Source organism: Adiantum capillus-veneris, chromosome 27, assembly GCF_014529385.1.
Source record: "Adiantum capillus-veneris isolate H3 chromosome 27, ASM1452938v2, whole genome shotgun sequence".
NCBI classification, from domain to species: domain Eukaryota; kingdom Viridiplantae; phylum Streptophyta; class Polypodiopsida; order Polypodiales; family Pteridaceae; genus Adiantum; species Adiantum capillus-veneris.
The window spans coordinates 24788532-24860620 of record NC_140957.1 but is presented as its reverse complement, the minus strand read 5'-3'; the positions used below and the strand labels follow the sequence as shown (position 1 = coordinate 24860620).

Here is a 72089-nt window from a genome sequence, read left to right as displayed (position 1 = left end):
AAACGTGAGAATGTTGATGATGGACCATCAAAAAGAGCTTCTAGAAGTGGGGGAAGAAGTGACTCAATGCCTTCTCAAACACCCCCGACACAAGGAGCATCTCCACCTGAAATACTCATGGAGGAGTCTACAACACGAAAGAAGAAAGAGCCAACAAAAGGTAAGACAAAGGGCAACTTATAAACTACAATCTGATATTGAGGTTGCTACAGATTTAAAGAAAGTCTTGGAGGAAAGGATCTTGAATAGCAAGATTGAGTTTACTCTGGGAGAAGTTCTTGGCATTGCAAAGCGTGAATTCCATGAGGAGATCATTGACATCATCAAGAGGAAGAGGCAAACTCTTGCTGAAGTTTCTCGTCCATAGGTTGAAGAGGAAACCTTGAAGACACAAGGGATGCAGTTGCAAAATAAGGATGATGATGGAGATGTGGTAGGATGCTACCAATCTAGTGGAAGAGTGAAGCAAGTGCATTTCTCAAATGATGATGAAGAAGTTGAAGCTATTCCTAGGAGCTACTATTCGCGAAGTCACTGGGCAAGGGTTACTACAAAAACTTTGGTCAAGGTAGGTGATCTTGAAGAGCCATTTGTTGCCTTGATTGACCATGGTTCAAAAATAAACATAATGTCAAAGAGTCTCTACAACAAGTGCAAATGGCCAATGGACACAGATCATGGCTAGATGGTAAAAGTGGAAAATAATTCATCCGGTGAATTGTGTGCAGCATGTCCAGGTGTGAAGGTGACAATAGGTGATGTAAAGATTGACCAAAACTTATTTGTACAGGATATATCTTCATATCATGTCATCCTTGGATAGACCTACATTGTGGGAGTTTGAATGGAAACAAAGGTAATGAACGATGCAGGTAAACATGGTGTCCAATTCTCATAGTTTGTGTAAACCATGAAAGAAATCGTGACAACCTCAGAGATCATCCTCTACCAAAGCTGAGCAAAGAGTTTCATGATCATAGGAAAATGATGGGTTTTGGCCAAGTACCATTGTAAAGCGGGATTGCAGTGGTACAGAAAGAAAAAGGGTCTCGCTTGATCTAAAAATAGGCGAAACTTTCTCAACGGGCTCCTTGGTAACAAGGAATGGATCAATATGTTTTACAAAACTTGAAGATTTGAAGGGATGTGAGAGGCAATATGTACATAATGTACAAATAGGCATGAAAGAGAGTGGGTTGCTAGAGCCTACTGAAAATGTTTTGGGTTTGTGTGAGCAAGTTTCTTTTTGTAGATACTATGGGTGATCTTGATGCTATAATGGAGTCTAGTTTGCATCTTGAAAATAGTGTTGTGGAAGTATGCTCTATGGAAATGTATCGTCATAGAAGCCTTCAAAGAAGATCAAAAACTTGGCCCAAAAGTCCATGTCGAAACTAAATACAAGAGTGTAGCAAAAAAGATAAAACCAATAGCTTCACCCTTACCACCCAACAATAGGGAAAAGATTGAGCAGGCTTCTTTGCAACCAAGTTTGAGGAATCCTAAAAAGATTGGGCATACTTCACAAAGGAGTCTTTTCAAGAGTTGGAAATTGGTTGCGAGGAGTTTCTAACACAGGAGAAGACAAAGTGCTTCAAAGAAATGCTTTCAAAGCATGGTAAGGCTTTTGCATTTGAGCCACATGAGATAGGATGTGTTGATCCTTCTATTTTAGCTCCTATGGTAATTTTCACAATACCTGATGTGCCTTGGAATATGCGGCCTATTCCGGTTCCAAAGGCACATTTGCCAAAGTTAGTAGAGCTATTGAATGAGAAAATCAAAATGGGAATCTTGGAGCCTTCTTGTGCTCTATACTCAAACAGGTGGTTCACAGTTCCAAAGAAGAATGGTTCTCTACGCTTCATTCAAGATATGCAACCAATGAACAAGGTGACAATTAGAAATGTAGGTATAGATCCAATTGTGGATAAGTTTGCAAAGGCGTTTGCAGGGAGGGCAATCTACTCAATGGGGGATTTCTACTGAGGGTATGATCAATTTCAGCTTGCAATCGAAAGCACAGACTTGACAACCATGAGAACACCTTTGGGTTTGGTAAGAATGTGTAGCTTGCCATAGGGAGCAACCAACTCGGTTGCACATATGATGAATGGGATGAATAAGGTTTTACGTGACTTTATTCCTCAAATCACAATACCTTTCACTGATGATTCGCCTATCAAAAGATGTGAAGAAAGTGACAAAGATGAAGCTTTGGATCTCAGGGGATGTCGCAGGTTTGTGGTAAATCACATAAATGATTGTGATAAAATTTTGTCTAGGTTGGAAGAAGTGAATCTTACTTTGTCAGGGAAAAATTCTATGTTTGGCGTCAATGAAGTGGTCATTGTGGGGCACATGTGCGGGCCATATGGTAAGAAACCTTGTCCAACAAAAGTAGATGCCATCCAAAGAATGAAAGAAACATGCACTAGCATCACTGAGGTTAGAAGGTTTCTGGGAGCGTGGGTCTTTTATGTTATTTGGATTCCACATTATGCACATGTAGCTGATCCTCTTTATCAGTTGCTTAGAAAGAATCAAAAGTTTAAATGGACAGAAGCGCATGTAAAAGCCATGAAAAAGCTAAAGGATTTGCTCCAGTTAGTACCAACTTTGAGAAAGGTAGACTATGAGTGTCAAAGGCCAGTAATTGTGACCGTAGACACCAGTCCTACAGGGATTGGATGGGCAATAGGGTAGGATGATGAAGAAGGACACAAGTATGTGGTGAGGTTTGGGGCAAAGGTACCAAGTGCTCTCCAAAGAAACTATCCACAGATAAAGAGAGAGTTATGGGGTATGGTTACAACCTTGAAAAATGGAAAAAAATACCTAATTGGAGCATGTGTGGTTGTAGAAACAGATTGTCTACCACTTCTTGGGATGATTACAAGCTGCTCAACACCAGACATTGCTATGTTGTGGTGGATTGCCTACATTAAGTCCTTAAATCTTGAGTTTAACCATATTGCAAGTAAAGACAATACAGTGGCAGATATGCTATCAAGGGCAAGGTATGAAGATGAGTCACAGATGATTGACGAGGGAGATGATGTAGGCACAAAGTTCTATTCTATCTCTCATGTCAAAGGTAACAATGTTTGCATGACTAATCTACTTGAATTTTTCTTGAAAGAGTTTTATGAAGGTGATTGGCTTCTTATTGGAAGCTATTTGAGTACTCTAGCAAAACAGGATGATTGGTCTGAACAAGAATTCAGGAGGATACGCAGGAAAGCTTATGGATACTTTTTGAGGGATGGTTACTTGTGGAAGCATCCAAAACAAAAGGGTGCTACACCACAACGGGTTATATGTAAAAAACAGACTCAAGTAAAGCTCATGCAATAGTTTCATGAGAGTCTATGGACGGGACATAGGGGTGTGTGGGCAACCTTCTCCAAGTTGAAAGAAAAATACTGGTGGAAGGGTATGTATAAAGATGTATTTCAATTTGTAGAGTCATGTGTAGCTTGTCAAATGTAATCAAATGTTCGACATTGTGATGGATTACACCCTACATATCCACTAGCCATGCACTATAAATGGGTTGTGGAACTAGTCACAATGCCTTTAGGACTCTGCCAGATGAGGTACTTGGTTCTTGCACGAGAGGACCTAACTAACCAGATTGAAGGAAGAGCATTAAGAGCTAAAACCACAAAAGGTGTGTAAAAATTCCTTCTTGATGAGGTGATTTGTCGTTATGGTTGTGTGGAAAAGATCACTGCAGACAGAGGTGAGTTGAATGCCGAGGAAGCAAGGGAGTTCTTTTCCAGAATAGGAATCAAGCTTTCTCTTACTACAGCTTACAACCCTTAAGGCAATGGAAAGAGTGAAAGAGGGCATCCTCTTATCATCAAGGCTTTGGCCAAGGCTTGCGAAGGAAGAGTTGGTGAATGGCCAAAACTGTTACCATATGCTTTATGGGTTGATTGTACAACACATAGCTCAGTAATTGGCTGCATGCCTGCGGAGCTAATGTGTGGTCAAAAGCCAGTGATGTCGATTGAAGATACAATTACCACATGGAATGTACTACCTTGGCAAGAGGGGCTTAGCAGGGAAGGTCTCCTTGCATTGCACATAAGGCAACTAGAGAGAAGACCTGGAGACGTTGAGGCTGCAAAAGAACGACTCAAAAATGCAAGGTTGAAAAAACAAGGACTACTTTGATAAGCGATGTCGGCTGAGGAGAAAAGCAATTGACAAAGGTGACTGGGTTTTAGTGTATGATAGTAGCCTTGATAACCAGCACAAAGTCATGCGTAAGTTCTCAAAAAGATGGTTTGGACCGTATGTTGTAAAGCATCTGCATGAAAATGCTACTTATAGCTTGTCTGAACTAGATGGTACAGAAATAAAGATTCCCATTACAGGAAAAAGGATCAAAATGTTTAAGAGAAGAAGAGACAATGATCCAGAAGACGTTGATGAGGAGGAAGAGCAAAACACAGATGACGATCAAAGTGAAGATGAAGCTTTGGAATCATTCAGTGAAGAAGAAAGCAAGGAAGATGTACAAGAGGACTGATCTTACAAAGAGAGAATGTGGCACATACCGGAGGATGTGCAGGTTTAGAGGGGGTGGATGTCGTGCCGTGACATGTACATAGTGGGAAAGCATGCTACAAGATATATCTTAGAACTTTTTAGATACATATTTATATTTCTTATAATGTACATATGTATGTCTAAGTATAATAATCTTTCTATCTCATCCTATTATTTATCTCAAGGGTAACATATTCTTACTTTATCGTCAAAAAGTACTATCGAAAAAGCATCAATAGCTCCGTCTCTTTAACTTGGGGCAAAAATTATTGATTCTTTCTTTCTACTATGTCATTATTATCTCACACCCTAGCTAAATACTATATCTAGGGTTACTTTCAATAGATATAGATATTCTATGTATTTTTCATATTTTTCTTATATTTCTTTTTAATAGCTACTAGAAAGGAATCAAATCCTAGTGGGACACTAGGTGGCATGATTTTCAAAGATACACCTATTTTAATGCATTATTGCAAGCATGATTACAAAACTTTGTCAAGGAGAATGTCATGCTTTCATATGGCATGAGGTGTCCACTGGAATCAAATAAAAGTTTAAGCTAAGGGGACCACAAGAAGACTTTTGCTGCCAAAATTGTACCTTATTATGATGATTTTTTTACACAAGGTTCCAATCCTAATTGAAAAAATTATATAAAATGGGAGTCGTATTTAATGAGCTGAATTTTCTACCCATATTTTACTTTTTTATTTGGAGCCACGGTTGAGGAGATATGATCAAAATACTGGACCCCAGTCTGCCCACATCATGTAGGGACAACTCATTTCAAACTTTGCCAGTTTCTGTTCACACTGGCTCTTCTCTTCTTGTGTAAACCCTTGGGGATTCCCTTCACCTATAAAAAGGTACCTCTTCTTCCTTGAAAACCATTCAAGCCATTGATGATAGTAACTCATGAGGGAGTGAGAGTAGTAATGCCTAATTGTACTTAGCCATAACTCCTAGAGGAAGACTAGCCATTCTTGTAAGTTATCCTTGGAAGATCAACTATAATCAAAGAAGGTCTTGATCTTGGTGCATCAATCAAAGTTGAAGTCTCCCCTCTTCTTCTCTCTCCATCATAATGGTGAACAACTCTCGAAGAGTTTGTCAAGTAAGATGTGTTTTACTTTGATATTTTGTTGATTTCTTGTTGTTTTCTTTTTCACCTCTAATCCAACATATATCTCTATCTCATCGCCCTCTCTAACCAAACCTATCTCTCTTACTCTTAGAAATTCATTCTCTCTATAAATTCTAGGTTCTCCTTGCTACAGGTACATCTCTCCCCGCAGAGGGAAACTCTCTTCTCTTCTCTTATCTTCTCTCATATCTATATTTTGCACATATTAGAGTTATCCTAGATGAATAATCCACATGATGAGAATTTTTATCGCTTCCACTATGTGCGATCTATTAGAATTAACGTATGGATTAACCGTAAAATACACTTTCAACAACGTATAGTGTTTCTCTTTGGCCCAGAAAGGCTCACTGAAATAATCTTTCACAAGATCCCATCATACTACCTCTTATAGACTATAACTTTTCTTTTGACGTAAGTGTAGTTATCTTGCTACCAAGAAGATTTGTACACACAATTAATCCCAATCACTAGACAAAACATATATATTATATGTAAGCACAAAACTATAATTCCAAAGAACAATTCGTAGCATGTTTGGTTGGCAAAGATTGAACGCTATTAACTCATCTATTAACCCTTTCATATTACCCATGATACGATATGACCATAGCCTTAATGTTTTCATCGTTGTGTTGTGTTGTTTTGATATTCTCTTTTGTGTTCTTTCTTCGAGTGTGTGAGTGCAAGGGAGAAAGAGTGGGCTTCTTTGATTCCACTTCCTTCCAAACCCTACACTTCATGGCATCTATGGTTTAACTCCTTCATATAGTTTTTTGGAGTTCTCTCACAAACTCTCACAGCCAAAGCCCGATGCTTTCCTGGCAAGACCGTAAATTTCTCGACAACGTTCAAAGTTGTCACACACATGTGGGAGTCTGTTCTCTGTCCAAAGCCTGCAGCTACAGTTTTCCATAGAAGGGAATTCCTGATGGGAGAGTGTTTGACATGTGGAGTGAATAGGTTGGAATTATGATGCTTGGAGACAGCAAAGCCAGGTAATAGTATTAATGTAAAAGTATTTGCATATGTACCATCTCAAGACAAGCAGGCAAATAGTAACAAAAGAAAATATCTTTTGCACAAAGAAATTCAGTGCTGGGAGATTCTTCAACTCTTGAAGACCAAGTTGGAGCTCTTTATCACAAATAACTATGTGGCTTGATGGCAAGGACAACAATTCAAGGATTGCCTTCTTCGGTTTCTGGACGATGTCGTCGTCTCAGTTGTTGATTTTGCAGAGAGTTATGCCTTCAAGGAACAAAATGAGATTCAGTCAATGCATTGGCACTCTAGTCAAGTAACCATTTTTGTACACATAACGCACTACCGCAGGGCAAGGGAGGTAGTCAAAACCATCCACTTCTTCATATCAGATAACAAGGTGCATGACACGTTGTTCGTGCAACATTGCTTCATGTTACATCGTGACTGGTTACAACAAGAGGGTGTCACTCCTAAGCAACATTGGGTGTGGTGTTATGGTGCGGCCTCACAATTCAAGGGAGCCAGACCTTTTTACTTCGTTGCAGGATATGGTGGACCCATAGAGATGGGGATGAGCTGGTTCTTCTTTGGATCAAGGCACGGCAAGGGAGAGTATGATGGTGCAAGAGCAGTTGTGAAAAGAACCTTGACCCATGAATAGCTAAAACCTAATGGAGCTATTTTGCGGTGTGCAGCTAATGTGGTTGCTTATTGCCAAGCTAACATGTCGCATGGAGCACCTTCACACTATCCTTCAAAAGAAAGGGAAGCCCCATGTGTTCTGGGGAGGTTAAAGAGGGGGAAGTGAACAAGGAGGTGAAGTGGAATTGTGCCACTGTGGTAAAAACTCACTCTCTGCACGCTTTTCATGGTCACAACCCTGGGGATCCAACTGCCCTTGCAACAAGAGCCTTGGCATGCTTCTGTGATGCATGCATGCACGGAAGATGGAATCGTTGTGTCAATAAAGCTCACGTGCAGCCTTGGGATTATCATACTCTACTGGCATTACCTGATGAGGTTGTGTCAGATTTTGAGCTGGAAGATGAAGCAGCTGTCTATGATGGCTGCACGTACGAAGTTCATCATGATGTGTTGAGTAGCGCTCTATGTCCTGGTGACACATTTGCTATAAACCTAGATGCTTCGACCAATGTCGAGGATGTGGGTTTCTACCTGGTCACGTGTGTTGCAGCAAAGGAGAAGGTGGAGAAGGGGTACCTCGATGAGTGGGACAATGCAATTGATATTTTGTGCAAGGTCTGTATTACGAGAAATTGGATGCATACACCTTCAAGCTAGACCACAAGTAGCCCATCGTCCATGTACTTTCACATCTGGTACGATGTATCAAAATACCCATGAAGCACATCTCAAGGAGATGGCAGGTGTACACAATCAACCCAGAAATTTATGAAGCAATCTATAATAGCATGCCCTTCAGCTTTTAAGTTGTAAAAACTGCATCTTCAATATACTTCTTGCTCGGAGATAATGCAGTTTTATCAAAAGCTTGGGTATCTCGTGTCTCTTGTGTGCTTTGTGTATACATGGATTTGGTGTCTATTACAGAGGGGTCTCAGTTTAAGATTGATCATTTACAACCTGTCTCATTAAACCTAGAGTATCTGAGCTCATTAAGAAAATGTAGAACTCTAGAGAGGTGATCAAACAAGCTCAAATCCGCCTCCTTTGGTGTCTTACAATTTACGCTTTTTACAACAGGACTCCATATGGTTTGGGCAGGTAGCCCACAAATATAAATGGAAACCGTAAAAGAAGGCACACCCAGCTTATAAGAAAGGCATCGGGGTTTGGAAAGATGTGTACAAAGAAGGCGAGTGGCTTGCACAGTATGATAATAAGAAGGTATGCTAATTGTGTTCTGTGGGTATGCTAGTTAGTATAAATGGTATGCTAATCAGCATATTGTTTATGCTAGTTAGCAATAATGTGCTAATTAGCATTCAAGGAGAAGAGATGGCAACTTCTTGTATTCTATGTATGCTAATGCTAATCAGCATACTGTTTATGCTGATTAGCATAAACTTATATATGCTAGTTAGCATAAACAGTATGCTAGTTAGCATAACTTTGTTGGTTTTCAAGGAGAAGAGATGGCAGATTTTTGTATATTGTGTATGCTGATTAGTATACTATGTTGTGAGTGAAATGCTAATTAGCATATTGTTTATGTCAACTAGCATAAACAGTATATTAATTAGCATAACCTTGCTGGTTTAGGAGAGAAGAGATGGCAGCTTTCTATACACTGTGTATGCTAATTAGCATACCTTTGTTGGTTTCAAGGAGAAGAGATGGCAGCTTTCAGCTCACTGTGTATTTTAATTAGCATACTGTTTATGCCAATTGGCATAAACAGTATGCTAATTAGCATACCTTTGCTGGTTTTAAGGAGAAGAGATGACAACTTTTTGTATACTGTGTGTTCTAATTAGCATACTATGCTGTGAGTGAAAGTTAGCGCAAACAAAAATGCACAGTATGCTAATTAGTATATTGTTTATGTGACTTGGCATAGGACAGTATGCTAATAAGCATATCTTTGCTGGTTTCAAGGAGAAGAGATGACAGGTCTCTGCATCCTGTGTATGCTAATTAGCATACTCTTTATGCCAGTTGGCATTCTGTGGGTATGTTAATCAGCATAGCTAACAGGCATAAACAGTATGCTAATTAGCATAGTTTTGTTGGTTTCAAGGAGAAGGGATGGCAGCTTTTTGTATACTGTGAATGCTAATTAGCATACTAAACTGAGTGGAAGTTAGCACAAACAAAAATGTATAGTATGCCGATTGAAGGTATGCTAATTAGCACACTCTCTGTGCCAGTAGGCATAAACAGTATGCTAATTAGCATACCTTTGCTCGTTTTAAGGAGAAGAGATAACATCTCTCTGTATATTGTGTACGCTAATAAGCATACAATGTATGCTAATTAGCATACTGTATGCTGGTTTCAAGAAGGGATGGCAGCTTTCTATATACTGTGTATGCTAATTAGCATACTATGCTGTGGGTGGAAGTTAGCAAAAACAAAAATCCACAGTATGCTAATTGAAGGAATGCTAATTAGCATACTGTTTATGCCAGTTGGCATAGACAGTATGCTAATTAGCATACCATTGCTGGTTTCAAGGAAAAAACATGGCAGATTCATGTATACTGTATATGCTAATTAGCATACTATGGTATGTTGTGAGTGGAAGTTACCACAAACAAAAATGTGGAGCATGCTAATTAGAATGTATTCTAATTAGCTATTTTGGGTATCCTAATTAGCATACTATTTTTGCTAGTTAGCATAAACAGTCTGCTAACTAGCATAAACATTATGCTAATTAGCATACGTTTGCTGATTTCCAAGGAGAATGTATTCAAATTCAATATTTACAAGACAAAAAAGAATGCCAATAGTACAAATAGTATTGTCTTCAAAAAAAGAATAGTACAGGTAGTATTGTTCAAAAAAAGAATAGTGTAGGATCTGATCATTACTTTCTGAAGTGACTTCAGAATAGTTACAAACATTGGAAAGGCAATTTACAAATTTCCCTCATAATGTTACAAAATTTTTGAGAACCTTCTACTCTGGATAAGATCGTGGTTTACCGCGCTTGTACACTCACTTTTGCCCTGCTCCATCAACAATAATTAACCATTAATGTTCAGTAATTAAGAGTAGCAGTAGCGGTTGTGTAGAGAAGGTCGAGCTGAATGAGCGGGGCAAAATGGGAGGACTATTGGCAATAAGCAGTCGTGGCCAACACTGGTGGACAAGCCCGTATCAATGATAGGCATCCACAACATGAAGACGATGGAAGGGAGCAACCAATCCTCAGGCACTGCCAGGTCCAATCATCATCCTCCTCTGCACTGCCATCAACTCATGATTCTTAGTTACCAAAATTAGCTATTGACTATTTTGACAATCACATGAGATGCAACCCCACATGATTATGCAGCATTACTCCAAATCACATGCCCAAAGATAACACTTGACTTCCACTAATGTGCCTCATTGGGACCTTTGCATAGAAGATGGAAGCATACAACATGGGTAGATGACATTTAGAATTTTCTTGCGTCTTTGTTCGCTCAAGAAATCTTGCTCGGGCTATGACAATCACATGAGATGCAACCCACATGATTATGGAGCATTACTCCAAATCACATGCCCAAAGATAACACTTGACTTCCACTAATGTGCCTCATTGGGACCTTTGCATAGAAGATGGAAGCATACAACATGGGTAGATGACATTTAGATATTTGCTTGGGTCTTTGTTCGCTCAAGAAATCTTGCTCGGGCTATGGTAAGACTCTACTCTTGATCTCAATCCAAAGGCTGTTTCTTTAAGAGAATGTAAATGCTCATTTAACTATGTGAGTGATTGTACTTTTTTATCAAGTCCTTTGATTCATGTTTCATTCAGACTTCGTGCATGTTTCTTTAAGACTTGGTTCTTGACTTTGATTCATCTTCCATTGAGACTTAGTGCTTGTTTTAAATAAAAGATATATTGGATATGGTGTTTTTGTGGTTAACAAAGCCTTGAACAATACCCAAAAAACCATCAACTCCATCTCCAACAATATAATCAGATCACGAGCAGAATAGAATGGTGGATACCTTTCCAGCTAGTGGGTCTATTGGGTAAATGTTTCCATCCATATATAGATCAATATCTCTCTTTCCCTCATTTTGGAGTCTATTTGCTTCATCTACATCTCTGAGAGACCTTGGTTTACACTTCTTGTAGCTATATACTCTTGATTAAGCTTGATATTCATATGAAATTTACACTAGAGGTATTATTTGAATCACTCATAGTATGAGACACAAAAGAATTTATCTTTGAGGGAGACAATAGAAACAAATTAATGAAGCTCTGAGTAAGAATAGTAAAGTCAGAGCAAGCATAATAGGGCTTTGAGAAAGTAGGATAAGGCATAGAGGACATCCGCACAATAGTCATTTTGAAGTTTTTTAATCTCAATAGCTCTATATTTGGGATATACGATGGGATTCTTGAATGTGGGATATACGATGGGATTCTTGAAATAAATTGGTTGTTCAAGAATTATGTCGACATCCACTATGCCCAAAGGAGTTTGACATGTAGAGATAAACATGCACAAAAAGTCAAAGTACAAGAGAAGAATGGGATTCCAAGGATTCAATTAGTTAGAGTAAACTACCTACTCAAGAGTATGAGAGATGGACAACAAATATTTGTGATTCGATAAAATAATGTTAATCAAGAGTGAAACAATTCAAAACCTTCATGGCTACTTGAGTATGTCGATGTCTTTCCCAAAGATCTCACCACTCTTCCTCCTACTCGAGAAATTGCCCACAGCATGGAGATTTTTCCAAGAAGTGAACGTGTATCAAAGAGACCTTACAAATTGGCCTTATCGAATGCCATCAAACTAAAACCAGCTTTGTTATCTTCTATGACATGGATTTATTAAACCAAGCAAGTTAAGTTGGGGAGCATCGGTACTCTTCCAAAAGAAAGATAGAAAGATGGAAATATTCAACTTTGCATCAATTATAGAGGATTGAACCAAGAAGCCATTAAGAACAACTATTCTATACCCCACCTCAATGTACTATTGGACAAATTGCATGGATCTAAGGTCTTCTCAAAGATAGATCTAAGATCGGGGTATTACCACATAAAAATAAAGGAATCAAATATCCCAAAGGTAGCTTCAACAAACGATATGGATGTTTTGAATTTGTAGTTGGTTTGACTAATGCACCACCTACATTGAATAGATTGATACATGAGTTTTTCAAGCCTTACCTAGACGACTTTGTTCTTGTCTTCTTTGATTATATTCTAGTATACTCAAAGAATGAGAAAGAACATGAATTTCACTTGAGGAAGGTGCTACATCTTCCTTGAAAAAACAAACTCTATGCTAAGATGAGCAAGTGTACCTTCTTTCCTCCGAAGATCAAATACTTGGGATTTATCATTTCTCAAGAAGGCATCTAACTGGACCTTGCTAAAGTTCAACAGATTGTTGAATAATCCCAACCATCTAATGTAAGTGAGCTTAGAGGATTCTTGGGAATCTCGTGCTGGTATAGAACCTTTATAAAGGACTATGTTGTGGTCAATTCGCACTTGATTGACCTTCTGTAGAAAGGGGAAAAGATTAATTGGGAACTGCAACACCAAAAAAGCTTTGATAAACTTAAGCAATATATCACCATTGCGTCTTTTTTAAAGCTATTAAGTTTCAACCAAACCTTTGATGGTATCGTGGATACTAGTTGCATAATAGTAGTTGACAAGAGTATTATTTCAAGAAGGTAGACGAGTGGCTTTCATCTCACGTAAGCTTAAGACTCAGGAAAAGAGTACCCAACCCATGACATTGAACTATTGTCAGTCATCATGCTCTTAAGCTGTGGAAGCACTACTTGTTGAGAAGAAAATAACCAACCATGAGAACTTAAAGTCGATCTTCACTCAATCGACCTTGAATACACAAAAAACATACTAGGTAGTGACAAAAACACATACTAGATAGAACTTCTGCAAGAATATGACTTTGACATTATATATGACCTAGGCAAGGAAATCCAATGGTGGATTCACTCTACCAAAACTCTTTTTTAAGTATCATATATATACCCAACCCTATTATTGAATGGATCAAGGAAGCTTCATTATCCCAACAATCGAAGGTAATTTACCCTTGTTCAACCTGGGGAATCAAAGAATATACCACCAATGTAACTCTTCGCATATGATGGACATTGTTTCTATTATAGAGATAAATTATGAGTACCAAAGGCTGCTAACCTAAGTAAGTCTATCTTGGTAGAAGTCCAAATAGTCCCACTTCAAGACACCCTAGGTATGCAAAGACCCTCAATGTTGTGTGCAAAAACTTCTATCAAATTGTGGATGTTCTACGCTATGTTCTTCAATGCTTGATATGCGAAAAGATTAAGCTAGAGAGAATTAAACTCCTTGATAAACTTCAAATTCTTGATATTTTTTGAAATGAAGTGGGAGTGCATAAGTATGGACTTTGTCATTGGATTACCTATGATCCAAGGAGGATATTATTCACTTATGGTGGTTGTGGGCCTACTCACTAAGGTTGCACTTCTCTTTTCAGTCAAAACGACCTTTACCACGTCTAACATTGCACAAATGTTTGCTAAAGATATTTTCACATTGCATGGATTGCATAAACAAATTATAAGCAATTGGAACGTAAACTTCACCTCAAGTTTTTGGACCTCTCTCTTCAAAGTAATTGAGTAGAGTTAAACTTTAGTACTACCTACCATCTCTGATCAGATGGGCCAATAACACGGGTTAATCAAGACATTTAAGCTATTTTGAGAGCTTATTGCAATAAGGAGTTTAAGAAACGGATTCAATTGCTATCTCTAGTGAAGCTTACAAAGCTTTACACCATCAAAGCATTGGTGCGAGCCCATTTGCCCTATATGGCCAAGAATGTTCCTCTCCACATAACTTCCAGAATCCTAGTATAAGAGTTGAAGATTTCAAAAGGATGCTTGAAGAGATGAAATACCAAACTAAGGCGATCTGAAAGGACATTTAAGCAGCTCAAGATCACCAAAAGTAGTATGCCAATAGCTAGAGGTCCACAATAAGATTCAAAGGACGAAGCAAGGTCTTTTTTTACTACACCCAAAGAGGAGTAGCCTATCACTCGAGAGGTACAAGAAGCTTAGCCCACATTGCTACTATTCGTATGAGGTCAACAAGTGCATAGTTACTCAAGCTTACAAATTAAAGTTGCTATCTCGTTTCAAAGGCCATGATGTATTGCATGTGAGCTTATTGAAACTACATATTCCCAGTAATGAGCAACTCCTTAACAATGAACAAATTGTAATGCCAACATCTTGAAGATCAAACCCCATAGAATTTTGAAATCTTGAGAGAAAATCCTTCAAACTAGAATTCTTAGAAAACACTTTGTCTAGTGACAGGACTATCCCAAAGAAGGTGCAACATGAGAAGATGAAGCCACCTTAGAGAAGGACTAGCCTCACTTCTTTTCAAAATGAGAACAATCTTGAATCCCTAAGTTGGGAAGTCTATAAAATACCTGAGCTTCTTTTCAAAAAAAATTGTATCAACTCAAGACTATGTTTTTTGAGTTTGGCCACTTTTTCCTTTTCTATGTATTACATGAAAGATGGCCCCACAAAAGAGGAATAACAAAGTTCCAATACCCTGAAACTCCAACAAACACTCAATCTGTAGTGTAGGTGAAGGAAGTTGTTGATGGTCATTCTCAACATCATCATTTTTGCATCCACGCTTGTCCATGTAAGTCAAATTGTTAATTTTCTCATTATTTACATGAGTTTACCTTAGTACAGAAAGCCTAGGACATCCCAACAAAACCTAAGCAAGAGTTTTAATGGTGCCTTTATTTTCTTCAATTAAGAAAAATGTTTTTGGCAAGCCCGACGCAAGTAACGAAAAACTTATAACATTGGATATTTTATTTAGTTAAAAGATAGGGTTGTCATCGTTAGACTTTGATTGAGTAAGAATTGTTTGGGTGATGTTTGAAGGGTTGTATAAATGAAACCGTTACATAAATTAATAAAAAGAACCCCAATTGTATATGTAAAACAGTATAGTAGCAATTAGAAAACAAGGAGAATGGATGAGTGGAGTGTGGAGAGTGGGAGACTACCAAATAGAACTATGTCCATGGATAGGTGGACCCACTTAGTCGAGTAATTTTCACAAGGCTAGCTGTTGGTTAAGGATAAGTTTCCCACCATATCTAAGAGTTTGTGGATGGCGGTCGTGCTTCTGAAACATGGGAAAAAGGGTGTCATTTGTAGATCAAAGATATGTTGAAACTTTCCTCTAGTTGTAATAGAATATGAGCTCCCATCATAGCTTTTGGGTCTTCGACCTCGCTTGTGGTGCAAGACCCTTACATCGTTGTATCCTTGCTTCTCTATAATTAAGAGTAAAGTGTCATTAATGGAACCCAAGAACAAAGGAAGGCCTAACTATCAAGTCAACCCAACCTCCTAGTTGGGAACATTACATTAACTAAAAGTTTATCCAAACTCCCAAAAGACGTCATTAGTTGTTTGCTTAAAAGTTTATCCAGACTCCCAAAAGACGTCATTAGTTGTTTGCTTGCAAACTCAAACTTAAATTCCTCAAGGCCTCATCAAAAGAGTGCTCTAAAACTTTAGAATGTTGTAATGGAATTAACCTATTAAACTTGAGAGTAGCGGAGTTTAATGAGAATACTTTTAAGAAATTACTTTGTGAGCATAGGGGGTGAACATAGTTGAAGGTAACAACATAATCATAGCAATTAGTTAACTTGGCATGAACAATACTTTTGCAAGAGAGAGAATTTAGAGAACGTGACAACAGTTGAGGACCGGATTTAGGTGGAGCCGGTCCCCCCTCCAATAGGAATTTGTATTATGATTTCTCCCATTAAGAGAGACTTGTTACAATACAATCTTTGCGTTCCTTGTGACCTAGGTGATGCAATGAAGATGGAAAGCTTCATGCATCACAAACATAACATAAACTTTCAAGATAGGCTTCAACTATCCCAAGCCTCGGTTCCAAGACCTCAAACACCTTTGAAGGTGGAGAGAGCTAGCAAGGAATGAGGATAGGGAAGAGGAAGAAGAAACATTTCATAGGAGAAAGAATTAGCTCCTCACTTATCATAACTCTTCTTGCTAGCATACATAATAGCATAGTAATGAAGATGGAGAAGATGGCAAGCTTAAGCATTGAAGCATGGATTTGCACTCCATAGCCAAGAGTGTTGGTGTAGACTCTCAACCTCTACTTGCTTGGAGAAGGAGAGGGAGCTCTAGCACTTTGCACATTGCATAATGAGAGTGAGAGTATGTGTGGGAGAGTATACCCCCTAAGCAACCCCCTAGCTTGCTTTGGTCGACCCCCCCTTATAGCTCATGCTTAAAGCTCATTGGACCCCTCCAGGCCTACCCAATCATAAGCAGAAGTCATACCAAGCAACAAGGGTAGCCTTGGGACAAGTGTACTCCTTTCTCCTTTGAGAGAGAGGACTTGATAAATGCAAAATCAATTAATTAAATCTCCTAAATTATCATTGGACCCCTTGGATTGCCAACCAATAGGCTTCAGGCACACCATGAGGGCAACATGAGGAGGAACTTGACAAGTGTCCCCTTTGCTTTTTTTGTACTAGGCAGCCTTGTGTGAGTGTGTGTGTTCTCTCTCATCCCCCCACATGTAGGGCTCGCCCCCCTCCTTGTAGGGATTAGATATTTCACTTTTGACACCTCAAGACCCTCAAGCCTAGGCCCAGTTCCCACCACAAGTTTGGCCCTTAAAACACTTCAAGCTTGGACTAGGTTCTCACCTCAAGTACAGCTTAGCATCTCAAGCATGTCAAGCACCTCAAGCACCTTAGTCATCAAGCACCTCAAGCACCTTAAGGTTGGGCCGGGTTCCCACCTCAAGCTTGGGCCGGGTTCCCACCTCAAAGTCAACCTTAGCTTACCTAAGCTCAAAGTACTTTTACACTAACTATTGGAAATCTTCAATGAAGCTAACCCTAAGGTCTTATGCTCCATTGGTTAGCATTGCTCTTTGATAGACCATCTCTCATTTGGGACCCTTTACCATTGGCCCGTGCGAGATAGATCTATAAGCACATGTCTATATCTTAACCCTTGTTCATGTTTATTCTCCCACATTAAGTGATCAATTTAATATGAGAAAATCATTTGGGTTGGTTAGATATTAGATTTTATGACAAATGTTGCATGATTTTTTGATGTGGTAGTTATTAGATTTTGTAAGTGGAATTATGAAGATCCAATAGTTTACTTGAACATTTAGATGAGATAACAATGCTTGAGCAATTCTTAGCCTCTCAAAAACAAGCCATAAGTGGCCACGTATATGCATGTATCAGGAATGTGGACGCTTATTGGTCTGCTAACTCCGCATACTCCACATACTCAAGTTTTGCACCTATATAGGCAAGGCTCAAGGGGGTCCAGTATCTTGAAAAGGTGTTAAAAGGTAGCCAAGAGACATGGACAAGCTAGCCCGTATAAGCTATTTGAAGCTTGTAGTGAAGAGATATACAATTGTCTTCTTCAACTTTTTGCATAGGTAATTGAGAAGTCCACCAACTTATGGATGGTTAGTAATTATTCATAATTTTGCAAGGCCTCAAAAGATAGGCATGGACTTGACAACACAACACTAGATGATGAATCGTCCCTATCCGACTCCTATTTTTTGCCATGTCTTCGACAGAATGAATGCATAAGCGGCCAAGACATGTATCTCCTTCTCAATAGAAGATCCTTTTGAACCCATCTCCTTTGAAGGAAACATAACAACTGGAGTAGCAAGTTTTATCAAAAAAAGAGAGCTTTCATAAAGAAAGCTCGTTCCATCTAGCCATTGCACTAGCAACATACAATCTATATATATAACCATGATATGCAATCTTCTTACAAGTACACCACTCTACATCTGCTAGCCTTCCACCATGTTGGTTATCTTTTCTTTTTTTCTTTCTAATTTCAACAAGGCTACGCATGTTCTCAGAACTCTTTATTTTTGGCTTTCTAAAGCAAGCCTTAGTGAAGAAGGGAGTTTTGCAAGCATTTGCCTTTTGCACATGAAGCATGGAACGATTGAAACCTTCTTTGGCATTTTAGTTTGCAAATGAGTCCTTTCAGTTAGGAGCCACATACAGGGCCTTTACCTGTACTAAAACACCAACGCAACCTTCTTAATACTCAGGATGATCAGTACATGGTTCTTCTAATCTTCGATGTAATGCTTCTACTCTCAAGTTTTCTATGTCATGCTTTTACATTCAATTCCTCTCACATGTATTCATTTAGCTGTCAAACCACTCCTTTGTCAGGGAATTTAACTACTGCCACTAATTGCCCGGGCTTCCACTCATAATGTATTTAGTTCTTTGACCAGCCGTGTAAAATCTATTGATAGCTAAACAATTATCAAGACTCCAGGTTCATCAGAATGATGGAAAATGCCACACCACACACAAGACACCTTTAATTGACATGCAATGCAAAAGAGTGCAACTGACTCTCATGAAAGAAACATAATATAAATGACGACACACTAATGGCGCACCACATCCAGAAGTCAACAAACGGAGAAATCACCAAAACACCCACTGAAAGTATTCCATGTGTGATCTAAACAGGTTGATTTTCCAGCTTCTAAGCTTCCACAAGGCCATGTTTTGTCAAAAACCAAATTGCAGAAACTGTTGGACGTTAACAAATAACCGAGTTCTAGGTCTATCATTAAATAAAAAGTTCAATCAAGAACAGAATCAGCTGCCAAGAAACAAGGTACTAGGGAATGGGTTTTATAGGGTACACTTTCAACAATGCAGACAAGCATACCATCTTCAAAAGCAAGCTTAGGAGTGCAATTCATCATCTCTATGAAAACGGTAAACTACACTAACCTTTCGCACATCATGCTGATTCTCAACTGATAGACAATATGCTTGGGACCATTGGCAAAAACGTCTGTATGCTCACACCCCAAAAAGATAACAAGGTGAGTATAAACTTATATGGGCCTACTAATAGTAAGAAACTTTGAATAGCTTCCTATGAAGCTGAACAAAGAAACATTACAATTACAATATAAATAAAGCATTGAAGCTTCGAATGGCTTCTTGTGAAGACATTAAAGATACGAACACAGAAGAAATTAGAATAAAACACGTCAGCGTTCTCCATTCTTCTCCAAGGCCTTGTTTAGATGGCCTTTAATGTGTTTAGAAGGCTCATTAAAGGCCAAAGCACCACTGGGTGCATGACATTCAAAGCAAGACTACTCAAAAGCAAACTAAGTGTTTACTCTCGCTCATCAGTTAAACCTAATTACCATTAATTTTCTAGTAAACAGAGAATCCACTCCTCCATCAGCATGAAAACATGCTGATTAAGAGAGGTAATTAGTTGTTTAACACAACAAAACAATACCAAGTCCTACCTAGATTGTCAACTGAGATCGGTTTTAAAGCCAGAGAACCTGCCAAAGTTCAAACTACTACTACATCACTGCACAAGGAATGTGACCACCCTACCGAAACAAAATGCCCTCCAATTTTTCGACTTCCACCTGCAGATTCCTCACATACTGAGCAGCTTCACCCAAAAGAAGTGCAGCATCCATAGATTCTCCTCCTGGTATTATACTGCGAAGCAACTGAAGAGTTGCATGAATTTTGTCATTCCGAGTCTTCTTGGCGGGCCGCTTGTGAGAAAACCTTCGCGCCTGGTTCTGCCTCGGACTGTTTGTGCTGCCACTGGAGCTCTCCTCATCAGCTGAACTCAGATCAAATACTGCAAATCCCTCTTTGCCATAGCCTGAACCACTGCCCAGATGATGAATTTCACTGCCAAAGACCTTCAGTGTTGAATATGAGGAAGTAGCCGTGCTATCTGTCTCAGCTTCAACACAGGCCTTGCGCTTCTTATCCACACGTGCAGTGAATGGGTCCCCAGCGTTAGCACCGAGGGAATTAGCATCGCTCCATGTCAAATTACTTGGAGAATGGCCTTCACTGCTCACTTCATCATCAGACCACAAAAGGGCATCTAGATCTTCTGTATTCTCTTTTGAAAGACCATCTGTAACTCTATCCTGAGTTGAAACCTCTGCAACAGTAGCATATAATCCTTGGAACACATCTTTCTCTCTACCTGGTGAGAGAGTGGATTGCCAATTTGGAGGCAGCATGGCATCAATATGGGCAGAATCATCCAAACAGAGAGGACTAAATAAGATCTCTCTCAAACGCCCAGCACTTCTAGTTCTTTCGAGTAGTGTGTATTCCTTGAAATTTGTTATCTCAAGAGGGAACTGAAGCAAAGCTGAGAATTCATGTACCATAGAGGGATGAAAAATCATTCTTTTCTTGCTACCACTCTGATCAAACATAACAAACTGCCATTGACAAGTATCTGACAAATGCACCTCTAACTTGTCCAATTGGGCTTTCTCTGACTTACGGTCACAGGGCTTCAGACTATGGCAATGGACAGCATCTGAGCTGAGTTCGCCTTTGGAAAGGATAGAAGACTCCTTGATTTTCTTATGAGAATGAATACCCATCGATTCAAAAGATGGACTTTGAACCGGCGCAGAGATAGATGTAGCACCATTCAGAAGTGGAAATACATCTCGGTCAGCAGGTCTGGCGTTTATTCCACTTGTTGAATCAGAATTAAAAGCCTCCAGCACCTTTCCTAATAAGTTGGTACTACTAACAGACTCACCACATTCAGCTGGCAAAACCCAATTTTGACTACTTTCCACCATGGCATTAAGCCTTCCTGATGTGTGCATGGGCATCAATAAGGATGTGTTAACTACACGTCCAACTCAATACAGCTGAAACCATGACGAAGAAATCTTGTCAGTCTAACCAACAGAACCTTATTTTTGCAGGAAAAAAATCTTGACAGACATCAGAGTGGCGTTTTTTTGTCTTTAGAGCATACCCTAGATGGATAGATACTGGTTCTATTGGGCACTCTTGCGTTGATCAAGCCATGTATGTTCAGAATGTGAACCAAATTCAAGTAAACCAAGCCTGTTAACCTTCTTGTAGGGCTGAAACCTTTTGACTTCTTAAGATGGTTGCTGCTGCATGTCATGTATACCTCGATGAAAAGGTTCAAACGAAAGGGAAGTCCAACTCAAAGGAACTCTAATCTACGTCACAGGTTTGAGTAGTTGACGGAAATACTCTGCCTGAGAGCATAACAGGCATTGACAAATCAGAATTATTAAGCACAGACCAATAGTTGTGTGACATAAGATGTACTCCTAAGATTACCAAAAAGCATGACATAAAGGCAGCCATACCTGACAAGTGCGTGAAGGTTGAAAACCAGCTATGATCCTGAGAACCATTGTAACATGCCCACAAATCCCACCTTTGTGTTTGAGAGCACGAAATCGTATAAGGCTGGCAGCTTGGCAAATCATTACTTCGGACTTGGGGAGGGCTAAAGCTTGCTACAAAAGGTTGAAACTCAAAGACAGGCAGCTAGCTAATATACGTCACAAAGATCACAAGCACAGGAATGTAAACTGAGGCACCCATCTTTGCCTTGAAAATGGTTAAGAGATGTACAATCTGCGGGTGTTATATCAGTATGATGCAGTGCACCAAAGGTCGTTTGCCAATAAATTTGTTGAAAAGAATCCGACGCATACTGGCAAGGATGCAATCTTCAGAGTTTCTGTCCCAATACTACTGTGTACCGAGTGCAATTCTTCTATCAACAGTTGCCTAATAAAGCTTCTTGTCTGCGAATCCAAAAAACTTACAACTTATGAGCAAAATTTGGCATCACTAGGTGACTTAGCAAGCTCAAGAGGGTTTTGTTGAGCTTGAGATCTCAGAGTGAAAAAAGACGCCTTACAGCGGGACAAAACTATGCTTGCACATATATAATAGAAGAACGGGTACTTGTGGAAATAGCGACTACAAAAGAGAGAGATTCCCATTTGCAGACAGACAACAAGCATAGAAATCTGTACAATAAACCATGGGAATAATCATCGAAACATAAAAATTCCAAAATGGACAAACCTTGCTTGTGAAAGGAAAAGATCGGCTTCAAAATTGCTCCAAATCTTCAAGGAAAAGCAGCTCAGTACCTGAAACAGAAGAATGAAGAAAATTACCATTGAAGCAAGCAAGTAGAAAAATAATGCATGAAACTCTTTAGGAGAAATCAAAAAACTCAACCAAGCGAGAATATTCTCTCACTATGGAAGTATACTCGAACCCTTCAAATCTTCTCAACAACGTTAACAGCAAACCATAACTCTGTGTACGCTTGCCAAAGGCATAAGCAACAGGAGCTCTATGAGGTTCAACGATGTTTGGCTATGGTGAAACAAACAATCGCCTGTTACTTAGAGCAGATCTAAGCTCTAGGTGACAAAAACCAGGCGCGGCAACACACCAGAGTCCAGACAGACACAAAACAGAAAGGATTTCGACAAAACACTCAAATCAGAGAGCAACTATACAGCGAATCAAACGAAAAGAGTGAAAATTGACGAGATGGAAGTAGACTATACCAGCAAAGGAGGAAGGTGAAGAGACAGAAAAAGAAGGAAAACCCTTGCGATGGCAACTATGATGATGACAATGGTGATAAGAAGCGAGACGCTAACTCTGCACCAGAAAAAGGAAACGAGCTCCGCATAGGAAAAAGGGAACGAATTCTGCAACCCTAGCGATGGTGGTGATGATAATGACGATGATACACAGTGAGGATGAAAGTGATGATTGTGAGGGAGAAAGCAGAAAAGATGAGGAGAGTAGCAGTGACTATGGTGGGTCTCCCAGGTCACATACAAAAGGAAAGGCGGGCCCTTTCTCAAGTAGATCTGGCCATGGCGGACTGAAGTTGCAGCAGGCGTGCACGCTGTACACCCACATACGATTTGACTCAAATTTGGTAGACTTTGTCATTTTGTGTCCTTTTTTGACCTTCAAAGTTCAAAGTTTCAAAGTTGAGGGAGACACGTATAGAGAGAGAGAGAGAGAGAGAGAGAGAGTGTGTGTGTGTGAGAGAATGTGGGTATGTGAGTGGGCCATGTCTGCGTGTGTTCGTGAGTGTATGTATGTATGCGAGTGTGTGTGACATTTTGCGCCAAGCTGTAGCTTTCCAGCTTGGGGCATGGTCTTACATTCATTCGGAATGGGTTCCTCCTCTTCATGTGCCTTTACAGAGTCTCGTATCGCCATTCAAGCTCATCCAACTTGAGCTCGTCAAGATTTCATTCAAAGCCAAAGTTATCTCATTTCAGGTCTCGTGCTCCTCTTCCCACCGTCATGGATGGCCAACCATCTCTGACTCCCGCTCGTAGCTTCCACATGGTGTGCCTACATCAAGGCCCTCGGTGGTTGTGACAGAGACCAGCATACCTAGGTGCAAGTTCGCTCATAGCTTCCACATGGTGTGCCTACATCAAGGCCGTCGATGGTTGTGACAGAGACCAGCATACCTAGGTGCAAGTTCGCTCTTTATTTAAAGTAAAACACAAAAGTTGCAACAAAGTTTATGGTTTTTGTTTTCCTCTTAAATGAAGAATTATGAAAAGTATTATATATATATATAGATATATATATATATATATATATAGATATATATATATATATATATATATATATATATATATATATATATGTATATATATATATATGTATGTATATATATATATATATATGTGTATGTATATATATATATATATGTATGTATATATATGTAAACAAAAAAACAAATATACCATGTAATGTGTTATGTAATGAGATGACCAAACCTTTTGCATACTCTTGCCAAAGCTTGGAGTGAAAGTCTCAACTTTATGTTTTCTTCTTGTGTCCACATTTTTTGTCCGATATAAGAAAAATTTCATCCAAACATATCTACACCTCAGCTTTGTGATTCCATACCTCACCTGAATCTACATGCTCTTTTATTGTGTCGTATAACAACTTCCATAAGTGAAATCTAATTGTAGGCTTTGAGAACTCTCCATGGTTTGATAGATATCTTCGCCTTTGTACGCCATCAATTGAGGTTTTGTTGGAACTTCATGTGAAACTATTGATTTCTTTGAACATTTTGTGATTTGACATTATCTCCATGCCAAAATAACTTCTTTGATTTTTTGAATCCCCTCATTTGATGCCTTTTCTTTTATGCAAATTGGACATATAAGTAAATTATTTTCTCCAAAATTCTACATAATGCTACAATGTACATACATGTACATGTGATAGCGGAATATCTAAAAGAGGTTTAAAGTTTGCATCTTCAAGATCTCTTGTAGGTTTGTGCAACTGATTGTGACGATTCAAATGATCTGTTGACTGCATACAATATAAACAAGGAACTTTCAAAAGAGCACCCTTGGAGATATTACACATGCATTTCAATGTTTTAAAATCACCTAACATGTGCCATTCAACATAAAAACTACAAATATCCTCCACATACAAAAGTTCTCCTACTAATTATTTTTTATTAATTGTTGGTATTTTGATTTTTTTAGTAAAACAGGAAACTTAAATTAAAAAGAAGCAAAGAAGTACATCTGCCTCAAAGGTAGTGAAAGAGGCATCCCATTGGTATTTGGATTTGATGAATTGCTCGGTATAAAACATCATGATCTTCATTGTCAACCTATAATAAACATTATCTATAATCAATAATTTTTTGAATGTGTGATATACAAAGAAATATCGCTCATGATTTTGCCTCAATCAATCCAAGCCACCAAATACAATTTGAAGTCTCTCTCTCTCTCTTCATCAGGGTTATCATTTGAATTTATAGAAAACTGTTTCTTTAGTGCTCGATGCATGATAGTGATTGTCACTCGCTCCATCTTTTTGTGCTTAAGCATTTCACATTTGTTGAGCCGTCACAAAAATAAGTTTCTTAAACCACATCCTCTGGAGTCATGTTATTAAAACAACACATTATTTGTTAAAGGTTTTATCAAAGAATACATTGTAAATCTATTGAAGTGCACCACTCTCTTGTTTGTGGAAAAGTCTCCTATTATGTGTATGGGAGGACCCAAAAACTCTGCAACTTTCATTCTTGTAGGGATAGGCAATATAGATGAAGAGATTTTCTTGTCCTTCAATCTGACTGACAAAGAAACAATCTAGATATTCAATTTATAAGCTTGAAAAGAATTGAAATTAAAAACTATGACTCACACTATTGTTCACATTCTTCTTTGAAATGTTTCAACATTGGAAACTCCTCGATATCCTTGTCTCAGTCTTAGAGGAGCATTCTTAATACAAGATTTTTCTTAATCTCTTTCAAGCTCAGAAATAGTTTCGATCAAGGAATTGACTTTTTGATTGCTGATGTGAAGACTTGACTCAAAATAGCATCTTCTTCAAAGCTATGATATGCTTTTCTGTCTCCAACAAGTAGCAACAACATCCATAAAGACCCTTTGCTACATTTTTGGAAAATTGTAAGAGAGATGTAGATTTCTAAAATTAGGAATGGAAAGTGTGCAAGGATCAATAAGATGTGTACTCCCTTAACACCATAAATCGAGATTTTGATGACCCAAACATATAAATTGGTGTTCTTGATTAGGTATACAAGTATATGATTTGTTTCTTTTTTGCAAATGCTCATATTCCTCCTCTATATCAAAATGAAGATTATATTTATGTTTATGTAGAGAATTATATTTATGCTTTTATGTCTCCAGCAAGTAGCAACAACAACCATAAAGACCCTTTGCTACATTTTCGGCAAATTGTAAGAGAGATGTAGGATTTCTACAATTAGGAATGGAAAGTGTGCAAGGATCAATAAGATGTATACTCCTTCCACACCATAAATCTAGATTATAATGACCCAAACATTTTAATTGGTCTTCTTGATTAGGTGTAAAAGTACGTGGTTTTTTTTGTTTGCAAAGGCTTATATTCTTCTTTTATATCAAAATGAAGATTATATTTATGTTTATGTTGAGAACTAGATGAAACACTGTGAAAAAAGTTTTGCCATTGTAAGAGTAAAGAGGAAAGAAGATACATGGTGAAGAAAGTACCATAAAAGGTTGTGTTTAACTTTTGACTTGCCGCCATCTTGGTCTAATTTGTTTTTACCGCCATAAAGCTTGAAATATGACAAGATATAAATTGTCATTAGAATTAGACAAACTATATTTTAAACTTTCATGCTTCACTTAAAGAAGTGCGAAAATCCTTGTCTAAAAAGACTTTTTCTTTCATCGTTTCGCTAAGGTTGATATTTGTAGAGGGACCAAAAGAGGCTCCAAAATCCTCCAAATGTGTACTTTCTCTCTAGAGGTGCACACACTTGTAGGCTAGTAGGAAAGCTTACTTTATATAGCCTTCACTATGTGCCCCTTGTCACAATGCTCTCATACAGCTTCTACTAAATCCACCCATGCCGAACAGCCATAGGCCATGGTAAATGTCCTCCACATTCTTCTTTCTTGATGGTGAGACATGATACTATTAATGCACAATCTAGGTGCAATGCTACAGTCGAGTGCCATATGGATAGTCGTTTCTACATGGTGTAGATTGGATGGACGTAAGTTTTTGGCGAGCATTTTTCGATGACCTTGTTTTTAAAATCTGACGAGAAGATTCCAAAAAGATTCTCTCTCTCTCTCTCTCTCTCTCTCTCTCTCTCTCTCTCTCTCTCTCAGGTGTGTGTGCTTTCTCGGTGGTGGCATGTGTGTTAAAAAAAAGAGAAAAATGGTACAACCTTTCTATTACCCAAGTGTGGTAGATTGGTTATGCCATTCCCATCTTGAATAACCTATCTTGAGTTCAACTCTCCTCGTCAGATAGATCTCCAAGGTCTCTTGGGATAGTTTCCTACGATGTTTGATCAATCTTCTTCTTCTTATTCATCTCCTTCTCTCTATATATCTATCTATCTCTCTCTCACACACAAACACACATTGGCAAACACACCTCGATCAAACATCCATCATTTACAAATCTCTATCTCTCTCTCTTTTGTCTCTCTCATGTACACTCATACAAGCACATGAACACACCCGAATCACTGCACACGTAATCTTCTCAAATGTCATGATATATGTCGAACAACAAGTTTAACCACCAACATGCTAAGTGTCTCTCTATTACGTCACACTTGTGTGCACTCTTACACATGCACACTCGTAAACAAACACAAAAATTTGCCCAGATCAGAGCACACACACTCTTTTCAAACATCATGATATACACAGTGCAACAAAATTAGCCATCAACCGGACAATGATACATGCACAAAAATCGTTTGCAACAAGATAATTTCAACGGTTAGCAGTCCACAATAATCCAATTTGACTTTGAACAACATTTGAAGACTACAATAACAAAACCATATAGGCTAATATTAAAGAGGTTGAAAGTACACATCTTAAAACAACAACTACAATAAGATAGATATGGACCAAACAATACAATATGCTCATATGGTGTCAAGGGCTTATTTCTTTAACATTAGCGAGGAAAGGTGAAATTTAGTTGTCCTCATCGCTAGTGTCATTGTTGGCTTCATTGGCTCCATTGGCTTGTCCTTGTGTGACAATGTATGTCATTCACACTTCTACCCAAGCCTCCACATGTTGTTCGAAGGCTGCACACTCCTGTGGGGTGCAAAAACCATGTTTCCCCAAAATCATGATTGCATTGTTTGCAAGAGCGGCAACTTGCTCAATATCCCCTTTGAGTGGATGTGCATTGAAATCAAGGCCATGCATGATGTTGAATATGGACATTGTGGCATCGTTGACTACCTCGAAAAGCTGTGTTATCCGCGATTTTCTCGCGGCATGGTAAATATGTGAATGAGAGAAAACTAAAGGATTAGCTTTTGAAAATAGTAATTTAGAGAAACTTGTGAATGAATGAATGAATGAATAAAACTAGTTTTTTTTTTTGGGCTATTTATAAAGAACCCTGAGTGAGTGACTTTACTTCAAAGATTAGTCACACTATGTTCTTCGTAATATTTTTAGATAAAATAAAGTGGAAAAAAAATCTCACTAAAAGATTAACCACCTTTGATTGACTTGCCTTTAGAAATTAAAACATAGTTACAAAAATCAAAACATAGTGGCAAACACATAGCACATGATGCTCATAAAAAATTAAAACATAGTATGAACAACCATTAAGTTTTGGTGTGCCATTACATAGAAAATAAGCTCATATGAAGTAATCAACACAAATTGGGATTTTGGGTTCTCGATGGTCGCAATTCTTGTGACGGTTGCATTGTTGGGGCGTGTGCAGGTGGGACCCCCATGGGTAGTGTGGGAAATAGTGACCGATAGAGCGGTTAAACATGGCTTGACCTGGAACTACAGCTGGAGGTCTACTAGGAGGAGAAGAAAACGACACAATTGACTCCTGATGGCTTCGTAAAGGCGATGGAGGTGGCTATGACTGTGCTGAATGTGATACCTTACCGACATAAAGAGTCGATCCTAGACTAGTAGAAAGCCGCTACTACGATTGAACACGTGCCAAAAATAATTTACGAACCCAATCAACACTTATGCTTCATTGCCAAGCCACCACATCCTACAAGACCATTAGGAAGGGATTGGGGTCCAAGGGGGCCTCTTTATTTTCCATGGGATTAAAAAGGAGATCATATGCCATGTGGACTGAAATGGTGGGTATGGCAGGGCCTTTTATAAAATATAAAGAGAAAATCTCTTATAAATTCAAAAAAAAGGAAATTTTCTCTAAATAGTTGAGTGAAAACCAATCCTTTCTCTCTCTAGTGGCTGCCAGTTTCTCTCCCCTGTCTCCTAAAAGGAAGTCCCTCCAAAAACGTGCTGATCATTCCCTCCCTCTCTCTCTCTACTGTATGATCTCTGACTTCACCTTGCAAGAGTTGCTTCTCTTTCTTTCCTTTCAGTTTTCCCTCCCAAAAGCTTAGCAGCAGAGTTTGAACCTCCTTTCCCTCCTCAAGCTTACTGCATTCTCCTCAAGCTTGCTGCATTCTCCTCAAGCTAAAGTTCTCCATGAGCCTCACTAAACACCTCTACCTAAAGTTGAAGATCTGCAACATATCCTTCTGCTAGATCATCCCTCTTTCTTTCCTCAACAGGTTTCCTGCTCCTTCTCCATTGTGCTCTCTAGAGAGGATCTACTTCTCCCTCACGCTTTGCAACATTATCTTCCCCATTAAGCCAACAAGCAGGTGGAACAATATAGCAGTAAGTGGCATCCTTTGTCTTTGTGTGCCATCAAGAATCTTGCTCTATAAATCTGAGAACATGCATGTGCAATGTCTAATTACAATTGTTTGTCTGCAGGTTGTGCCACTATTCCCCATGGCATCGAGGTACTCAACGACCTAGGAGTGGCATTGACTCCATTTCATGCAGCAATGTACAAGACGACCGTGGATGCTGGGTGACGATGGAGTTCAAACTATTGATGTGGGTGAGAATGCAACCTAGCTCAAGAGGTGCGCGTAAGGTCTCAAGGAGACACATGGCTTCTCGAGCACACCATTGGAAGGGAGGATCATGGAGCTCAAGAAAACCCATGACGGCAAGCGGCTTGCAAAGGTGTAACATGTGTATGTTGCTTCACAACTGAAGCTAGAGACAGTAGTGGCTCCATCGAGGTTGCAAACTGTAATTTCACTCCTCTGTCAAGTTTTTAGATGTCTATATTGCTTTAATGTCTATAAGGCTTTCATTGCTTGTTCATGTTTGCAGATGTATTCCCATCCGATTTTGTAGAGTGGGAGCCAATAGAGTCCTTCACAGGAACTTTTGAGGCCATCCACGTTGACCTTGACAAGATGCTCTATGCTGGTTGTCCATCCACGGAGCTTGTCTCATGGGATAATTTTTTTTATAACCATACTTATGTAACGCCTAGGCAAACTGGGTATGGTAATCTTTCTCCGGTTCATCCACCAACCTTGCAGAGTATGGAATGGCCTAAGCTAGATAGTGCCTTGATCACAGCAACCAAAAGGAGAATCGAGACAGATGTGCATTCAGCAATGAAGTGCACCTATGGTTTCCACAAAGCTTCCCTAACTTGGTTTATGCCCCTTCATGTGTTTGTGTTTATCTTTCGATTGCAGAGTGTTCGCAGGACACCAACAATGTGGACTTGCAAAGGGGGAAGTGCGATCAACGGCTTCCTTGCAGTTGGATGGGAGACTAAGGTGGTCAACCACCAAGGAGATACAATCAAGTGCTCTGTAGTTGCTGAGAATGTGGTGTGCAGATACCATATTGTGAAGCAAAGCTTGTCAATTGTCTTTCCCTACAAACGATGGAAGCTGACGAAGGAATGGGAGACACTAGACTCTGATGTTGCTGCTAGAGAATCAATTGGTCTGCAAATATGCCTCCACGACAATGCAGTGCACGACATCTTGCTCCCATTAATACATATGGTGTTTTGAATCTCTTTTTTATTTTTAATTTGTTCAAGAATTCGGTTGAAATGTGCAAGTTTTTTTAAATTTGGAGCGTGAATACTTTCAATGTTGGTGTCTTTCAATGGCTGGTTGCGTGATTTTGTTTCTAATTATAGTTTTAAGTTAATTTGACGTTAATTTTAAATGCTTTTAAAAACTGGCATTGAGTATAAAAGTGAATTTCTAGGTTTTAAACTTCATTTCTCACATTCACAAAACACTAGCTTTCAGCTCTCTTCCCATCTTCTTCACGAACAGACGTATGGCAACATCTTTTGATGCACTTCTCACACAACTACAGAAGATAGGACTTGCAGATCGTGCACATGAACTAGTCAGTGTGTTTGAGGGGACGATCGACATGCATTCCATTGCTAACCTTCATGTAGAGGGATTCCAAATCTTTCTTGATTACATGAAGGAGCACATGGAAGAATATGCAATAGTCTTTGAGGGATCCGACATGGTGTGGTTGCCATTGGAATTTCTCAAACACCTCTATGCCGCCAACAAAAACTTTCACTATCGCTTGTTGAGGTTTATAAAAGGGCTTACTGTGCGCTCCTTGCCGCACTGTCGAAGCAAGGGCCTTGCCTAACACTGTGTGCGAGCCATAGACGGCTCCAAGCACACAACTAGCTTAACTAGTAAGCTCAAAAGAGGGCAATGGTGTGTCACTCACCGCTCTATGCTCCTGCCGTGGAGGATTCCTCGCCGCGAAGAAGAAGGAGGCGCCGCTACGTCGCGCTCAACCGCTTCACCGCCGTCGTGCCTCCGCAATGCTCGATCGCACTCTCTCTCTCTCTCTCTCTCTCTCTCTCTCTCTCTCTCTCTCACACACACACATACACACACACACAAGGAGGTGAAGAAGAAGAAGATGGAGATGGAGATGGAGATGGAGCAAGAGCACTCTTCTATTGCACAAATGAGAGAATGAGTGAATTTTAGGTTTAGTTGGCTTTTATATGAGCTCACCCCATTCACACTTGGGCGCCCATGCTTAGCCAACTAATCCCTTGAATGTCCCAGTTAGAGTGCGCCTCTCATCGGCGATCACTCTTACCCTTTTCCTATTGGTCCGACAAGCCCGGTACCTGACTCTACCAAATACATAATACACGTCCGTCGTAGGTGATGGGGTGTCCATGAGCCGTGAGGGTTAACATGCCCCCCTTCCTGATGTAGATTCCGTCCTCGGAAGCTATTGAGTTGAAGCTCGTTCGTCGAGGTGGAAGAGCATTTGAGATGAATGTCCTTAGCCTTCTTCAGTCACTGCAAAATCAAACAACATTGGCACAGTAATTGCATTCTCATAAGTGATTAAAAAGCATATGCAGTTTTAGGTAGACAAATTGATTGGTAAAAGAATTTCAAACAATTTGTCAGCAATGAACATTAAATTGCAATGTAATCAAATGCATAAACAGATGTAAAGGTAAAAAATTAAACAAGTCTGGGGTTGCTAATTTGACGGTCGAAAGGCACTAGAGATCAAATATTAATACCATGGGTAAGCTTCTTAATTTTCTCTGGTCAATTAAGTTGTTTAATCGCGAGAGCCAAGTATTTCATGTTCGAGGGCTGACTAGAGGCTATACTTAGAGGACCTTGTAGTTAAGCTACGATAAAAAGAATTTCTCATGAAATCATCGCCTGACTGATTACCTTTTCTTTGACCCCCCAAAGTGTTTTCACAGTGATTCAATTTGATGTGTGTGCTTATTTTGTATGCCTTGGGTTTTTTGCTTTTCAAGGAAAAGCGCCCATACTGGGAACCTCTAGGGCTCTAGTACCATAGGAAATACATGTGAGTGAAGTACCAAATCAAGCTTAGATTTCTCTTCCAGCTTAAGATTTTACAGTGTGGCACTTTGATTTTTTGTTTGTTCATTTTCAACATTTTAATTTTGTAACTTTGGGGGGTCATATAACACTGATACACCTCCCCAGGCTCATCACACTAGTAAACTCCCTTTATAATACTTAAGCGAAAGGTCAATAGGGTCAAGCCCACTAGAAAGCCCTAGTACATTTCACACAATGCTGCCTAAATCGGATTAAGAACCTAAGTAACCATTGATTATTAGGAAGGCATTCCCCATGGTATTAAGAGAAGATTTCTAACACCTAACTTGGTCAAACTAGCTTAGTCGGACTGCTTGATTTTTAAACCTAGACAAGTGATTATGACAAAAAATTACATTGAATTAAATGTTTGATACTAAGCAAATGTGGTGAATATTAGGCTACCAATCACAATTAAAGTAGACAATCATAGATGCAAAAAAGATAAGGGGCAATGCTAATGGACAAGAAACACCTGTTTGTGTCGAAGGTCGCGCTTGATTTGAAGAGTGAGTCGAGATAAAGATTCCATGAAGGTCCAAATCCTATCAATAGCAACACGCTCCTGTACACACTAGGAAACAAAAGGAATACCTCCAAGAGGCACATTAGTGGGAAAAGGTACCAACACTTATTGAACACAACAAAAAACATAAGGAACCCTAACCTAATTATTTGCACTCCCCCTAGAGAGTCAAGGGAATAGGATATTGCAGAGGTTGTGGGAAACCCTAAGGCTAAACCCTTATCCTCGTCGTCGAGATAAACAAAGTCATCATTCATGAGACCATATGTGCCATCCGTGTAGTCCTGTAAATTTTCTTCTTCATCATAGGTGCCCATGTTTACTAAGAAGGTCACTAGACGCCTATAGTCATCTTGGTCAAAAGGGTAGGCTTGTGCAATGGGAGAAACGCTCTCTACTAAGTATGGATCAGACGTGGTCAAGAGACGTATCAGCCATTCTAACTCCTCAAAATTCCTCTCACATGCTAGCGTACCTATCAAATCCCATTCACATGCAAGCACTGGAAAGACCATGTGAAATATTTGTGAAAAGTAATGAGGGTACCTCTCACCCAAGGCAGGAGTGGATGACTCTAGCGTACTAGCTATATCTGTACACGCAAATAGATGATGGTTAGAGTGCAAATATTACAAGGGTCGTGTTCTTGTGCATAATTTGTTTTTATGATTTGTGTTATGGCTCTTGCTCTTTTACTTTTTTATCTTGTTTTTATGAGTATAAGGCTTTATATATACATTTCCTAAGATTGGAGATTAAGAGGTCAGAGAGAAAGGTTGAGAGGGAAGCAAGTGAATAATGGATGTCCACAAACACTCCCCCATTCCTTGGGTAGATCATACCGTTTGAAATGATGTCGTCACCCTTTGAAACCAATTGTTCCAGTTGGTAATAGGTGAGGATTTTTTCCAGTAGTTTTCTATTACCCTAGGTGCCTCGTCAAGTTGCAAGGGTGGTAAGGTACTCTCCCAGGATCGAACTTGAAGTGGTTCATCAGGTGATTCTTGAACACTGGGAGGTGTGGATTCTTTTGTAGCTTCATGGAGGTCCACTACTATAGATGGAGGCTGTGTAGAAGCTTTTACCTCTATGGATGTATTACATGAGGAGCTAGAAGCTTCATGGAACTCCCCCCTTCCTGAGCTAGGTGGAATAAATTGGTTTTGCCTTGGAGCCCAAACTAGCTCTGGACTAGGTGTGTAGCATTCTGTGATCTTTCCCTTCCTACGGTCTGCCATTGGCTTTAGCGTTACACTGTTTGACTCATATGGGTTTTTTGTCGATAGGGAAGGACACATTTTACGTTTAGGTACCCAAATTTGCTCATTTCCATCATAGTAGCCTTAGGCTTCTAATAGTTGTTTTGGAATCCATCGTGATTTGGTCTTGACTCTCCTAGGGCGCGCTCTTGGTTTTCCGGGGAAATTTTTTCTTGGAATGGATGGGAGGGTTGAGGTAGTTGGAAGTAAGGCCTTGGGGACCCATTGGTATGTACTCTTAGGTCGTGAAGGTTGAGTACTTGCAATATTACTGCTTGCTGCAACTACAAGTGTTGAAGTGCTAGGTTCATGGGTAGCCAGCAAGGACGAGTTAACCACCTTGGCTTGTGAATGTTGGCTATCCTTCAACTTTGCTAGAGTTTGCAAAGTAGGTGACTTTGCTTGAATGATAGGCGTAAGAGTCGGTGGTCGCATCGTGACACTACCAGTATCCCAATCAATAGTGCATTTGGTTGCCAACATCCACGTGCGTCCCAGGTTTACGTTGCCTTCCATAGCTCCCGCGGGCATGACTAGAAACCTCTGCACTATGCTTCCATTGTCATAGACAACAGGGTTCTGAAGGACTCCATGAATAGCAGTTTTCTTTTTATTAATGCCCTTGACTTGCATCGTACTTAGGGATAGGGTCGGTTTCCCTAATTGACACCAAACTCCATAGGATAACAAATTGTGTTTAGCTCCCGTATCTAATAAGGCATTGTATAGTACTTTCCCATAGGGGCTATTTAGCTCAATTGGGTATCGTAGGGGTGTCTCAGATTCTAATGAGTCGTCATCTGTGTCCTCGAAAAATGCTTGCCTGATTCCTAGATTAGCGTCTCGTTGGCGTCTAAGACGTTGTTGTCGTTCTCGAGCCTCAACTCTTGCTTGGATTTTTTTAAGCTCTGCTTGTTCCTTGGTAGCCTTCTTTTGATGGATGGCTTGCAACTCTTCCTGGCTTAGAGGATCATAATATCTTTTGAATTTACTCCCATTAAGGAATCCAATGGTTTCAACTCCATCTAGAGTCTCCACACGAATGGTACCTTGCGGGGTAATTTCACACACTCGATATGGTCCCTTACCAGTGTATTTCAATTTCTTCTTTTCATTACGTACCCCGTACATAAGAACTTTATCACCAACCTTGATGTCTTTATCCTTTAAATGGCTATCAAACCACTTCTTTCTCCTATCCTTCTCCACTAGAGCATTTCGCACAGCTAATTGCCTCTCTTCATCTAGCCTTTCCAGGATATATAATCGCTCCACTAAGGGGTTACCATCCCAACCTTCTTGAGAGGCTACTTGAAGATTAGGAATGACAAACTCCCATGGCATAACTGCTTCTTGGCCATACACCATTTTAAACGGTGTGCAATTAATAGCAACTTTATATGCAGTACGATAAGCCCATAAAGCTGATGTAAGCTTTAGGTCCCAATCAGTGCGATGAGCCTCGACTGTCTTTGTCAAAATGGAGATGAGAGTTTTGTTGGTACTCTCAGCTTGGCCATTTGCTTGGGGATAATAGGGTGTAGACTTGTGGTGAGATATCATGAAGTTTGATGTGAGTTCTTTTATTACTTCATTTATAAAATGAGTTCCATTGTCACTCACAAGTTCAAAGGGGCATCCAAAACGTGTGATAATGTTCTCAAAGAGGAACTTAGCTGTTGTTTTTGCATCCCCCTTTCGTGTTGCTTTTGCTTCAGCCCATTTGGTTACATAGTCGGTAGCCACAATGATATATCGTGATTGCGTGTTACGTGCAGCCGGACTAATCGGTCCTACAAAGTCTAAGCCCCACTTTTCAAATGGTTGGGTTACCTTGATGGGATGTAGAGGCATCCTATCCCTTCTTTGTGGCTTGTTGAAGCGTTGGCATTCATCACATCCTTTTGCAAAAAGTGATGCATCCTTAAACAGAGTGGGTCACCAATAGTCTGACTGTAAGATCTTTCGGGCAGTCAAGTTTCCTGAAAAGTGACCACCAGCTACGCCCATGTGTGCCTCTTGTAGAATATATAAATACTCATCATCGAGGGCACAACGTCTAAGAACATCATCTTTTCCTCTCTTATAGAGAGTTCCAGCCAGTAAGCAATAGGGTTCGCATTCCTTGATTAATTTTCGAGCTATATCTTTTCGCAGCTCTTTGGGTGGAAAACCATTAACTAAGAAGTTAACAATCTTTTCACTCCATTCATGCATTGTCTCAACAATGAACAAAGGAGTATCAGGCAATTCATCATCAACCCCCGTAGGAGCTTCGCCATTAGGGATACGAGATAAATGATCTGCCATGACATGTTTCCTCCTAGGCCTCACAACAACGGTGAAGTCAAACTCAAGAAGAATTAACAACCATCGTGTAATTTGACCTGTGGAACACGGCTTGTTTACCAAATATAGCAATGCTTGATGATCAACATAAAACACAAACTTGGTAGCAAGAAGGTAATAGCGAAATTTCTTTACTGCGTAAATCATAGCTAGACCTTCGCGCTCTGTAGTAGTGTAGTTCATCTCGGCATCATTTAATTGGCGACTTGCAAAGCTAATAGGGTAGTCCAATTTATGTTCTCCTAGTTGAGTTAGAACACACCCAATAGCAAAATTTGATGCATCAATATGCACATGAAAAGGTACATTCCAATCAGGTGTTCGCAAGATTGGAGCACTTGTTAGGGCCTTCTTTAATAACTCATAAAATTGATGACATTCTTCCGTGCAGTGAAACTCGATAAGAAGCTTGTACAATGGACGCCCTATCTCGACAAAGTTTAAAATAAACCTTCGATAATAACCAACATGGCCCATAAATCTTTGAACTCCTTTATAGTTCGTAGGTGGTGGCAAATCGGCAATGGCTTTAATCTTACTCTCATCTGTGGATATGCCGTTCTTGGACACTATATGCCCTAGAATGACTCCATACTTAACCCAAAATTGGCATTTGAAAGGGTTCAATGAGATGCGATAAAATCTACACCTTTCAAATATTTTTCGTAGATATAACAAATGCTTCTCCCAAGAAGAATAAACACAAAGGTCGTCTAGGAAAGCTTCACAAAACTCCCTTAGAAATTCTTTAAACGCAGTGTTTATTAATCGTTGGAATGTAGCAGGGGCATTTGTTAAGCCAAAAGCCATAACACGAAATGCAAACACTCCAAACTCTGTGATAAAAGCAGTTTTAGCTTGGTCCTCTAATGCAATTGTGATTTGATTGTAACCAGAGTACCCATCTAAAAAGCTATAAGCTTCCTTGCCCGCAACTTTTTCAAGCACATGTTCTGAATATGCCAAGGGATAATGATCTCTCCTAGTAGCTGCATTAACTTTCTTGAGGTCCACGCACACTCTTAGTTTACCATTCTTTTTTGGCACAATGACTATTGGAGAAACCCATTCTGAGTGCTCAATAGGGTATATGAATCCACATTGGATAAGTTTTTCAATCTCCTCTTGTACAATTTTGGCGTACTTAGGATTCATTGGATAGGGTCGTTGTTGGACGGGTTTAGCAGTGTTGATCATGGGAATTGTATGTTGCACCACAGAAGGCGGAACGCCCTTCATGTCATGATATGTCCAAGCAAAGATATCCTTGTATTCCTTGAGGAGCTCCTTAAGTACAGCCTCTTCAGTTTCGGTAAGGTCTTGAGCAATAAATACTGGTTTAGACTCCTCACCTGGTTCTGCTAATTCTATCTCTTTAACTACCGCTGGACCATCATAGACTCCACTGCTTCCATTGGTAGGTATTCGTTGGGATTTGGCATACACAACCTTTCGCTCCCCCGTGGTATAAGATTTAAAATGTTCAGGAGCCGTATGTAAGTCAGCAGGCTGTTGTCGTGACGGAGACCTTTCTTTTAGTTTTGCCTCCTTTTGTTGTTGTGCTAACTCTCGGTTTTGACGTCTTCTTATAGTTCGACTCAATTTCGGCTTTGTAACCTCCAATTGAGCGAGGTCAATGGGTCGCGGGCTGCACCACATGACACTCTGGAGATGTTCACCCCAATTGTCTACTAGATTTCGATGAGCATCACATGCCCCTAGATAGCTAGGCCATTCTGCAGTAGATCTTTCCTTGTTTATCCTAGCTCTCACATTTGCTCGATATCGTCGTCTCTTATATGACCTTTGTTTCTTGTTAAGGTTTTGATTTTGGTAAATGTTTGAACTCGACTCGCTTGATAGGTCTTCGCTTGTATCTTCTTCACTCTCATATAAATTACCATAGATGGTCGTACTAGGCCTTGAGTGTTCAGTTTCTATACTTGGCCCACTCGATGTTTCCTCAGGTTCTGAATCCATTTCTCCCTTAGATTCCGTTTCTGATGTGTATTGGCCTGAAGCCTTTGAGGAATCATCGGTTTCACTCTCAGGTAGGTGTGCCTCTTTCTTATCATCGGATGTTACGTGCGCTACACCTAACATGTTTACTGGTGCAATGTGTGGTATCTCTTCCCCATATGGTGTTACCCAGGTTGTTCCTCTAGCTCCCCATGTATCTATAGTTGCCGCTAGGTGTACCCAATCGACATTGTCTGACTCAGCCATTCCGGGTAGGATATCCATATAAGGAGAGTTCTCCCCAATATCCGTGTCTTCGTTACACGTGTAACAATACTGTAATGGAGCTGAGTGAATTTTTGTGTGTGATCGATTATCAATGATGAATTTATTTCCTAGAGGATAAGTTCGACCACTTAAAAGATCAACTTGAATGACAGAGTCTTGGAACTGTAAGTAGACGTGGTTTTTGGACCAGTCATGCACCATTTTTGTTTCCCTCATGAATGGACGCCCTAAGATCATCTCAAATGACATAGGATGCTTGGAAAAATCCATAACAATGAAAGTCTGCCTTACCTTGTGTCCCAAGACCTTGATTCTGAGATCCTTTAGCATTCCAATAGGCGTAACAATAGATCCATTAGCCATTTTTACCACTACGCTTGTGGCTTCAAGGTGAGGTCGCCCCATAGACTCCCAACAACTCTTTGTCACCATGCTGACTCCCGCACCACCGTCAAGGACCCCCTTTACAGTTAATCCTTTAGTAGTGATTGGTAGAGTAGCATTAGATTCATCACCTTCAAAGTATTGCCCCAACTTGTTAACGGGTGCTTCAATTACAGATTCATGTTCCACTAGGTCAGATGGTGGTGCTAAATGTTCCTCATCATTCATTACCAAGTCAGGTTTGTTCATATGTGCAAACTGTGGTAATCCGGCTTGTAATTCTCCATTGAGGAAGGCTCAAAGAGCTGAGACTAGCTCGGGGTCTTTATATAGTTTGGACATGATGGTGGTTCTAACTTCTGAAGACATGAAATCCATCAATTTGGCAACATTTAATGGCATCTTGTGGGACGTAGGACCCTGACAAGAGAATGGTGAAGATGGAATCTCCACTTCCTCAAGGGGGTCGGGCATTCCCTCACCAAACATTCTCTCTAGTAGGAAAGGTGTGTGTCCACTTTCAGATGTCCTACCCTCACTCTCTTCCCGAATGATATTGGGTATAGCTAACGGCCTGTAGTTCTTGTGAGGTTGAACTTGTGTGGGAAAAACTGTGTTCGACATCTGGATATGTTTGGGTTCAGGTTCTAATGTTTGTTGAGTTTCTTCCACCAAACCCCTCAGTTGTTGGACTCGTTCAATTTCCACTGTTGGGTTTGGATAGGTTCCAATCTTTCTCTTGCAATCCTCATTTTTTGTCTCTCGTGGATTATCTTGGGAGTTCGCAACTGGGTGGTTTAACTTTGAATACTCTTTTGGTGTTCGTCGTAATTCCCCCTCGTGATCCTCCTCATTGGCCTTTTCCTTTGTAGTAACAGTTTTGGTCTCCGTGGTCTCTATCGAATCTGAGTCATCCTCAGGGTCATTCATATACACGGGATCCTCTCCTGTCCCTATGTTAGTATTGGCATTGCCAATGCACTCCCTTGACTTGTTTGCATTAGTGCAGCATTCTTTTGCATTCTAATGGGGCACTCAGCTACTCGATGTGGTCCACCACATTCGTAGCACTGAAGAGGTGGTCTCCTGGAAAAACTATTAATGTTTTGGCCTCTTGCTGCTAGCGCAGTAGCTTGATATACCGGTTTGATTTGTCCCCAATGGTCTTCCATATAGTACATGGGACACTCCTCAAGCATGTCGACTCCATAGGTGATACTAGAGTCTATGTCCTCTTTGCAATCTACATAAGTACTAGATGACTCGCAACCTATTTGGTTCATAGGTGTAACTCTTGGATGAGGGGGTTGCGGTCCTAGCACTGGAGGTGGCAACGGTGTGGTTTGGACCACATTTTGGGTTCTAGGGACCATGTGCTGTAATGGCAACTGTTGCTCCATGGGTGGGGTAGGCATCAATGCAGGAACTCGAGGTGAGTCTGCCCAAGCTATAGGCGGTCTATTTTCCATGATTCGTTTAAGCATTAGGCAATCCTTCGCTTGATGGCCATACCTACCACACGCGTTACAAGTCCCGTTAAACTTTACTCTGAAAGTAGGGCATTCACTCGTAGTATGTGGGCCCAAGCAAATTGAGCACCATTGTTGCTCCCTTCTTGGATACATATGAGTGTTTTGTGGAGCACGATTACCTCTAAGGATTTCTTGGATGGCCTTGGTGAGATCTGCCAAAGTCATCTCAGATATCGTTTGCTCTTTCACGATTGGCTTTATCTTCATTGGCTCATGCCCTGATGCTTGCGAGCTACTAGACTTCGGCTCGGCAGACACTCTTTCTCCTGCAGTCATTAAATTATCCTCCAATTGGATTGCATTCATGGTGACTGCTTCCCAAGTAGTGATACCTCTAATGACTAGGCCATTATAGATACTTTCATGTCGTAGTCCCCTAATGAATCTATCGAGCAATTGGTTGTTGTTGAATAGCTCGTTTGGATTGCATCGAGAATTCAAATTCTTTAGGCGACTAATGAAGTCTCTCACGGATTCACCTTCTTCTCGTTGGGCTTTCTGGAGTTGAGAGGCTACACCCCAAAGTACTCCCTCTCGTATGTATTCTTTTAAGAACAGTCTCCTAAGAGTAGAGTAGATCGTTTTCTCTTCTACTCTTAAGGTTCTATACCAATCTCCAGCCTTTCTGCTTAGGGTCAAACTCAAAGCCTTACACTTATGTAGCTCATTGTGCTCTTCCAAGGAATCGCACACATGTTCAAAGACTTCCATATGCTTTCTAGCATCTCCGTCTCCACTGAATTTCTGTGTGAGCTTAGCTACTTGAACTGCCTTGCTCCTAGGCTCTCTATCAGGTGCACTACGCATGTTTTCCGCAATAGAGTGACCGATAGTTTGAGCAAATGCTGCCAAAACTCCTATTTGAGCAGGTATAATGGGTGTATGTGCTCCTGGAACCACATGTAAGATGGGAGTTGGCCTTGGCCTTGGCATACGCGCGGCTCTTGGGTCCCATATTTCGTATGGTGGTGTACCAGACGGTGGTCCAAAGTTTACAGGCGTGGCCCTAGGCATAGGGGGTGCCTGATATGGCATGTTATTATTAAATGGCATGGCTCCACTTGTATAAGAGCTTGGATAATTCCATTGTGGATTGTAAGCTCTTGGAATAATCGGAGGTGTAGGAGCTACATGAGGCTGAGGTACGACAGGTGCACATGATTGATACATACATGTAGGTATAGTTGGGGGCACTGTGCTACTAGGCATCGGCGCAGTGTTAACAAATGAACTCCATGGTGTATTTCTTGTCATGCTCACCACTGGGATATGCATGGTAGCCGTAGTGTCATTAAGAGAAAGATGAGCTAGATCTGGGAAGGTAAAGCTGCCACTTGTGGGCTCAGATTGTACTGAGGCTCCTGGCGAAACAACACATGGAGGATCAATGGGGCTCACTGAGGGAGTCTCCATTTGTGATAGGGTTGTTTGGTTGGCCTTTCTCGTATCCAAGAATCTCATTAGGCCTGTTGAAGGCATGTTGATCCCTGTGTTCTGTCTTTCTAACTCGACAATCCTATGGAGGACATCACAGACTTTCTGTTGTTGCTCATCTATGCTAATAGCACCCGATGTGGATTGTAGAACATCTAACCAACCCACATGATAGGTGTGTCCTGTGTACCGATCAGTTAAAGCTTCTGCTTGTAGGTCATACTCCCAATTTTTGTTTAGGAATATCCCATCTAGGCTTGGCGTGCTGGAGGTTTCCCTCGAAGTGGAAGCATTATTGCTCCCTATCACTTGCCCCTCCATGACTGCTACCTTGGGAGCACTCGGTTGCTCGACTGGCATGATTGTTGTCATAGGAGCCTTTGCTTTCAGGGCTCGACTTTGTTCTAGCCTTCGTAGGTTCTCAATTTCCCTCTCCCTTGTTGCTTGCATATAGCGTTCGATCTCTTGTACTTCGGCAAGACTCCTACCATTGGGTAGTAAAACCTCAGAGGGAGATAGTCCTAAAGGATCAGGAGGTGCAGTGGATGGAACATTCACATGCACACTCTCAAGAATCATAGGGTCTATTTTAGGCATGAATGATGAATTTACTTCCCCACTCCCTTCATTTATTTCATTAACCGCATGTTCGGAGCGAGTAGCTCTACTAAGGGTCTCTTTTAAGCGGCTAAATACGCTGGACCCGGGCCGTGGGCCCATGGCATGCATGTCTTGACTTGAACTATCAGGGTTTGGTGTAGGATACCCCTCCATGACTTCGTAGTCAGAGGAAGAATCACTAGACACGATATGAGGATCTTGGGTCGCGCTACCTTGAGTCCTGGCCGAAGGTCCAGAACCTAGGGTGGAGGAATAATGGGTGCCCGCGTAAATGGAGGCACTACCAATATGCTCGTGCTCTAACACTCGTCCAGAGCGTAGGTTCATATGACTTGGATCCCCTAGAAGTGTCAGTGAATGCCCGTGAAGGCTGCTCACCTAGTATTTTTGGGTGTTTTGCAACCCAAGTCTTTTCTTTTTTTTTTTTTTGATTTTTTGGTCCTTTTTTTCTGACCCAGCTATAGAAAAGAATGTATGATAGCTCAAAACGAGCGTCTCGATCAGAGGGACGTGCCGTGCTTTACAGCCCTCCGTTTGGTCACTTTATGCCCTCGGAATCCCTAAAACCGTCAATTTCTAGTAGGGAACTAGGCCCAAATTAGAAAGTCTAAGGGTGCAAGTGGGAAGAGAAGGGAGGAGAGTGGAGGACTTGCCCCACATGCTCTCATTCCCTCTTGAGGGGGTAGGGTATATATATAAGAGTGAGTCTAGTATATATCATACGACTGAGGACTGAGGCTTGGGCTTGGGCTTGGGCTTGGGGAAATGATCCCGATCCCGATCAGAATTTTAGTGTAGCCCCCCCAGTCACTCACGCTTAAATATTTTCGGTTTTTTTTTTTAAAATTTAGAATATATATATATATATATATATATTTTAAAGGCGATGACCGCGCGCGGTTTAGGTGACCCTTTCTTGGCCACACACACTGTTAACACCTACCTAACCTCTCTGCCAACAGCTCACAGACAGCTCACTACCTTATCTACTTACTAACAGTGCTGCTAACCACTAACTAATCTGTTAACTGCTTACTGACAGTGAGCTAACTATCCACCTACTTCCTCTCTCACTACCTTACTGTGCAAAGACTGTGTGCAGACAAACCTTGACAGGAAACTGTGTACAGACTGTGTGCAAACAGAAATTGCTAACTGCCTTCCTACTTATTCATTCACTGCAAACAAGCTAACGACTACTAATTGTGAAAAGACTGTGTGCAAACAGAAAGCACAACATTATGTAGAAATCACAGAACTTGTAGACAATACAGAAATTAACAACTTGCAGAAAAACAACTCATTCCTCTTCCTCTTCCTCTTCTTTTCTACTACAAACAACTCATAGGAGAAGCACAAAGTGCCTCTTGGGCTTAGTGCAGGGCGATTCCCCGGCAACGGCGCCAAAAATGTGCGCTCCTTGCCACACTGTCGAAGCAAGGGCCTTGCCTAACACTGTGTGCGAGCCATAGACGGCTCCAAGCACACAACTAGCTTAACTAGTAAGCTCAAAAGAGAGCAATGGTGTGTCACTCACCGCTCTATGCTCCTGCCGTGGAGGATTCCTCGCTGCGAAGAAAAAGGAGACGCCGCTACGTCGCGCTCAACCGCTTCACCTCCGTTGTGCCGCCGCAATGATCGATCGCGCGCTCTCTCTCTCTCTCTCACATACACACACACACAAGGAGGTGAAGAAGAAGAAGATGGAGATGGAGATAGAGCAAGAGCACTCTTCTATTGCACAAATGAGAGAATGAGTGAATTTTAGGTTTAGTTGGCTTTTATATGAGCTCACCCCATTCACACTTGGGCACCCATGCTTAGCCAACTAATCCCTTGAATGTCCCAGTTAGAGTGCGCCTCTTATCGGCGATCACTCTTACCCTTTTCCTATTGGTCCGACAAGCCCGGTACCTGACTCTACCAAATACATAATACACGTCCGTCGTAGGTGATGGGGTGTCCGTGAGCCGTGAGGGTTAACACTTACTGAGCGGGATTGCAGGACAAAGGATGAGGATGACCTCATGGACTTGGGCATGGAGTGCATATGCACCCAATTCATCTCTTGGGACATGGTTCTGGTCTTACTTGTGCTTGAGGGCATGGAGAAGGGAAAATCAAAGGAAAAGGCCACTTTTTGTTCCTTGATGACATTGCAAAGACACTAGGACTCAGAGAAGAAGAGTCGCTCTCAGTGCTCGCTATCTATGCGGGCATGAAAGATCCTAGTGGGAAAGCAAGAGAAGGTCAACTTTCAAATTGATTTTGAAGCCCAAGGTCTCCCACCAAGCCTCTCTTTCCTCCCAATTGAAAACGAACAAAATTTGGTACAAACCGTAGCAAATACACATATAGAAATCAAATCATGTGCCTCACTTTATGAAAGCATCCTGAAAAAAGTTTTTCATCCACACAAACCGCTGATCATTATGGGTGGAGAAGATCGCTCTAGCATCGAACCTTACAAGGAAAACTCTTGAAGAGATGGATGAAGAAACTGAGGTAACCACTTTTTAACCTTATTGATAGTCTATTGTACCCTATTGCAAGTGTTGAAGTCGTATAAAATGTTTTGTAGACCGCATACTATGTTGATAAGTTTGCAATGCGTACTGGAGGTTTGCGCAACGTTTCTATGGGTAGAGATAGCTCCGTGTGGAACTACCTTGGCCATCTAGGGCCATCCATTCTTTGAGTTGCTCACACAGAGTTCTCCAAGCATGGTTCTGCGGAACTGCTCAAGTGCAAAGCATTAAGTGCCATCCTTGATGAAGATTCCCTTGCCCTTAATGCTCACAAGTGTACCACTCACCCTATACCTACAGATGTAATTTACAAGAAAACCAACCAGCCATGATGTAATATCCAAAGCGATATACAATAATTTTGTCCTTTGTTTTTTTTTTTTGGTCACTTTCTGTACTTTCTTTTTTCTGTTGCACAGATTTGCCAATAAATTATTCTTTTGCAACGCATTCACACCTCCTTGACCATCCAAGCACCCGTCGATCGTGGGACATCTACAGGTGAACATTTTGCAAAACGGAGCCATTTTGGGTGCGCACGGAGGCCGTGGGATCGCCAAAATACACGATGACGCACAACAATGTTGCACGGGCCAGAAAAAGGCCCGGTGCGCCACGGTGCGCATGGGCCAATTTTGACCCCCATGCGCATCGTGGCGCATAAGGCCCTTTTTTTTGCCCGTGCGGCGCCGTCGAGCGTCCTCGTGCATTTTGGCGGTCCCACAGCCTCCGTACGTACCCAAAATGGCTCCGTTTCGCAAAATGTTCACCGATAGGCATCCCATGCCCGAGGGGTGTTTGGATGCCACAGCCTCCGTACGCACCCAAAATGGCTCCATTTCGCAAAATGTTCACCGATAGGCGTCCCACACCCGAGGGGTGTTTGGATGGTTGAGGAGGTGAAATCTAACAACTTGATTAATTTAAATACTTCAACAACAAAAAGTACACAATTAACTATTACAGTTACACCAAATGGTAAAAAATTGACTCATTCATATTATATGGAAAGATTAGAGATATCATAAACAAAGGTTACACGGGGAAACTAATTCTTATGGAGGCACCCTTGATTCCTCAGATTGGTCATTGGAGCTAGATCTGTATTTTTTAGAGTAACTCGCTTAGCATGCAACATACAAGATACGCCATCTTGGAACAACTACACCAAAATGTCCTCGACGACATCCTGTAAGGCTAATAGAGTTGCAGGCTGGATACGTGTAACAGAATCTGAATATTTGTCCATCGTTTCTCTCACCACCCGAGAGAAATCTGCCTTTAAGATTATTGGCTCGGTGCTCTTTTGATATTTTCGGATCTCACTAGAGCAACCGTGCCTGGCTTCCATCGTCATTTCTTATGCATTGTTCGTGATGGTGGAGGAGCCGCTTGTCTGGCCCATTGAGGAGGGTCATTTTTGTACTTTTTTCTCCTCTCCTTTTGGGCTTGTTTCTCTTCAAGTGTGAGCTTGTCCTTTTCCTTTTTCGCACATTGTTTTGCTCTCTGAGGAATTTGTTAAGGTCTAGAGCTCCTAGCCTTTGCTTGTTGGGCGGCCTGAGCTCTATCCTCTTCCGCTCTCCTCTCTGCCTCTGCTCGTGCTTGTAAATTAGCCAAGTGGGCTCTCTCAACCTCAACTCTCTGCCATTTTTCTTGCTCTCTCTACCTTCTTTGTTCTTCATACAATCTTTGTGCTTGTCTATCAGCTGCCTCTTTCTTTTCTATCTCTCTCATTCTCTTTCTCCTCTTGGCATCTCATGCTATTGAAACAGGATCGCTTGCTATTACTTTGATCACCCTTTGTTTGACCCATGAGGGAAATTTTCGCGGCGTAGTAGCGGTTGCTTGGGCTTCAAGTGCAACCGTTGCTTGAGTTTCAGGTGCTGCCATTGCTTGAGCTCCAGGTGCTACCGTTGCTTGAGTTCCAGGTCTTGTTTCTTATGTGGCTCTGTTTAGAGCTGCGATTGGTTCGAGATCCGCTGGCAGAGGTGTGCGATTTGCATGATGTAGTGGCTAGAGATCACCAAAAATCTATTGCATGGTGTTTTGATGCTCTGGAGTCGAAGGTTGGGGGAGTGGTTGGGTGTTTGGAGCTGGTTGCTCTGTTGGGTTATCCACTTGTGGTTGAGGATATAGATTTGAAGCAGTGGATTCTATATGAGATGTTGCTTGCAGATTTTCAGTGTTGTCAGTGGCGGTGGTGTCATTGTTGTGCATATTAATGTGCTCTTGTGTATTGTCCATGTTGTGCAAGATATGAGTGCGTGTACGTTTGGGCTCGAGAGGATCTTCTAAAATGTGCAAACAAGAAATGAAATTTAAATTGTGAGTTTTGACTTATATAGTACTTAAAGTTTTTTTTTGTAAATAAAAACTCAATAAATCACTGAAAATTAAAAAAGACTCAAAAATGATCAAACTTGATCCATGGGACTAATAATTGTTGCCTTAACAAATCACTTTGCATGACAATGCATGTTTATAATAGAAATGGTTAGTATATATATATAAAAATCCACCCAACGCCTGCCATCACGCTGCCTTGTCTCTGACCAGCATCGAAATTGATCTTTTGCACTTGAAGCATGATATGATTGTGATCGCCTCAAGCTAGCCACTTTCCCTATTCTACATTTCAAACTTCTTTGTTCTCTAGTCTTCTTTCTCTCTCTCCCTGCTAAAACTCTGTAGAACCAATTGAACATCTCGTGAAGGGCATTGCTCTTTTTTCTTCCACCTCCATGTCGTGTATTTTTAAAATAAACTGCTTTTGCTTGACAGTGTGAGCGTTCCATTCCTTGGCTACTCCAAATGCCTAATGAACCATAAGTGTCAAGAAAAAATGCACTATGTACAAAAAGAATGTGCTGACAAAAAAACAAACTTTAGTTTTGCATACAAATGTATTTTGATTGCAAAAATCATATGTTCAACACACCATGTAATGTGTTATGTGTGTCTCCCCCCAAGCATCCACCATTTGTGTTGTAAAACTATTGATTACAAACTTTAAGGTGGATATCTCATCATCGGTTAGCTGTGCCTCTTCTAGAAGACGAAAAATATCATCAATAGACTGCCACACATGAGTACGCTTAATTCCTAGGGCTGCTTCATGACCTTTGTAGGGGGTAATGTCACACACCTTTTTCCACAACTGAAACTCATGGGGACTTTGGGAGTCAGAATAGTTTGAAAGCAAATGCTTAGCTTTACTACCACCCATACATAATTTATTAGGGTGATCTTGTGTACTTCCAGATGCCTTCTTGTCCTTTGAAAGCTCAATTGCACCCCCATGTAGACCAATTCTCAATAGAGTAGATTCGAGCTCTCGTATACACTCTTCTCTTCTTTTTGCAGGCTCCATATCCCACGCGTAATTAATATGGAGCATAAACAACTTGTCAAAAATTCGTAGATGGGCATGAAGGGTACATACATGCACATTTATCAGTAATATTGGAAGAATAGGATCCCAATTTGGATCATCCATGTTTCGATTAGGGAGTACTTGTTGGTCACAACTGAGGATACCTTGAAACCATTGTTGTAGTGCTTTACCCACTGCTTGTGCAGTGGGTACACGTTTTGTAGAGCTGATTGTAACTTTGCCACCCTTACCCTTACCACCTTTCGACTTGCTGGCCTTTGCACCCTTGCCCTCAATTCCCATTGAGACTTTACTATGGCAGCAATAAACGCATGGATAGAGGTTCATTGCACCTTGCTTGCACCCTACAATACACTTGAGTGTTTTCAAGTCTCCTCCCAAATGCTACTCAACTTGGAACGTTCCAAGACCTAAAACATGGAATCTTTCTCCTTCTTGTTGTTGTCGAATGACATCAACGATTGCGGTGTGATTGAAATACCATTTCAGAGCCTCATGTGTCTCATGTGGGAGATGAAAAACTGCCAACCACCAAATATTTTTCTCTGACTGAACATCTAAACACATGTTTCCCTTCTCATTGGCATTTAGCTCGACATCGGTACCCACCAAGGCCCTGCTCATCAACGTAACGCTTACCCTTTCGAGCCGTTGACCTTTAATAACTTGACACTCATCAAGCTTCATAACAAATATCACTTTGCCATCACACTCTTCTTGTGTCAACTCATAAAATCTTATCATTGACTCAGTGGAGCTTCAACAAGTCAACATACACATTGTTGAGCTCGTTGTAGCGGAAGAATTTGTTGTCTTTTAATAGCATGTCATCCTCCACATACTGAAATCCTCCCAACAAGCTTGCAACTGTTGGAATTAGGGTTGCAGAGAAACACACACAGCTTGGAGAAGATGAGGGAAGCTCAAGGCACACAATAGAGAGTGTATTACTTAGTGTGCAATGGAAAGATAGATAGCCCTAGAATGATGGGAGTATATACAATGCTCGGGGGAAAAAACGTCCTAAAGAGGGAAAAAATGCCCCGGCGGTCCTAATGTGTTCAGACACATCACTACCACATGTATATGGTAACAAATCCCCCCTGGAGTGATGCGGTGAACGAGAGCTGGCACATGAGTAAAGGGAAGTGCCATGCCCTGAGGACATGATTAGTCCACAAAGGGGAGTAAGCCCAAAGCTTTGCGGAAAGCTTCAAGCTTCTCACGAGACAATGCCTTTGTGAAAAGATCTGCAAGGTTGTCCTGTGTTGGCACATAAGTCAAGCTAATCTCTCCTGTTGAGAGCCTCTCCCTGACATAGTGGTAATGCACCTCAATGTGCTTTCTGCGAGCATGAAATATTGGGTTCCTTGCAACTGCGAATGTGCTCTGACTGTCAGTGTAGATAGTGTTGGCAGTGTTTTGTCCAACACCCAAATCAACCATAAGGCGTCTGAGCCATACACACTCAACTATAGTTGTGAAGACTGCCCTGTACTCAGCCTCACAACTCAAAGTGGCCACAGTAGGTTTCTTCTTGCTCAACCATGATATACATGAACTGCCAAGCATGAAACAAAAACCACTTGTGGACACTCGCATGTCAAAACAACCAGCCCAATCTGAGTCCGAAAAAGCATGTAAGTCTGGCGGCAATGATCCCCCTTGGGATAAAACAAGCCAAGATGTAAAGTGCCACTAAGGTAGCGGAAAATCCTCTTGACAGCTTACCAATGCTTAGACCCTGGGCTATGCATAAATCTACTGACCTGTGAGACTGCAAACTGAATATCTGGTCTTGTGTTGCATACATAAATGAGACAGCCAACAGCAGTTTGGTAAAGAGTGACATCAACAGGATCGCCAGCATCATGTAGACTCAACTTCAAACCTGTTTCCATGGGAGTGGCAATAGGTTTGCAGCCCTCAAGTCCAAACTTACATAGCAATGTCTCTATGTAACTTTTTTGACACAAGGCAATACCATCATCACACTGCTTAAACTAAATACCCAAGTAATGATGCAACAGCCCCAAATCTTTCATCTTGAAAGTAGCATTCAAATCAGTCTTAAATTCAGAAATATGTCTCTCATTTGGTCCAGTGATCAGCAAATCATCGACATAAAGAACCACAATGAGAAGTACATCATCCTCATGCTTCACATACAATGTGCTTTCTGTTGGACTGTTCCGAAAACCTCGTTTGACCAAATGAGTGTCAGCTTTCTCATACCAAGCACGAGGAGATTGCTTCAACCCATACAAAGGCTTCTTACATCTGCACACTTTGTCCTCTTGTCCTTTTATGACAAAACCATGAGGCTACGTTACATAAACTTCCTCAAATATGTCATCATTCAAGAAAGCAGTAACAATGTCTGATTGATGTACATCCCAACCAAAATGAGCTGCCAATGCACATAGAAAACGCACAGTTGTCATACGACAAGTGGGAGCAAAAGTCTCTTCATAATCTATGCCTTTTTGTTGTGCATAACCCTTTGCAACAAGTCGAGCCTTATGGCGATCGAGATCTCACCATCCGGCTTGCGTTTCAACTTGTAAACCCACTTCGTACCAATGGCCTTTTTGCCAGGAGGCAAATCACATAAAGTCTATGTGTCATTTTCTATAAGTGCATCATATTCTGATTGCATGGCACCATCCAATTTTCTATAAGTGCATCATATTCTGATTGCATGGCAGCCATCCAATTTTCTGAATTTTGTGCTTCATCAAAAGACAGAGGCTCTTCAACATCATGTAAGCTAGACACAGCCAAAGCATAACAATCTGGTGCATAAGATGCATGGCGAAAGCCTGAACGAGTACGACTAGACAAAGGTGCATCCAATTTACTGTCACGCAAAGTGTGCACCAGCCATTTTGGCATACCTCTAGCCTGCTCATTTTCAGCCCTTTCCTCATCAAGTACATCATGTACATCTGCATCAGTAATAGGCTGATCTATAACATTTTCAGAAACCCCCATAGGCTGTACATTTTCCTCATTGGAACTTACGTTCGTATTTCCACCACTAAAAAGAGGCAACAGTGTCATAAATGTTCTGTGAACTTACATTACTGTCTCTAGTACATGACAACAAGGGCTGAACAGAATCTTCCACAAACACTACATGTCGTGAAACCAGAATACGTTTGCTAGCGGATGATACAACCTGTAACCTTTGCTTTCAGCACTATAACCAACAAAAATACATTTGACAACCTTATCATCCAATTTTCTACGCTGTGTTTGTGGCACCAAAGCATATGCCAAACAACCGAAAACATGCATGTGCTCAATAGAAGGCTTTCTATCATGCCATGCTTCATATGGAGTAATAGACTGCAATGCTTTTGTAGGACACCTGTTTAGTACATAAGTGGCACACATGATGGCCTCAAGCCAAAAAGAATGCGGCAAAGCTTGACTTTTGACCATACATCGTGCCATTTCCGTCAGTGACCTGTTTTTCCTGTCAGCAACACCATTTTGTTGAGGTGTATAAGGCACTGTACATTGGTATTTTATCCCACGACTAGCCAAAAATGCATTAAATTCATGAGACATATACTCCCCCCCTCGATCGGAATGGAGGGTGCCCATAGTACATTTCGAGACATTTTCAGCCATAGCGTGAAATTGTTTGAAGCACATAAAAACTTCGGACTTCGGTCTAAGCGGAAATACCCATGCATGCCTGGAGTAATCATCAATGAAAGTCACGAAGTAAAGGTAATTGCCCAAGGACGGAGTTTGCATGGGCCCACAAACATCATTATGCACGAGTTGCAACCTGCATGTGGCCTGAACTGAACCATCCTTTGGAAACTTAGAACGCTGCATCTTACCCAAAATACAGCCTTCACAAACATGTTTGACAGGTGCTTCAAGAGGCGGGAAAGAAGCAACCATATCAAATTTCTCCAAACGCAGCAAACTGGAAAAATTCAGATAACCAAAACGTGCATGCCAAAGTTTTACATTTGAAATAGCCCTTGAATCTGCAATAGCATTTGCAAAATTTTGTCCACACTTGTCATACAAAGTGAGCTTATACAGCCCATGGCACAAAAGACCAGATGCAACGATTTCATCACCAAAACTGAGATCATGAACTGTACATCTGTCATCCACAAATTTGACTACAAGTCCAAGTCTAGCAAGTGCGGATACAAACAAGAGATTCTTCTTGATCCCATGTACAAAAAGTGCATCAACAAGTGTGAAGGAACTGCCAGCAGCAGTAAGCACAATCTTTTCAACTCCCTGAACCGGATAAGAGGCATTGTTGGCACAAGTGATTGAATTCCCATGAGGGATAGACTCAAGAGAGGTAAACAATTAACGATGTGAGGTAATGTGCTTTGTAGCACCACTGTCAAAATACCACACATGTGAATCTGCAACAATTGACAAGCATGCATCATGGACAGCAGGATTGTAAGTGCACTATGCGCTAAAAGCCCATTCTGCATCAACATCAGCAACACAGTCACAGAAGACTCAACAATGGCTGCATTTGTAGTGGAACCACCCTCTTTCTTCTTAGCCTCTTTGGCGTTCAACTTAGGACACGACTTGATCAAGTGATCATTAGCTTTACAATAATGACAACACATCTTCTTTTTGCCCTTATCACCAGAATTGCCAGACGAAGTGCTGCCAGCAAAAGCATTAGGAACAGAAGTTTTGCCACTCGCAAGTGACTCTTGCAACAACAATGTGCATAATGCATCAAACTTGACAACTTCTGGATTTCCTTGGGTCGTAAGTCTCCAAGTACTAGCAAAAGTCTGGTAAGAATCTGGTAAGGCATCAAGAACAATCTGCATAAGGGAACTGTCTGAAATGACTTCACCTGCAGAAATAAGCTGCTCATTGATATCCTTGACACTAGCAAGGAAAGTGTCCATATCATCTTCCTCATGCATAATGTTTGACTCTAGCTCTTTACACATCAAAGCAATTTAAGCCTCATTGCGACTTGCATAAAGACCTGCTAGAATATCCCAAGCCTGTTTTGCAAATTTTGCTGAACAGATGTGAGGAACAATGGTACGCTTCACAGACAACGGAAACAATGCATGAGCCTGCGCATCCTTTACATCCCAACGAGCTTGTTCTGCCATAGGGAAAACAACTCTTATAGCAGCAATCCTTGCAGCAAGGCCAACAACATCCTCAACATCGCCTACATCCTCAGAACAAGGACGTACATCAATGCCCTGCACAATGTTCCACACGCCCTTTGACACAAGAACATGTTGCATCATATAAGCCCAGACAGGGTAGTTGTCCCCATCCAACCTGTCCTCAGCAGCCATGGTAAATGTTGCACCTAATGTGAAAACTGCTCGAAAATACGAGAAACGGAGCGGGAACAACACGTGTTGTATAGCACAAACCGTAGAAGACTGTAAGGCACATATTATGCAGAAATTGGCAATGACAGAAATTTTGCACAAAATGACGAAATTGCCTGTGCAAACCTGCCTGTAGTGGAAACGGAGGCCGAAATGAGCCCGAATCAGAAATCTGAGCTTGATCTGTGAACGCTCGCCAAACCTCACTGTAATCGGAGAAAGTGAGTAGGCGTGTTCTGGAGCAGCTGGTGACTGAGCCCGGGAGGACGCAACCTGCTCTGATACCAATTGTTGGAATTAGGGTTGCAGAGAAACTCACACAGCTTGGAGAAGACGAGGGAAGCTCAAGCACACAACAGAGAGTGTATTACTTAGTGTGCAATGGAAAGATAGATAGCCTTAGAGTGATGGGCGTATATACAATGCTCGGGGAAAAAAACCTCCTAAAGAGGGAAAAAATGCCCCGGCTGTCCTAATGTGTTCACACACATCACTACCACATGTATATGGTAACAGAAACATCATTATTGGTGCACTTTTTTGCGACACTGACACTCTAAGGTGTTGGCAAAAACTGAAACAAACCTTTTGTCCAATGACTGAGTGTGACACTTCTATACAAAGTTTCATAGGCCTTAAAACTTATTCCTGTGTTGTCACACACCTCCATCATCTCTTGAGGCGACACAATGCTCTTCAGCTCACTGAAATACTTCTGCCACAAAATATTAGGAATGCCAGCATTGGATGGATCATCCATTAGCTCAACCAACTCCTTTGGCTTAATGATATGCTGTAGCAGAGCACTTTCGGTTGTTTGAGCATCGAAATTGATTCCCATCATCATTCCAGCCAAGTTTTTGCATATTGAATTAGCGTTACACCAAGCTGTAGAACATGTAGGAAATCAGAATCTTGCATCCATATTCTTACAGAGTTTGAAGGACACGTTTCTTTTGAGCTCCACCACTTGAGGATAGCAAGGACATCGCTTGTCTCTTGCGCATACAAATGTGGTAGCCCAGGGGAACGTGTATAAGATGATCGATTCATTGGCACATATTCCATGAAGTGTGTTGTAGTTGAACATAATTGTCTAGTCAACGCTCCTGCTTTTTTTTTTGTTGCTGTACCTTTTCATTGAGATTTGCCATCTCATCGTTCAGTTGCTTTGTCTTCTTGTTGTCTTCCTCTCTAACTTGTTGTAGATCTTTCGCGGACTTCTCTTGCAATGATGAATAGGCAGCCAAGAAATGTTTACTTGCTTCCCTTTTATTGACAAAAATTAAATACAATCTCCAGCAGTAGCCAAACAGTCTGTCTCTTCCATCTCCAATAAAATGTAGAAGCTCAATGAGATTACAAAAGGCTAGTGGTGCATTAATCGTTGGATCACCAGGGTAAATGTGGCCATCAATCCATAAGTTGATTGCCTTGCACCCAATGCTTTGTAGCTGATTTGAAACATTGGGATTCGATGTGCCAAGTCACATAGTAGCATACTCCTACTCCAAATCAGTATTTAATTGATATCGTTTTGGCCTATTAGTAATGTCTTGCAGTGGAGGCCGATTGGATGACATGTTTGTTAGCTAATCGAGCAAATTAGAGAGAGAATGTGTAATGGTGACTGCTGCAAGCAAAGAAAGCTGGATATGGAGGGCAAAAGTGGAGAGTACTCAGAGATATTAAAAAAGGATTATGTTGTGGAGGGAAGAAAGAGAGGGAGTGTAGCTCAATCTCCTTTGAATTCAAAATGTTTATCATGAGAGCTTTAGAGAGAGAAATGTTGTTGCACATAGAGGAGGTAATGGAGTTTTCCATTGCTCTCACCTGGAGCTGGAGTGGGAGAAGCACGAGAGAGAGAGAGAGAGAGAGAGAGAGAGAGAGAGAGAGAGAGAGTGGGAGAGAGAGTAGATCTACAACCTTGGAAAATCTGCACTTTTTGTCAGATGTAGGCAACATATAGAATGTCCTCTTGATGATTGGGAAATGGAAGTGACAAGAGAGAAAAGGGGGGGAAAGAGAAAGAGTTGGTTCACATTTTAGAGAGAGAATGCAGTGAGAGAATATGCAAAATCTGATTTTTTTTACAGGGAAGAGGTGAAAAGTGCTTCTTTTAATGAGAACTAAGTGAGATAGAGTGTTTTATATGCTAGAGAGAGAGAGATGGGGAAAAGAAATTTTAAAATTTAGCTACCCACCTCACTTTTGGGTTAAAATAGCCTATTTTTAAATACAAAATATACAAATGGTATTTTTAAATTTTTTAGCATAGGCCTTTTTGCCCTTTCTTTTAGGCTTAGTCAAACTTGGCTTAAGCTTTAAGCATTTCCTTAAACTACCAAATAAAGAGGCCCTCCGATACCCCATTCCCTTCCTAATGCAATTCAAAACTGCATCCCCAACCTTTGTGAAGGTACCCAACAACCACATGTTTACGATAGCACAAACATTAGCGGACATTTCAATGGCAAAAATCGAGCATAGAAGTGTCCTCCTCGACTTATCGAGCAAAGAACTCGTTCAGGTTGAAACGATGCTCCAAGGGCATCTATTATCCATGCAAGTCCCGTAGTGGCTCTCATATCATTTCACTATCAAACTCGAACCCATCGTTATCTGCTACCTCATCTCCTGCGTGGAGATCATATAATGGAATCATTGGAAGCCCTTCAATTTTACGTGTGAACATAGCCAGCAACAAGGTCTCAACCTACAATATGGTTACTATTTAAAACAAAAGCACACCAATATCTACCAACCCTAAAATTCATGGAGAAATGGTTAAGAACTTATTGGATCCGTGAAGTCATCTATCATAGCGTATGTGTCTGACACCATTCGGAGAAAAATGGTGCGAAGATGGTGAAAATCGCACAAGCGGGCCTCCTTGGTGATGAGTGCCAAGTGGTCTACTCAGCACGCCATGACTACTGCGCCATCCGATAGTAAAAACTGTACAGCTAGTCTGAACACATTGGCAACAAGCTCAATAGAGAATATATTCCATCGGGGTATGCCACCAATTCCGGCTTCAAGTTTGCAATGTGTGCAAAGGTCTGCCCACACAAGCCGCACCCCTCCAAGATGTTGATCAGGCTCCATTTTGTCGAAGTGTGAGAGAGACCCAATCAAATGTTGCCGGGATCACTCGAAGTCTCTTGCAATACAAAATACCATACGAAAGAATATTGATTAGTTCTTATCAAGTTTAAAATTGAAATTAGATGCCAAATTGTCATAAACTTACTGAGAATTGTTTTTTGGATCAATGATCACCTCCTGTAGATGGTATAGATAAACAAGTACTATGAGATGTACTGGGACTACTGCAACACTTATAATGGCTACTATTTATGCGTCAGAGTGAGCCAAAATTGTGTCACACGCAAAATTTCATTTAATCAAATGTTAAGTACCACCAAATTTCAAAAAGAAAGCATTGATTTGTGGTTGTGTTTCTTACCTCATGGAAAGGAAGCAACTGGTTTGAGTGGCCGAATCGAAACTGAGTGGCTACCCTTGCTTTGCCCAGTAGCAATGGATATGGTTCGCTCGAAACTTCGGGATCTCAAAGCCTGGGATGGACTAGATCTCCATGACTCCAAATGACGCTCGGAGTCACCCTTCTCATAATTGGATCCGCCACCTTGATGCTCACTCCTTTCACTCTAAAAATCCTCCAAGAACTCTAAAAAATCTTCAATGACTAGTCGTACTCCCTTGTTACCTTGTTTAGGTCTGCCCATTGCAATTTTTGGGCTTCGACATCCCTTGGTCATGCTAGGGGAAATGGCATCGGTGGGAGGTTGATTGATGGTGACACTTTTTCTTTTTCCCTTTCCCCTAGCCTTCTTGTGCAATGTTGCAAGTCCAAAAAAAAAGAAGTGAGGACACTATAGCAATTCAAACACATTAGTTGAACAAGAAAAACATAACTTACCATTGTATTCTTTAGCTTCGGTTTCGGGAAACTCGACATCTACATAGTCCAAAACCCATGGATAGTCTCTCCACGTTCCCTTACCATGGAGTTTCTCTATTTAATGATTGAGATAGATCCCGCTCTCCTCTCTCTCACACTCTACCCACGCATCGCTCGAATGCTTGGGATATTGACTGCAACAAAGACCTATCTTAAGGGTGCCCAACCACCATCTACAAATAACAAGAGGAATAACTCCATCATTCAAAACACGCAATTTTAATATTACATCCTAATAAATTTGTATAGTTCAATACCTGTATAGCAAGCGTTGGACAATACATGTGAAACATGGCTGCTCCTCTGTGCTGTGTGTGGCTCGTATGGTTGGCTTCAACCGCACAAAAGCCTTGCTAAAGTGCTTTTGCTAAAAAGCCTACATTGCCTCACCAAGAGACATGCCACAATCGTGTGCGATGCATGCATGTAGCTTCTTCAACGTGGAGTTCTCGGCCTCCATCTTTTTTGCCAAGTTCAATATACCCCTGCATAGTAATATGACAATACTAGAGAAGACCTCGTACTCTAATGTTACTACGCTTACCTTTCAAGATGCCACCAATATACGTGCATTCTCAACCATTGCGAGAATGGATTCTCTTTTGTCAAAATAGATGCCTCCACCAACGACACATCACCCTTGGCCAATATATCGACTAGGTGACATTTTTTGCAATCTACCATTGGATAACATTTTTAATAAATTAAGAAGAAACAATGCTTTCAAAAGCAGATAGTACTTACTTCGTAGGACTAATACGTGCCCATGCAACCTCGGAGACTCTAAAAGGGGTCATTTTGCAACCATTCTCTCCCCAACCCACAAAAGAAACTCATTTTCAAAAAAAATATGTGCCATTCTCAGGATAAGCTATGATCGCTATCTCTAGTCCCTTGCGCACAAAAAAGTTCTCGGTCTCTTTTACAATCAAATCATAGTTCGCCTTGTGATCATCTTTGTGCATGTGGTACTCTCTAATCCCCTTGGCTGGCAAATTTTGTGTTTTCAGTCAATACATTGCATGGAACTCTTCTTGCAATACAAATCACCAAAACAAAGTGGTTTCTAAGAAAAACCCCATGTATTTACTATAAATTTAGAACTACCTTCCACAATAGCAAAGACTTAGGTACTTTAAGAGAAAGGTAGAGAGTGAGAGTGAGAAAGAAAAAAAGGGGAGAGGGGACCCTTTTATAGGGAAAAAGGAAGGGGGGCGTGTGTTGCCAAATGGGGGGGGGGGGAGGGGGACGCCGTGTGGGTCCATGTGGGCGGCCATGCAAGCGTCCACACTCCATGCGAACACCAGCGTGGCCCCTTGCGGCACTTGTGTCCATGTGTGGCACACCACGTGGACTGCCACATGGTTCGCAACAGTCTGTGTGGCATGCCATAATTCGCCACATCGCCTGCAATCCATATGGAGTGCCACGTGGACATGGGTCCCACGCGGGGCCACGAGAGGCGGGAAGGGGTAGCTCCCATGGAGGAGGGGAAGGAGAGAGGGTGGGGGCCCGGTTTCCACGAGGGCAAGGGATGGGAAGAGAGAGAGAGAGAGAGAGAGAGAGAGAGTTGGCGGATATGTCACGAGTGGATGCTAGCAGAGCGAGAACAAAACCAACAACTCTATGTCAGCCAAGGACAGAGCTTAACCCGTAGGCGCATGGAAACAAGAAGATGGATGTCAAGTACCTTCTCAACCTTCCATGACAATCTCTACTCGTCAAGGAAATCAAATCTAACCATTCTATGCACTAGTGAAAGCAACTCAACCTGCGATGCTCAAGCTATCCGAAACTAGACCAAACGCATTCAAAATGTCATGAAACTCATAAGATACACTCTCCTCATCAAGAGATCAATAACCTATGGACTATGACTTGGTATCCCACCTCTAACCTCCTCGTATGACAATCGCATATAAAGACAAACATTAAAATCCAGGTCACCACTTTTTTTTTGTAAGATCCTAATCCGTAGCTCTACTCACCGTGAACCCAAGGTATGAAGAATTCACTAAACAGACACACGTTTTGCGAGAAAAATCACCCAAAAGCTCGTAGGAGCTTGCTTCGCGACGACGACGACGTTGAAATCGTGTAAACTTGGCATTAGATTGAAGCCGTAGCTGTTGCTAACCCGTTGATGGTTTTGCTTTCACAATGGGGGTTCCGTAGAGCGTGTAGGAAAGAGAATAAATCTCTCTCTCTCTCTCTCTCTCTCTCTCTCTCTCTCTCTCTCTCTCTCTCTCTCTCTCAGACACAACGCGCATAGTAAAGTTCGGCTTTGATTAATTCAAAAGTTGGCTTAGGGTTACAAAAATTGGCTTATATACAATTCCTCATTAGAGGCTTGTTTCCACAACGAATATTGGCCGCTCAAATATTACAAAATTGTCATTCGGCTTCAAAAATAATGATACAAAAGATAGGGAAGGCTCCTTCTGTGTTTGTCCGTCAACATTCCCCCCTTCCGCGTTCATGTCGGCCTTGACATGACAGGTCTTGATCTTCTGCTTCCGGTAGAAGTTGTGTTCATGTCAATGGAATCCTTGGGGCTTTGGCAGCTTTAAGTACGACTCGTACCTTATATTGCCCAAGGTGAATTGTGGGGCCAAATATTTTGCTATCATATGTAAATAACCCAGTGTAGAAGGCTTCCTCAAAAGCCTACATGTTGTAGCTGGGTAAGAACATGATCCTTTGATAGAGCATATGTAATACCTCTAGAGATGGCTGCCTCGACAAATCATATGTCATTGTGGTGACAATGTCGCCCATTGACAGAAGGGTCGAGTCTGTAGCTTTGGACGGTGGGAACGCTTCAATGCAAGCCAGTCTTGCAAATTTTCCTCATCATCACACACGTCAAGTCAAGAGAGCCAGTGAAAGTCTTAATGGTGCCCTTCAAGGTTTTCACCATATAAGAGACACTTATTCTCTCTTCTTCCTTGGGTGGTTGCAAAGAGGGGTAATTAAGCCAGTTGGGATGTCTCTTCAAGATTCTGAAATGGTTTGCCCATGTGCATACATGAGGGATTGGGCAGAATAGGACGTCATCCCTTATAATCTTTGGGGCTTCCACCAAGTACTTTAGAAATCCTAGATCCCTAGATCACTGGCTCGTGCTTCCGTGTCGTGTCCTTGCTTCAGCTATTTCTCTTTGTAATTCCATTAGCTGTTGTTGAGCAAGCATATCTCTTTTAGTTGCTGCTTCTGCTTGGTCTACCAACATCTCTTGTAGTGTAGCCATTTGTCGTTGAAGCTCCTCATGTTATTTTTGAAGCTCTTTGTGTTCAGCCTTCATTCTTTCCTCCATGGCTAGAGATCCTTCTGCTGTATGCATTTGTTGTCTTTGCTCTAGCCCTAATTCCTTTTGGAGGGCGGTGAATTGTGCTTCCAAGGCTTGCACAACTTGACTATCTTGCCCCTGCACTTGCCCGTACAGCCCTCGGTGTTGCCCTTAATCTCTTGATTGTCAAGTCCTGGAGCTCTAATTTTTCTTTCAGCACTAGCACTTCATATTTTGTTGCCTCTAGCTCATCTTCTACTCTTTCTTTCTCTTCTTGGAGAGTCTTGACTTCTCTCGAACCTCTGCCATTTCTAGTGTTAGAGTATCTCGTTCACTCTTAGCCTCTCTCAGTGTTGCATTGAGAGTCTCAAGCTCCTTTTCGGCTTTCTCATCTTTCAAGTGGGTAATTTGGACCATGCTCGAAAGGCTATCATCTTCCATTTGGATATTATCTTCTTCGGTATGCAACATACTCTTAAGTATGGAGCCTGATTTACCTCTTGTAATTTTATGTGGTAAAAACGCACATTTGTAAGGCCCCCATTATGGGGAGAAGCCATTGTGCGTGACGGAAAATCACTCGCAGGAAATATAAATCACTCGTCGGAAACCAAAATTTTCATGGCCAATCTCGAACCGGAATATTCCTTTTCGCCGAAATATTATGGTCGGATGGCGGTCGGAAAACGACCGATCGGTTGGTCGGTTGGCCGGTGGTCGAAAGTCAATGGCCGGTGGCCGAATTCAAAAGCGGACTTGTCTTCTCAAGGGCGGCCACACATGGGCGGATTGGAGGGTCCGATTTGGACTTATCAACACAAGGGCGGCTACACATGGCTGCCTCTCATGAGAGAGGGTAGCCCTTTTGGCCTATAAAAGGAGGCCATTTCTACACACATTTCCTAGTGTGAAGTTGATGCAACAAGGTGGGTGTGAGGTGGTGAGAGTGAAGCAAGGCGGGACCTCTATTAAGGGTATAATCCCTTTGTAAACTACTTCTTGTTTTGAATCACTAAAGCCATTGAGTGGCTGCTTTCCCGTGGACGTAGCCCACATTGGGTGAACCACGTATATCATGTGTACTCTCTCTCTCTCTCTCTCTCTCTCTCTCTCTCTCTCTCTCTCTCTCTCTCTCTCTTTCTACTCTATAATCTCTTGTGTGTGAAATCTATCTCTCTCCATTAAGTTATCTACTCAAATATCTATTTAGCTACGTCATATTTCCTAACACATACTGTTTTCTTCAGCAATGGTCAGAGACCACGTTCTGACTCTATCAAGTATCTGATATGCGGCTCTTATGTCATCTTCATTTGCTGCTACCAAGTTTTTGGTTGATGGCCTATTGATAGGGCCAGCCAAAGGAACTTGACGTCGCATACTTAACATGACCCCTGCTGGAGGTGCTCTCCACGGGCTGGCCAATTGTCTCTATTGTGGCAGTTGCAAGATGTGGACTAACCCTGGCACTACGGGCTGTGGGGAATGCCTTTCTTGAGCTTTTCTTTGCATTTCTCAAGTCTAATTTCTGGTTGATGGCCTATAGATAGGGCCAGCCAAAGGAACCTGACGTCCCATACTTAACATGACCCCTGCTGGAGGTGCTCTCCACGGGCTGGCCAATGATCTCTATTGTGGCGGTTGCAAGATGTGGACTAACCCTGGCACTGCAGGCTGTGGGGAATGCCTTTCTTGAGCTCTTCTTTGCATTTCTTGAGTCTAATTATGGTCCCTGTGATCCACCAACTCTTATCTATTCAGCAAGGATATCTTGTCTTTCTTATTTCTATCTCGCAAACCATGATGGGGTTGGAGTTCCGTAAACTACTGTTGAAGCCTCTTCCATTGTATACCAGATTGAAGGAGGTCTTCATAGGTGTCCCTTTCTTCTTTCTCCTTGTTTCTTGGTGGAGGTGCTGCCTCTTCTATTCTTTCTGGTGAGGTTTGTGGTTGGGATGTCGAGGGTTTTAGACTTGGAGGAGCGGTGGAAGAGCCTAGTGGTGAAGGTGGTGGGGTTTCAACTTTTGGTTTATCACCTTCTTGCTCCTACGTAGCTGGAGGTTTCCCTCGTTTCTCTCAGCTTCTTCTTAATGTCTTAAACTTCCTCCATTGTGAAGGGCACTAAGTTCTGTTGTTTGAGCACCCTCTCTGTTTCCTCATATGCTCGGATATATTGATCAAACTGATCCTCTAGAGGTATAGAGGAGCTTCCGCCAACTTTTGCTGGGTCTGGCACCCAGTACTCTTCAAAGTCTCCTTTGAGTGCTCTTTTTGTCCTGAACTGCTCAATCAACCTCTCCATCTAAGCGGCTTTTTGGCTGTGTGTTTCCTTGGGCTTTGCTTCTTTGGTCACTACCATCTTTCTCTTTTTCTTTGGAGGTTCCACAGGTTCTTCCTCTGGTACTATTTCTAGCCTTCTTTGTATTTGTGTGGTTACTGTGGAGCCACTGTAATCACCGGTTCTTCTTCTATATCTGGCTTCAACTTGAACCACTCATTTTGTGTTGGTGGCTCAGGCCACTGTCCTCCAGCATTGATGGCTTCATATGCAATCTTCATCAGTGTTTCTCCTCCTCCAATGTACTTTGGCTTTTCCATGCCCATGCAGACCACTTGCTCATGCAGGTATTGGGCGTAATTCACTTCTTTGGGAATAATGCTTTTCAAATCCCAGGTGTTGGTCTACTAGGAATAAAGCCTCTTTGGTTAACTCATTTAGAGTGGGGCTTTTCTTCATATGCAAATCCTTTTGAAGGTATGCATTTCTCAATCCCTGGATAAATATCAACATGAGTCTAGATTGAGTAGGTAATTCTTCTATCGAACAAAATTTTACGTACCGTTTCAATTGTAGGGCTGCCTTCCTGACAGATTCTCCCTCTTTTTGCTTGAACTTATGGATTTGAGAGACAGTATTGTGGGCTATCTCTCTTTGAGAGAATTCCTCCACAAATTCGTCAAATACTTCTTGGATGGTCTCAAAATCCCGTCTTTCAACAGAATCAAACCAGGTGGGAGCCTCTTCCTCCAAGGTGAGTCCAAATCTAGCAAACTGTGTATCGAAGTCCCTGACCTCTTTCGCTCGGATCACTCTCAAAAACATTGCCACATGGTATCTAGGGTCTCTTTCCCATGAATATTTATTGTTAACCCATTTCTAGACTTGAGAGGGTCTAACACGCCTGTGATCTACCAGCCTAACGGTTGAATCCCCTCGTCCCTCTCCCCTTACACGTTCTGTTTCATATCTCAATCCTCCGTCAAATGGTTCTCCCACTCCGTGTCCTCTATATGACCTTTCAAAAGGTGGTTCCACTGCAAATCTTCTTTTCGTCTTGATTCTCTCCATATAGGGGAATCTTGCCCTGGTCGATACCGTTGTTGGTCCCTTGCTCTCTTTGGGATAAGAGTAAGAATAAGTAGGCATTGGTGAGACTATAGGGTTCACATATGATCCATTTGTAATAGGGACTTCTCCTCTATAGAACTCATATTCCCTCGTTATTGTAGGTCGCAACCAAGATTGCAACGTCTCAGGATTTGGGTTGAAATATGAAGGAAAAATTGGAGTTTCAACCATTCTAGTTTGTCTAGTTGGAAATCTGGCCGTATCCTCTATTTTCGGGATTTGTAGACTTGCTAGGGGTAGGGTTTAGTCCTTGAGTTGTCACTGGATATGTTGTAATTGCTCCAATAACTATCAATCTCGCTACCTCTGCTTTCTCTATCGGTACATACTCCCTTCCATATTTGTTTACATATATTATGAGACTCCCTTCACCTAATTCGTATGAGAACAAGTATAAAATCTTTTCTGTGCTTAACTCAAAGGGGTAAGGTGCTAGACATCGGGAATATGTTTTGACTCTCCCATTTAGGTACTCATAGATTCCTACAGTCCCTAGGCTAGTCATCACTTTAGTCACCTTTTTGTCAAACACCAGGTGGCGTTAGGTAGGTCTATCCTTGGAGGTATTTTGGTGATTTCAAAAACCATCTTCCCTCTTACAACATTGTCTCCATATTTGTTATAATTCTCCAGGTCCTTGACAATGAGGTAATGTATTCCCTCATCATCTCGAAATCTATCCCCATCATCATACAATAGAAGGGCTTCCACTCCTTCAGCTTGTTTTTCTTCAATACATATGCTTTTACGTCCCCTTTCATCAGCATATACTAGAGCCCCATGGGCATTTGGTCCTTCTAAGTAAAGGGTTGTAAACCTCATCATCCGAGTGGGGTTCTTAGAGGTGCTACCTCCTCCTACTTGGCTTGGTCGGTTAATAGTGGTGTTTTGGTCAGCCATGAGGTAAATAGATTGCTCTGAAGAGGTGTCGGTCCCACTTCTATCTTCTATAATTGGTGCTAGTGGATCTATTCTTGCTTAAGTTACGCTCTCCTCTATAAACTCTAAGCTGACCTTGTCTCCTTGTGATCGCTAGTCTCTTTGAAAATTTCTTCCTGATCTTAGATACATCAATTCCTTAACCCACAACTATCAATCCAAACCTTTTACCTCAAAAGTTTATTCCATCGTTCCTTATTCTGGCTATTATTTCAGCTCTCCAATTGGTTGACTGATTGTACTTTTGATTGGTCTTGACTTGCTGGACCTTGTTGATGGCTATCTGTACAAAACTTTAGACTCTGCAAATCTTTGTCATACAGTGATTCTCACTTTAGTAATATTTAATGTAGATTAGTCCCATGCGAGTACTTTCCATCTAAAGTTTATTTTGGGGAGGGTTGGTTTCCTATATATGTTCTTCTCACTAGTTTGATTGGTAAAATATGTTGTTAGAGTTAAATGGAACACTTTGCCAGGCTCAATCCAATCAAATAAGCTCTAATTTTGGCCCTTAGACATTATACGCGTATAATGTCTATCTGGAAAAAATGAGAAGATTTCTTCTCCAGATATTCTCTAAGTAACTCTCAGAAGCTTTCAAAGTTGGCTTTGAACCAATTTTGTGGAAGTTATAATCAGTTCAAGCCTCACTGTGGCTCAATTTTTGTTCTTTGGCACTTAATGGCCCAAAGATGCTTCAATTTTCATGAAATCTTGACTATTGGTTTCTAAGGTCCCTTAGAATACTAGGGTATGCACAAATTTAGATTTTGGAGTCAATAGGGTCAAAAAGACATCATACACGTATAATGTCTTTTTGCCCAGAATGAAGAAGTTCTTGCAAGTTTGTGCTTAGAGTGGTGTGCTCATACACCTTGTATAGTCAGAAATTCAAAAAATGTTCAAAATCATAAAAAAGACATCATACGCGTATGATGTCTTTTTGCTCAGAATGAGATGAATCTTGCTCCAGAGGTTGTTCAATACTTAAGGAACTCACATCTACTTTTGACTTGAATTTAAACCAATTTTGTGCAAGTTACAACCAAATTGGGTGTGCACAATGTCTGGACTATTTCTTAGCCTTTTTTAGCTTAGAATTTGAGCCAAATGCAATGAAATTTAGTTATGGACTCCTTAAATGCTTTAAGACATTAGGGGACACTTACTTGTACAATTTGACTATAATCTGGGCCAAAACACATGATACATGTATGATGTCTTTTTCCTCAGACTAGACTTCTGTTTCTGCCCAAGGTTCTCCTCTATGAGTATACCAAGTATATCTGCTCAAAATCAGGTTTTGATGTCAATTTTACACCAATTCATCAATTTTCTTTGTTATTGACTAAAATTTGCAAAGCTCTCTTTAATTATCAGGTTGGTTGCCCAAATAATGTGAAATCTTGCAATCAAATATGCAGTTTAGCACCCAAATCCAAGCTAAATACATCATACGCGTATGATGTCTATCATCTCAAAATTTAGATGTGTTTCTATTCTAAGTTCCCCTTTTTATCAGAAACATGTACATGTGTTTACAACAAAATTTAAAGCTCAAAAGTGTTCACAAACACAAGTTTTTGCTTTTCTCACTCACAACCACTTCATCTTTTGGCTTTTGATCCCCAAATCTATGCCAAAATTCTCCACTGAAGGTGTCACTTATAAGGACTCTTTTGAACACACTGGTACAATCAGTTTTCACAATTTTGGTCTCTTTTTAGCCCTTGAGACATTATACGCATATAATGTCTAACCTTGCAAATTTGTGCTTTTATGTGCAGAACCCTCCCAAATGTCTTCTTAAGTTCTCAGCAACCCTCAGTCCTGCAAAACCTTTTTGTGAACTTTGTTTTTGCACTGTTTTGACTAAGAAATGACTTCTTTTCAAGATTTCAATGCAAATAAACAACTCAATCAAATTTTCATTGATGGACAGCTCTAGATCAAGATCAAATCATCTACCTAAAGCTACTCCTAAACATAAAAAATGGGATTTTTCAATGGTGGGTGGATAAACACTCAACTTACACACACTGACTAGCTAATGCTCTTATCACCTCATCAACCACTCAAACACCAAAACATATACAAATCTAAACTAAAATCATCTACACGGGTGACCAAGGCAAGACACGTGCTCCCTAGCACCTCTCTATGGATCCTAGCTAAACTAAGGTAAAAATAATATTCTCGCAAACCAGAGGGACTCTCACCTCATAGGATTGGTCTAAGGTCACCTACCTAGGACTTCGTTCCCCAGCAGCAACGCCAATGTTGGCGGATACGCCGCGAGCGGATGCTAGCATAGAGAGAACAAAACCAACAACTCTATGTCAGCCAAGGACGAAGCTTACCTGTAGGTGCATGGCAACAAGAAGATGGATGTCAAGCACCTTCTCGACCTTTTATGACAATCTCTACTCGAGGAAATTAAATCTAACCGTTCTACTAGTGAAAGCGACTCAACCTATGATGCTTAAGCTATCCGAAACGAGACAAAACGCATTCGAAATGTCATGAAACTCATAGGACACACTCTCCTCATCAAGCGATCAATAACCTATGGATTATGACTTGGTATCCCAGCTCTAACTGCCTCGTGCGACAATCGCGTATAAAGACAGGCATCAAAATACAGGTCACCACTTTTTGGTTTGTAAGATCCTAATTCGCAGCTCTACTCACCGTGAACCCATAGGTATTGATGACCGATTTTTGGAAATCAAAGAAAAAAAAAAACTTATTTTTCCCTTGTTGAAGCCTTGGCGGCACCATTGGAAGGCTCGGCAATGCCTGGAAAACTTTATGAAGCTGGTTTTTACTAGCATGGCCTCGTCACATGGCTCCCCCCTCGATTGGCCGGCCTTACACCTTCATGCCCCCGCTCGTCTATGCCTCAGCGCAGCAGGCCGCCCTCGATTTCACTACCACTTCTCTCTCTCCCTGTAGTTTATTCCCCGGGCAGGCATCGAATGAGATATCTCTGTCTCTCTCTCTCTCTCTCATTTTCCCTACGTAACTCTCTCTCTAATATCCCCTCTCTCCCTTCTCGGCACCCCCTTCCTCTACCTCATCCACTCCTCCTCTCTCGCTGACAACCCGCTCTCCCCTGCTCTTGTCGCGGCCACATGCCCGCAGTGTTAGGAAATAAGACGTAGCTAAATAGATAATTGAGTAGATTACTTAATGGAGAGAGACAAATTTATATACACGAGATTATAGTGTAGAGAGAGAGAGAGAGAGAGAGAGAGAGAGAGAGAGAGAGAGAGTACACACGATATACGTGGTTCACCCAATGTGGGCTACGTCCACGGGAAAGCAGCCACTCAATGGCTTTGGTACTTCAAAACAAGAAGTAGTTTACAAAGGGATTATACCCTTAATGGAGCTCCCGCCTTGCTTCTCACTCTCACCACCTCACACTCACCTTGTTGCATCAAACTTCACACTATGAAATGTGTGTAGAAATGGCCTCCTTTTATAGGCCAAAAAGGGCTGCCCTCTCTTATGAGAGACAGCCATGTGTAGCCGCCCTTGTGCGAATAAGTCCAAATCGGACCCTCCAATCCGCCCATGTGTGGCCGCCCTTGAGAAGACAAGTCCGCTTTTGAATTCGGCCACCGGCCATTGAATTCGGCCACCGGCCACCGGCCATTGACTTCCGACCACCGGCCACCGGCCATTGACTTCCGACCACCGGCCATTGGCCATTGACTACCGGCCAACCGACCGGTTGTTTTCCGACCACTTTCCGACCGCCGTTCGGCCATAATATTCCGGCGAAAAGGAATATTCCGGCGAAAAAAAGTCTCGGGGGCCTCCGCCCCCGAGGCCTTTAAAGTTGCCCCTGATTCTTGTCCGTGAAAATTTTGGTTTCCGGTGAGTGATTTTCCTTCACGCACGATGGCTTCTCCTCATAATGGGGGCCTTACAAATGTGCGCTTTTACCACAGAAAATTACAAGGGTAAATCAGGCTCCATACTTAACACGCAGGTGGTCCGGCTAATCCTCTCTCTATCTTCGTCGTTGCCTACCAATGGCCGATCACACACACACTCTCTCTCTCTCTCTCTCTCTAATATCCTCTCTCTCTTACTGACACCTTGTTGACCCGAATAACCCCCCCTTTACTGGCAACCCTCGGCCAGCTGCGGCCTCGAGTACCCACACCCCCCTCTCTCGCTTTCTCTCTCGCGCTCCCACTGTGTCGGGCCATAGCCACATGTGAACTCTCTCCCCCCCGTATTCTTATCCACACACACACGCCCCCTCTCACACTCCCTCCCTCTCTCTCTAGGCAAGCCAATAGCCCGATAATATTCCCTCTCTCTCCCCCCACCCGCCTGCCTCACCCTTCCCTCAGCCTCACTCTCCTTCCCTTGGCCCGTTAATATTCTCCCTCTCTCCCCACCCCATTGACTCTTCCCCCCTCCTCTCGTCCTTGAGCCACCAAACAGGAAAGAATAATATTCCCCCTCCCCCCCCCCCCCCCCCCCCCCCCCCCCCCCCCCCCCCCCCCCCCCCCCCCCCCTCCCCCCCCCCCCCCCCCCCCCCCACTCGTCTCGACTCACATGGCTGTTCCCCCCCCCCCCCCGGTGGGAACCCACCATAGAGAATCATCTCTCTCTCCTTCTCTATCACTCTACACAACCCCTTTCCCTCCTTTTCTTACGCGCCCTCTATCGGCCGATAGCGGGCCCGAATATCTGTGTGTGTGTGTGTGGTGTGTGTGTGTGTGTGTGTGTGTGTGTGTGTGAGCGCAAGGGCAGGCCCGAGCCTCTCACCACCTCTCTCTCTCTCTCTCTCTCTCTCTCTCTCCCTCTCTCTCTCTCTCTCTCTCTCTCTCTCTCTCTCTCTCTCTCTCTCTCTCTCTCTCTCTCTCTCTCTCTCTCCTCTCCTCGCTCTCGCTCTCCACCCCTCGTTACGGCTCCAGCCCGCGTGGCAGATAAGGCTCTCTCTCCCACTCTCTCTTATCCACACACACACACACCCGCCTCATCCTCTCCCTCCCTCACACACTCTCTCTCGCTCCCCACTCATCTCCTTCTCTCTCTCTCTCTCGCACTCTGCACACGGCTCCAGCCCGCCATTAAAATCTCTCTCTCTCTCTCTCTCTCTCTCTCTCTCTCTCTCTCTCTCTCTCTCTCTCTCTCTCTCCTTCTCTCGGGCCTGTACAGGCGTAGCAGAAACTTCTCTCTCTCTCTCTTCTCTCTCTCTCTCTCTCTCTCTCTCTCTCTCTCTCTACACACCACACACACACACACTGCACACACTCACACCCTCTCTCTGACCCCATCTCCCCCCCATCCGCATCGCGTAGCCTGCACAACAGGCCACCAACCCAAAAAATGCTATATATATATATATATATAATATATTATATACATATAGCCCTGTTTCCACACACGCTTGCGCACTCACACACACACACACACACACACACACGCGCGCGCATATACGCACCACAAATACAAAAAACCAAAGGATTCCACCACTACGACGATAACGAAAAAGAAGGGAGGAACCCAAAGCACGCGTCGCCAACAACAAAAAGGAGAAATGCGCCAAAGGCATGCCCCAGCCGACCCCAAAAAGAAGTACGCGCTACACCGACGCACCGGCAACACACCATTTGCCAGCATCACGCAACCACAATGCCATTTTTAGTAATTTGTAGGCTATATTCATCATTTCTTCAGTTTTCACCCAAGCCGTTGTAAAATTCCCACTTTGTAAATTCCCTCTCTCTAGGTGATGGTCACAAAGCCCCACCTAGAGATTCTCATTTTTTTAATTACCTCCCAAAACAAAGCAAGGGTCAACCACACCGGGCCCACCACTTGCTTTGTCTCTTAGATTAGCTTACCCTAATCACACCGGGATTACCATAATCCAAGCAGCCAACACCTATAAATTGGCACTGAGAGGTCACTATCGGGGGGGGGGGGGACACTTCATGAGAGATCAGCACTTGGTAGAGTGTGGTGGGAAGAGTCGACACTATTGGCATCACGGGGAGGGGGCTTGTGTGTTGGTTTGCCTTGGGAATTGCACCATGCGAAGGGAGCCACGTCCACCTCTCGACTCCAATGGTCGATGCACACATGTATACACGCTCTTGGTAGCAAGCTTCACAATCATTGAGTCATCTTAGAGAA

General features: G+C 41.7%; 2 protein-coding genes across 2 annotated transcripts; both read right to left on the bottom strand.

Moving 5' to 3' along the window:
* Positions 1-19649: 19649 nt before the first annotated feature.
* LOC147421655 (uncharacterized) lies at positions 19650-21430 on the bottom strand. The gene is made up of 2 exons (XM_086502750.1): positions 21290-21430; positions 19650-21179 (listed from the first exon to the last, which is right to left on the bottom strand). Exon 2 carries the CDS (start codon positions 21138-21140, stop codon positions 19866-19868), a length of 1275 nt encoding a protein of 424 aa, XP_086358876.1. The 5' UTR covers positions 21141-21179; positions 21290-21430; the 3' UTR covers positions 19650-19865.
* A 345-nt stretch (positions 21431-21775) lies between these two features.
* LOC147421654 (uncharacterized) lies at positions 21776-63875 on the bottom strand. The gene is made up of 5 exons (XM_086502956.1): positions 63717-63875; positions 56903-57012; positions 22887-23274; positions 22390-22457; positions 21776-22103 (listed from the first exon to the last, which is right to left on the bottom strand). Exons 1-5 carry the CDS (start codon positions 63873-63875, stop codon positions 22076-22078), a joined length of 753 nt encoding a protein of 250 aa, XP_086359082.1. The 3' UTR covers positions 21776-22075.
* Positions 63876-72089: the final 8214 nt, after the last annotated feature.

Excerpts from the sequence above, each read along its gene's own strand:
- LOC147421655 (XM_086502750.1), bottom strand. The coding sequence starts at position 21,140 with ATGCCCATGCACACATCAGGAAGGCTTAATGCCATGGTGGAAAGTAGT.
- LOC147421654 (XM_086502956.1), bottom strand. The coding sequence starts at position 63,875 with ATGGAGAGGTTGATTGAGCAGTTCAGGACAAAAAGAGCACTCAAAGGA. Across the intron at positions 23,275-56,902 it reads GCAGATAACGATGGGTTCGA|TCTACCAAATTTGAGTCAAA; the intron begins GTTTGATAGTGA and ends AAAATGACAAAG. Across the intron at positions 22,458-22,886 it reads TTCACCTTCCTCCTTTGCTG|GTACTGAGCTGCTTTTCCTT; the intron begins GTATAGTCTACT and ends CTTCTGTTTCAG.